General features: G+C 41.6%; 1 long non-coding RNA gene and 1 pseudogene across 2 annotated transcripts; one reads left to right on the forward strand and one right to left on the reverse strand.

Annotated features, from left to right (window-relative positions):
- The first annotated feature begins 18,013 nt into the window (after nt 1–18,013).
- Nucleotides 18,014–58,512, forward strand: LOC311514791. Its single transcript, XR_014709941.1, has 4 exons — nt 18,014–18,129; nt 46,380–46,495; nt 49,652–49,704; nt 57,612–58,512. It is a non-coding gene; the product is annotated as an uncharacterized lncRNA (long non-coding RNA).
- Nucleotides 28,308–29,394, reverse strand: LOC311514379 (F-box/LRR-repeat protein 21 pseudogene; annotated as a pseudogene). Its single transcript has one exon. The product of its transcript is annotated as an F-box/LRR-repeat protein 21 pseudogene (transcript).
- Nucleotides 58,513–72,089: the final 13,577 nt, after the last annotated feature.

A 72,089-nucleotide genomic window follows, 5' to 3' on the forward strand; every position in this document is an offset into this window, starting at 1 on the left:
GAAAGTAAAAAGTTTGTCTGCATTTATTGATGACAGCAAACTGATTTTCCCAACATGCTTGAAAACAAGGAGATTTTTCAACTTTTTGTGTGTAATTCTGCTTTTTTGCAGGACGGTTCTGCAGAAGAAGCTGCAGTTTTGCTAAAATTTGCATGAGTTCCAACTACAAACATCCATTGTTTCTAGTTCATTAAGCAACAGCTCGTAAAAGCTTTCTACTAACAACTGTACGGCAAGGAGGAGACCAGATAACTGAGTGATTAAAAATATAGTTTGACACTCATATGAAGTAGCAAGTGATACATCAGCACAACTCCGAGTCGTTATGTCTATGATGTCAGGAGAGTTGTGCGTGGACTCAAGGAGAACATTGCTTTGGATACAATGGCTGTCAGCCACATCAAGACCTTCTTGTGAATAAACTGAACAACTGTTATGTCAAGCTTGAACAAAATAGAAGTAGCGCAAATGTTAGACCTCAAACTTCCATATTCTGCAAAATGCAAGGCTTGCAAAAATAAAGCTTATGCTTGTGACTTGTGGTCAAAAAACAACCAGATAGCGATTTATGCTGACTCCTATGTGCTTATCAATCCAAAAATTACCCACCTTCAAAATCTAATTGGCTACAGAAAATGGATAGGCCTAAAATTAATTATGCATCAATTATACAATGAGGGCAACCACACAAACGTTGTGGTCCACCCTGATTGGTTGGTCTGTTCTAAAACACGGCCATCAGACCAGATAAGAAGGCGAAGGCCCGAGAGTGTGTATGTGTTGTCGGTCGTACCTGACCCACACCCCCGGAACCGAAGGGACGTGCACTTCTCGACTGTCTGTACCTGGCCAGTGCGGAAAACGGCCGACTGAAGGATAACGTATTTTTTCGGACAAATGCAGGGTAAGTTTATGGAGTGAAAAGTCTGGTCGCTCAAGCTGAATTGATCATAGTCGTATCGATACCATAGTATAAATTCAGTAGTAGATGGCTGATGCATAATAGCTTTCCATGTGTTATTACTTGTCTTTTACATAGTCCTAGCAAATGCATGTAGTGCTGTCGTTCATCAGCTTTATCTTGCCTTTAAAAACACCAGGAATAAGGGCTGGTGAACAATAGTTTTACCTTTGCTCGTCTTCGGGGCTTTTATTATAACCTGCCAGGACCAGCATATGTAAAGTCACTGTTCAGGAACTCGCAAATGGTCCACAACATTACTTGTACTTGCGCTTGTCTTCAGTATAGTTTGCCTTTTGTATCAATTCTTATTCAGTATTGGTCTTTAGTTTTTCTTTTCTTGTTTTGCTTATGTTGTTATCATAGTCGAAAATCATTAAAAGATTTTCTTGAGGAATAATTAATAGTTCTTGCTTATTGTATATGGACACCACTTAACCTAATTACATCTGTGTTGGGTGGTGGGACGTAACGAACACCCCGGGGTGGAATAGGGCCTCGAGACATGCTTCCTTCTTCCTTGTTCTCTGCACTTCTGTGAGCCAAAAGTAGCTTGTGGCTTGGCGGTTCGACAACACTGTCCTAGGCAGACACTCAGACATGGATGTTGGAAGAAAGAGAGGTGTTCAGTGCATTCTGGGCTGTTATTTTCATAAGAAAACATGAACTGAGAACGTGAAGTGAAAATAAACCGCCCCTGCAAGATTCCATGGCAGCTGAGAAAGAAATGCAGCCCATGTCTTTAACTGAACACTAACCTCAGTCCCAAGATTCAAAGTTTACTTCAAGCATTTCTGATTTAAAAAAAAAATCTGTCATACCATCTCCCGTCAGTGACCTAAGTAAAACAAAAAAGTGACAATCCTGTTCAACCAAAGCTAAATGCCTACTCTGCTGATAAAAAGAGCATAGTTTCTCAGAGAACTACTACAGAGGTCAAACATGGATTGAATATTCTGTTAATGAAAATGCTGTTTACTGCTTCATTTGCTGACACTTTTCAGGCAATTCCTTGCAAAAGGGTGAAAGGAATAGGAAACAAGTATTTACTGATGTTCATTTTTCTAAGTGGAAATACTAGAATACTCTTTTTCGGTAGCATGCAGAAAGTGTACAGCACAAATTCTCATCTGTCTTGTGGACTGAATTTCATGAGATTCTAGCAAAAGAAAAGTCTATTTCTTCAAAAAATTCAACAACTAGATCGACAGAATAGGAGTCACGGGAAGTCTCTTCTATGAACAACCAGTTTTCTTGGGGCAGGTCTACATTTAAAATGCTGCATTGGCCTGCTGTAGCACTTTAATGAAGATGCTCTACACTGACGGGAGAGAGCTCTCCCGTCAGCGTAGTTAATCCACCTCCCTGAAAGGCAGTAGCTATGTTGACTACAGAAGTTCTCCCACTGACATAGCACTGTCTACATTGGGGGTTAGGTTGGTATAACTACATCGCTCAAGGAGTGTGGATTTTTCACACCCCTGAGTGAAGGAATTATACCGATGTAAGTCTATAGTGTAGACCAGACCTTGGACATCAAGGGCTGGCTTTCTGCAGACATAATGAATCCAAAGGATCAGGAAATAAAGGAAACTTCATTGAGTTCCTTGAGATGTTATCAGAGACAGGTGCAAACCTACATTCAAAAATGGAACGTCGGTATGGTCATTACTTATCTCATTAATATCAGAAAGATCTAACTTGAGTTTTTTGGTAAATTGTGGAGAGAAAACAATAATACCTGAGATTGACGAAGTCAAGATTTTTGCTGTTTTAGTTGATGAGACTAAAGATATTTCTAAGAAGGAGCAGCTTTCTCTAATTATTTGATCTCTTCATGAATGCTCTGCAAAAGAAAGAGCTATTGGTACTTAACACATGCTTAAACTTGGTGCTGATTCTTTGACACACTATGTATGACCAGACATTCAATATGAGACTTGATTGGCAATTTTGTGTGGGACAATACTATGACAATGCAAGTGTAATGAATGGGTGGGCTAATGGAGATCAAGCAAGAAAAAAATAAAAGGCATCTCATGCTGTGTCCATTCACTGCCATACCCACAAGCTAAACCTTGTTTTAGTTCACACTATCTCAGATATGCCTGAACTTTCAGAATTCTTTACTGCTGTACAAGTTTCGCACAGCTTCATTGCCAAAAACAATAGGAGATATGAGTTAATTGTTCAAGCTCAAAAACATCTCTAGAAGAAAGTTATTCTGCTAGTGTGAATGACAGCTACCAGATGGCTTTATTGGTACCGATCAGTAAATACTATAAAACTACACTATGAAGCCATTCTTGCTATACCAGAAGCCGTCAGTCCAGATCATTCAGAAGTTTCAGCGAGGTAACTGGATTTAAAACTAAGCCAGTCTACTTCTTTTTTATTGTATATACATGGAAAAAATACTTGTGTGATGACTGGATAATTAGAGCAACTTCAAAAAAGTGGACTTGTTTTACTGTTTGTTACACACTTGATCAAAGGAATGTGAAAATAACTAGAGTCAGCAAGATGTGATGCAGAGTGGGGGAACAAACAGCTGGGAATGTGAAAGAATTTGCTGTTGATATTGGCACTGAATTGGATTTTGGGAATTGTTGTCTAAATTCCCTGTAAGAATTCAGAAAGTTTGAAAGTTTCATATTCACTATCTGTACCACTTGAAAATGGAATATTGGTGAAAGGAGACTCAGTGATAGATTTTGAAGAACTTATTTTGCTATTCTTGACCCTTTCATTCCTGAGTTCAATAGGTGTTGTATGGACTATCAACAGTTGCTGGAACCTATGGAAGCATTTGATGCAGATCCCTTAAACTTCAGGGATTTCAAGAAATAAGAAGATTTTTCACATTTACAGTTGACTCATCAATGAAATACTTTTGAGATTGGTAATCTCACTGGCAAAAATGTTCATGGCATCAGTTGAGAAGGAGAAAAAGAGTAAAGATTATTTATTTATACTGCAAGCTTCAAACACTGCCAGCTGCATAATCCGACGTATTGAAACTGCTCCAGATCACTCTTACACTGCCAGTCCCTTACATTTCAAATAATCATTTTTTCTGTGTGCTGAAAAGAGTCAAAACTTACATCCTATCAATACGCAGCAATGAGAGGCTGAGCCGTCTGATGCTAATGGCGGTGGAATAGTCAACAGTAAAATCCTTCAACCTTGATGACTTAGGCCATGTCTATATTAGGTCTCTCAGGGGTGTGAAAAAACACCCGTCTGAGCAACCTAAATTTTGCTGGCATAAGTGGTAGTGTGCACAGCGCTATATCGGTGGGAGAGCTTCTCCCACGGACATAGCTACTGCCACTTGTTGGGGGTGGTTTAATTATGTTAATTGAAGAGTTCTCTCCCATCTGCATAAAGTGGCTACATAGGAGATCTTACAGTGGCACAGCTGCCTCAGTATACCTGTGTCACTGTAAGGTTTCTCATGCAGACAATGGATGATTTCAGTAGACTGCATGATTGTCACTACCCTTTGTTTGATAGAATTATATATATTATATGTAAGCTAGCTAGTCTGAAGTACTACGTAGAAATATATCAAAAATTGTCCCTCAAGTTATTTTTTATTGTATATTTAAATTCTGATCAGAAACAATTGTCCACCCCAAGAAATATCTGAATTGGCACCATTGGGTTTTGTCAGCATAGTTATGTTACCACTAGGTGTTTTTTTTTTTCAGATCCCTGACCCCTAAGTATGCTGGTATAAATTTTAAGTGTAACCCAGGCCCAAATCTCCATTCCTCAAACAGTACAAGCAATTCTGGAGATAAGACCTCCATTGTTTCACAAAGATCAAACATTTGTCTCGAGTAAATTGCCAATTAAAGCTATGTCTGCACTACAATAAGAGGTGGTGAGTTAGCTACTTCATGACAGCTGTCTCAATTTCAAAACACACCTTTTCTGCAGTGAAGGCATCTAACTTGTGGTTCTTTACATGTTTATGAAGACCAAGTGTGGATACTCCCCACATGTTTGTCCCAGGATACAAACATTTGTTCTTTATCCTAAACTGATTCTTAGGGTAAAGGATATGTTTCTGTAGCTGGGACCAAGAATGTGGGACACGTCCGCACTACCCTTTATGAATGTATTAAGTAAAGATAAAAAAATCTAGTGTTGACAGACCCCAAAAGGTGATAATACAAGCCCAAACCTGCAAACTCTCTCTGACCCCTGAGTACCATAATTCAAATGAGCGGAAGGGCACCCAGAAGTTACCTACTACAAGACAGGCCCAACAAAGAAAGTAACAGAACACCACTAGCCATCACCTACACCCCATAACTAAAACCTCTCCAGCGAATCATCAAGGATCTACAATCTATCCTGAAGGACGATCTCTCATTCTCACAGACCTTGGGAGACAGGCCAGTCCTCGCTTGCAGACAGCCCCCCAACCCGAAGCAAATACTCACAAGCAACTACACACCACACAACAAAAACACCAACCCAGGAACCAAACCCTGCAACAAACTCCGGTGCCAACTCTGTCCACATATCTATTCAAGGGACACCATCATAGGACCTAACCACATCAGCCACAGTATCAGGGGCTCGTTCACCTGCACATCTACCAATGTGATCTATGCCATCATGTGCCAGCAGTGCCCCTCTGCCATGTACATTGGCCAAACCGGACAGTCTCTACGCAAAAGAATAAATGGACGCTAATCTGACATCAGGAATTATAACATTCAAAAACCAGTAGGAGAACACTTCAATTTCCCTGGTCATTCAATAACAGACCTAAAAGTGGCAATTCTTCAATAAAAAACTGTCAAAAACAGACTCCAATGTGAAACTGCAGAACTGAAATTAATTTGCAAACTGGACACTATCACATTAGGCCTGAATAAAGGCTGGGAGTGGTTGGGTCATTACAAAACCTAATTTTCCCCATACTAATTTCTCCCTACTGTTACTCACACCTTCTTGTCAACTGTTTGAAATAGGCCACTCTCATTACCACTACAAAAGTGATTTTTCCTCCCTTGGTTCCTAGTGTTAATTGACTTGTCTCGTTAGACTGACCTCCCACTTGATAAGGTAACTCCCATCTTTTCATGTGCTGTGTAGTTATACCTGCTACTGTATTTTCCACTCCATGCATCTGATGAAGTGGGTTCTAGCCACGAAAGCTGATGCCCAAATAAATTTGTTAGTCTCTAAGGTGCCACAAAGACTCCTCGTTGTTTTGATTAAATTCAATGTATCTACTCATCATGAATAAAGTACTTGGAGGATCTAGCCCTGTGATCTCAGATGTGTGAACTATGATATAGTTAGCAGGAAGAGGAAAGGTGAAAACAAAGATTCGAAAATATTTTAAAAATCAGTTTAAAATAATGCTGTTTTCATTCACATAGGAAAATGCTGGTGTTTTGTTTTGTGGTGTGACTGCCATAATGCTTTATGTATCTCTCTGTTTCAACAAAGTACTTGAAAGGCACACTAATTTGCCAAACACAAATCACATTAAAAAAATTAAATGGAAGAAACAAAACAAATATTTCTTGACAGCATCAGTGACTGACTGTCTCACATGGTACCTGTTTCTATTTTTGCCTTTGGAGGATAGAAACCGAGCTCTTTGTCATAAAGTACAGAGAGACAATTATTGTTAAATGTAGGGTTGATTTGGGGGCTGGAATAAAACCCTAAAAAAGTTGATACACAACTGGAGTAAAACCCTAACACTCTTTAAAAGGTCTCACATTTTGTATATCTGTTCTGTCCTAAAAACACTGAAATATCATTCTCCCTGGCAATATAGCATCAAATAATTAATAATAATATTGGCAAAAAATTTAAAAAATGGCTGCTTAATTCTAGGCTCCATACTTAGTCATCTAAATAAAGGATCAGATTTGCACAAATGCTGACTGCCTTCAATTCCCATTGACTTCAATGCATGCTACTGGGTGCTCAGAACTTTTGAAAATGTGACTACCTATTTAAGTGACTCAGTATGGATGTAGAAGTCTAACATTAGGCAGCTGTTTTTGAAAATCTTGGCCAACAGCCATAATCAAAATGTGCAAGGTCTTTATCTGCTACCCACTTTTCAGGTGTCCCTTATTAACATAAGCAACTGTCACACCGTTCCCAGCTGTGCCATTTCCAGAAGGCAGGACTTTTGGGTTGCTGTTACAGTGACAGATAATTCAACATTGCTTGATCTTTCAGCTGTTTGTCATTATGGACCCACATCTGCCTCCTTTCCAGATAAACCTGTTTTTCTCCCTGTAGGCTATGTATAATGTATATTTTAGATGTTGGGACATGTGAAAGGATGCCTGCTTGTCTGGCAGGGAGGGAGAACAGCCAGGTGAAAAGCTGAGCCAGCAACCTGACCAGGTGAATAACTATGTGAGAAGTTCAATCAGATTAACATCTTGGTCAGCAACCTGATCAGGTAAACAATTGTGTTTGCAAACTAATCTTAGCGTTAGGCAGAAAAGTGTTTATATAGTATATAATAAATAACTTTGGGACAATGTATTTTAGACGAGCACCTAAATGTGGGGGTGTGTTTGCATTTAACCCTTTGCTGTGCCTTGTTTTAGTGGACTGATTACTTACTGAAGTGGCAAATAAACGACATACTTCTTCAGCTCAGAAGTCTGTCTGTGAATTCTGCATTCTGGGTAGTGGGGAAATGAACCAGTCAACACTCCCACATTTTCCTATTGTGGATATTTTGCATACCACATACAGATTCACTGAGTTAGCAGAAAAGCTGTAGATCACAAAGCCACGAGTCCCATATCAATTTAATCTTCTTTCAGTATTAATTTGCTTGCGCTCCTCATTTTGGGACTGTGTCTCTGGTTTGCTCCTGGGAAGTCTGAAATGTGTAATAACTCGCAAAGGGAGTCTAGCCCCAATATAGCTTACTGTGTACAAGTGACTGCTTTTAAAATCCAGTTCAATTTTGGGGAGAAATAATACAAATTATAGGTGAGAATAGATTATTGATTTTTCTGTTGGGTAGAACATATGATAAACTGGATCCTTAATACAATTCCCATCATTCCGAGCTGAAGCATCTGCCTTCTAAGGTATTCCCGTTCCAGATAAGGATTTTGAACCAGGGATAAAATAAAATTTAGAGATGAAATATATTTAAATGAAAACAAGCTGGAAAATCCACCTGTCAGCTGTGAACTGCTTCCTTAGGAGGAAAGGCTCACATCACTAAACTCAATTTATACTGGGAAGTCACAGGGCACAGCCAGACTCAATTAAAGCTTAAGTGACAACTTCTATTGTTGTTTTTATAGATATAGACTAACACAGCTACCCCCTGATGCTATTAGTCCTAGTCACTAGTTTTAGTTATGGATACTGGTTTCGTTATAGTCACTGATATAATCTTTCTGGGAAATGTGGATTTCAGCTGAACAATTTCTATTTTTACTTGAGCTACTGGAGTTCTATAATTTTTATATATATATAACAGCTACTGCTCTATCAAGCTTGACAATGAAGTATGGGGAACCAGATCTTACTGCATGTCATTTTATTAGTGATAGATACGTTAATGCCCTTGTATAATGTACAATTAGGGTATGTCTACACTACGGAATAAGGTCGAATTTATAGAAGTCGTTTTTTTAGAAATCGGTTTTATATATTCGAGAGTGTGTCCCCACAGAAAATGCTCTAAGTGCATTAAGTGCATTAACTCGGCAGAGCGCTTCCACAGCACCGAGGCTAGAGTCGACTTCCGGAGCATTGCACTGTGGATAGCTATCCCACAGTTCCTGCAGTCTCCGCTGCCCATTGGAATTCTGGGTTGAGATCCCAGTGCCTGATGGGGCTAAAACATTGTCGCGGGTGGTTCTGGGTACATATCGTCAGGCCCCCGTTCTCTCCCTCCCTCCGTGAAAGCAAGGGCAGACAATCGTTTCGCGCCTTTTTTCCTGAGTTACCTGTGCAGACGCCATACCACGGCAAGCATGGAGCCCACTCAGGTAACCGTCACCCTATGACTCCTGGGTGCTGGCAGACGCGGTACAGCATTGCTACACAGTAGCAGCAACCCATTGCCTTTTGGCAGCAGACGGTGCAATACGACTGGTAGCCGTCCTCGTCGTGTCCGAGGTGATCCTGGCCACGTTGGCTGGGAGCGCCTTGGCAGACATGGGCGCAGGGACTAAATTTGGAGTGACTTGACCAGGTCATTCTCTTTAGTCCTGCAGTCAGTCCTATTGAACCGTCTTATGGTGAGCAGGCAGGCGATACGGATTGCTAGCAGTCGTACTGTACCATCTTCTGCCGGGTAGGCAAGAGATGAGGATGGCTAGCAGTCGTATTGAACCATCTTCTGCCGAGCAGCCATGAGATGTGGATGGCATGCAGTCCTTCTGCACCGTCTGCTGCCAGCCAAAGATGTAAAAGATAGATGGAGTAGATCAAAACAAGAAATAGACCAGATTTGTTTTGTACTCATTTGCCTCCTCCCCTGTCTAGGGGACTCATTCCTCTAGGTCACACTGCAGTCACTCACAGAGAAGGTGCAGCGAGGTAAATCTAGCCATGTATCAATCAGAGGCCAGGCTAACCTCCTTGTTCCAAAAAGAACAATAACTTAGGTGCACCATTTCTTATTGGAACCCTCCGTGAAGTCCTGCCTGAAATACTCCTTGATGTAAAGACACCCCCTTTGTTGATTTTAGCTCCCTGAAGCCAACCCTATAAGCTGTGTCGTCAGTCGCCCCTCCCTCCGTCAGAGCAACGGCAGACAATCATTCCGCGCCTTTTTTCTGTGCGGACGCCATACCAAGGCAAGCATGGAGGCCGCTCAGCTCGCTTTGGCAATTAGGAGCACATGATACACCACATGCATTATCCAGCAGTATATGCAGCACCAGAACCTGGCAAAGCGATACCGGGTGATGAGGCGACGTCAGCGCGGTCACGTGAGTGATCAGGACACGGACACAGATTTCTCTGAAAGCATGGGCCCTGCCAATGCATGCATCATGGTGCTAATGGGGCAGGTTCATGCAGTGGAACGCTGATTCTGGGCTCGGGAAACAAGCACAGACTGGTGGGACCGCATAGTGTTGCAGGTCTGGGACGATTCCCAGTGGCTGCGAAACTTTCACATGCATAAGGGCACTTTCATGGAACTTTGTGACTTGCTTTCCCCTGCCCTGAGGCACATGAATACCAAGATGAGAACAGCCCTCACAGTTGAGAAGCGAGTGGCGATAGCTCTGTGGAAGCTTGCAATGCCAGACAGCTACCGGTAAGTAGGGAATCAATTTGGAGTGGGCAAATCTACTGTGGGGTCTGCTGTGATGCAAGTAGCACACGCAATCGAAGATCTGCTGCTATCAAGGGTAGTGACCCTGGGAAATGTGCAGGTCATAGTAGATGGCTTTGCTGCAATGGGATTCCCTAACTGTGGTGGGGCCATAGACGGAACCCATATCCCTATTTTGGCACCGGAGCACCAAGCCGCCGAGTACATAAACCACAAGGGGTACTTTTCAATAGTGCTGCAAGCTCTGGTGGATCACAAGGGACGTTTCACCAACATCAATGTGGGATGGCCGGGAAAGGTACATGACGCTCGCATCTTCAGGAACTCTGGTCTGTTTCAAAAGCTGCAGGAAGGGACTTTATTCCCAGACCAGAAAATAACTGTTGGGGATGTTGAAATGCCTATATGTATCCTTGGGGACCCAGCCTACCCCTTAATGCCATGGCTCATGAAGCCATACACAGGCTGCCTGGACAGTAGTCAGGAGCTGTTCAACTACAGGCTGAGCAAGTGCAGAATGATGGTAGAATGTGCATTTGGATGTTTAAAGGCGCGCTGGCGCAGTTTATTGACTCGCTTAGACCTCAGCGAAACCAATATTCCCACTGTTATTACTGCTTGCTGTGTGCTCCACAATATCTGTGAGAGTAAGGGGGAGACGTTTATGGCGGGGTGGGAGGTTGAGGCAAATCGCCTGGCTGCTGGTTACGCGCAGCCAGACACCAGGGTGGTTAGAAGAGCACAGGAGGGCGTGGTACGCATCAGAGAAGCTTTGAAAACCAGTTTCATGACTGGCCAGGCTACGGTGTGAAAGTTCTGTTTGTTTCTCCTTGATGAAACCCCCGCCTCTTGGTTCACTCTACTTCCCTGTAAGCTAACCACCCTCCCTTCCTCCCTTCAATCACCGCTTGCAGAGGCAATAAAGTCATTGTTGCTTCACATTCGTGCATTCTTTATTCATTCATCACACAAATAGGGGGATGACTACCAAGGTAGCCCAGGAGGGGTGGTGGAGGAGGGAAGGAAAATGCCACACAGAACTTTAAAAGTTTACAACTTTAAAATTTATTGAATGACAGCCTTCTTTTTTTTGGGCAATCCTCTGTGGTGGAGTGGCTGGTTGGCCGGAGGACCCCCCACCGAGTTCTTGGGCGTCTGGGTGAGGAGGCTATGGAACTTGGGGAGGAAGGCGGTTGGTTACACAGGGGCTGTAGTGGCAGCCTGTGCTCCAGCTGCCTTTGCTGCAGCTCAACCATACACTGGAGCATACTGGTTTGGTCCTGCAGCAGCCTCAGCACTGAATCCTGCCTCCTCTCATAATGCTGCCACCACATTTGAGCTTCAGCCCGCCACTTACTCTCTTCAGCCCGCCACCTCTCCTCCTGGTCATTTTGTGCTTTCCTGCACTCTGACATTATTTGCCTCCACGCATTCGTCTGTTCTCTGTCAGTGTGGGAGGACAGCATGAGCTCGGAGAACATTTCATCGCGAGTGCATTTTTTTTTCTTTCTAAGCTTCACTAGCCTCTGGGAAGGAGAAGATCCTGTGATCATTGAAACACATTGGAGAAAAAAAAAGGGACAGCGGTATTTAAAAAGACACATTTTATAAAACAGTGGCTACACTCCTTCAGGGTAAACCTTGCTGTTAACATTACATACATAGCACATGTGCTTTCATTACAAGGTCGCATTTTGCCTCCCCCCACCGCGTGGCTACCCCCTCAACCTTCCCCCCTCCCTGTGGCTAACAGCAGGGAACATTTCTGTTTAGCCACAGGCAAACAGCCCAGCAGGAATGGGCTCCTCTGAGTGTCCCCTGAAGAAAAGCACTCTATTTCAACCAGGTGACCATGAATTATATCTCACTCTCCTGAGGATAACACAGAGAGATAAGTTTCAGAGTAACAGCCGTGTTAGTCTGTATTCGCAAAAAGAAAAGGAGTACTTGTGGCACCTTAGAGACTAACCAATTTATTTGAGCATGAGCTTTCGTGAGCTACAGCTCACTTCAGCTCACGAAAGCTCATGCTCAAATAAATTGGTTAGTCTCTAAGGTGCCACAAGTACTCCTTTTCTTTTTACAGAGAGATAAAGAACGGATGTTGTTTGAACGCCAGCAAACATACACTGCAATGCTTTGTTGTACAACGATTCCCGAGTACGTGTTACTGGCCTGGAGTGGTAAAGTGTCCTACCATGAAGGACACAATAAGGCTGCCCTCCCCAAAAACCTTTTGCAAAGGCTTTGGGACTACATCCAGGAGAACCGCGAATGCCAGGGCAAAGTAATCCTTTCACATGCTTGCTTTTAAACCGTGTATAGTATTTTAAAAGGTACACTCACCGGAGGTCCCTTCTCCGCCTGCTGGGTCCAGGAGGCAGCCTTGGGTGGGTTCGGGGGGTACTGGCTCCAGGTCTAGGGTGAGAAACAGTTCCTGGCTGTCGGGAAAACCGGTTTCTCCGCTTGCTTGCTGTGAGCTATCTACAACCTCATCATCATCATCATCTTCTTCATCCCCAAAACCTGCTTCCGTATTGCCTCCATCTCCATTGAAGGAGTCAAACAACACGGCTGGGGTAGTGGTGGCTGAACCCCCTAAAATGGCATGCAGCTCATCATAGAAGCGGCATGTTTGGGGCTCTGACCCGGAGCGGCCGTTTGCCTCTCTGGTTTTCTGGTAGGCTTGCCTCAGCTCCTTCAGTTTCACGCGGCACTGCTTCGGGTCCCTGTTATGGCCTCTGTCCTTCATGCCCTGGGAGATTTTGACAAAGGTTTTGAAAACTGGAACGGAGTTCTGATAGCACGGATTCCTCTCCCCAAACAGCGATCAGATCCCGTACCTCCCGTTCGGTCCATGCTGGAGCTCTTTTGCGATTCTGGGACTCCATCATGGTCACCTCTGCTGATGAGGTAGGTAGGCTGGTAGGCTTGCCTCATCTCCTTCAGTTTCACGCGGCACTGCTTCGGGTCCCTGTTATGGCCTCTGTCCTTCATGCCCTGGGAGATTTTGACAAAGGTTTTGAAAACTGGAACGGAGTTCTGATAGCACGGATTCCTCTCCCCAAACAGCGATCAGATCCCGTACCTCCCGTTCGGTCCATGCTGGAGCTCTTTTGCAATTCTGGGACTCCATCATGGTCACCTCTGCTGATGAGCTCTGCATGGTCACCTGCAGCTTGCCACACTGGCCAAACAGGAAATGAGATTCAAAAGTTCGCGGTTCTTTTCCTGTCTACCTGGCCAGTGCATCTGAGTTGAGAGTGCTGTCCAGAGCGGTCACAATGGAGCACTCTGGGATAGCTCCCGGAGGCCAATACCGTCGAATTGTGTCCACAGTACCCCAAATTCGAGCCGGCAAGGCCGATTTAAGCGCTAATCCACTTGTCAGGGGTAGAGTAAGGAAATCGATTTTAAGAGCCCTTTAAGTCGAAATAAAGGGCTTCATCGTGTGGACGGGTGCAGGTTTACATCGATTTAATGCTGCTAAATTCGACCTAAAGTCCTAGTGCAGACCAGGGCTTAGATAATCTGATAGAGATGTATTGACAATACTTACATTTCAGCGTTTAATTTGTAATCTGCAAGAGCAGTTATCAAGAATGAGTTCTAAGTATTTTGGCTTCTTTCCTGTGGATTAGCAGGGAGAAATTAGAATCACCATATTCTTCGAAGCTCAGAGAGTATTCATAGGCCATCTTTAGCTGAAGCTAATTTACATGTAGGTGCTCTGTTTATACAGGCATATTGGGAAGATCACTGACTAATGTTGGTGAGTTAGGTAGGTAATTTCACTAGCTGAGAAGAATTCCATCTTGAAATCTCATTAACTTGTTGTGAGTGGCTATCCCCAAAGTTTATCTATTAGCACTACAAAATGGTGCATTCATATATGATAAGCCTGTTACACATGCCAACAAAAGCAAAGACAGTCACACAGTTAAATAGTCATTGTCACTTTATTATTGTCTCTAAATTTTTGATTGAAGTTTTTGACTTGCCTTTGTTTTTAATACCCTCTTAGAAGTTGGGTGAAAACAGTTTAGGGGACAGAGCAAGAGCCAGTAGCTCCTGAAGGGTTCACATCTGAGTGGCCAGCAGGAATGTGGGAAGGAACCTCAGCTGTACTGACTGGCATGCACATGGGGCAGAGGAATTCTCTCTCTGCTATGGTGAATGCCCAGAAAGGAAGACTGGCACCCTCATGCGGAGTAGTAGGGACAATGTGCTTACATCTAGAGGAGAGAAGAAGAAGACACTAAGGATTACACATTACCCATTCTCTCAGTTTGTGAGTCCCAGAAGAGGCCGTTACAAGGCTGTAGTTAACAGCATCTTTCCTTGGCCCTCCTAATCTATTCACTGTACTGGAAAAAAGAACAGCCTTTGGGGATTTTCATCCTCTGAGCCTTATTTCTACCAGCCAGCCTGGGTCAGCCAGCTGACAGCCCACATACACTCAATCTTTTTTTCCCCTGGCCTGAATTACAACATCCAGAAACTATTTGCCTTTCTCTCCCTTGGAACAGTGAAACATCGACCACTATGTAAGTGAGAGAAGAGAGACAAGGGCTGCCTGAAGAAACCCTGAGTCAGGGCTGAGTCAGGGCTTCCCTAGGGGGAAAATAAGCCACCTTTGACCCTGAAACACAGCAGATTTATCTGGACGGAGGATCCACAGATTTGGCCTGTGGGCACTCAGTCTGTGAGTTGCCCAAATATTAGAGCTGAATGTGCAATAAAAAATGGAGTAAAATAGAGTAAAATGGTGGCCCTTGGCTACTGGCCTGCTTTGGGGCAGCGTGCAGCTGTGATGTCTTAAACAAGAGCTCAGAGCGGTATTGTGCACCCTAGTGCTATGGCAGCCAGTGACCAGGCTGTGCAGAGCTTTGTCTTGTTTTAAAGGAGCTCATCCAAGTCTCAGGGAGGCAGCTGAGATGGCTGCAGAGGCAGGAGCACCAAGAGCACTTCTGTTGCCAATATGTTCTTGCCACTGTGCTGTTCTTTAGGCCCAGCACACAGAAGGATCCTGGCCACCATGCTGCCTTGCCAAGGCAGGACTTGGATGCCTGGATTTGTCCCAAGAAGGAAAGTTGCTTCAGGGTGCTTGGAGGTGGGTGAAATGTTGCTCTTTCCATTGTATTACACAGAATGCCGCAAATTACATCTATGTGTAACAGAACCATAGTGCAACAGCAGAGTCATGTCATAACAACTAATATATGTCCCCACCAGGATGCTGCTCACATTTGCGTAACCATTCTAGCTGTGAGGCTAATTCAGCTTAGGCATTACTTGACTTGGAAAAAGGTAAAGTTGAGGTCAGGCTTAGCTAACACTAGCTAGTGAAACCTGACCTAAACTCAACCACTTTAACTTGGTTAAACCTTGACTTACTAAAATCATGCTAAAGGTGAAACTCTGCAGCGGTACAAGGGAAAGTGTTTATGTCCTGGTTAGCAAGCCCATGTTAGCTTAGCCTGACCTAAACTAGACCAGTTTTCCTAGTCTAAGAAAGTCTAGAGTTGTATTATATCATTGGGTTTGTTTCTACTCTGCAAATGACTCTTCATTTGGATGACATGGTACGGTGTTTCATAGAATCATAGAATATCAGGGTTGGAAGGGACCTCAGGAGGTCATCTAGTCCAACCCCCTGCTCAAAGCAGGACCAATCCCCAACTAGGGATTTTCCCAGGGGCTTGTGTTATGGCCCCATATCTACAGGCAAGCAGAAAGACAGGCAAGCAGAGGGGGGATGATGCCACATGAGTCAACTGACTGTCATTGACATTCTGGAGGCAATTAAACCCACAGTGCACAGCTTAAACTGTGGTGTGATCTAGCTTCATGAGAGATGCTGAGGACACTGATATAACCATTCAACATGCTGAACCACCTCCCAAGCGATGCTGAGTGATTTCAACTCCCATTGCCTTCAATGGGAGCTTTGGATACGCAGCACCTCTCAGAATTTAGCCCAGCTTTACTCTGATGAATACTCTTATTGTAAAAAGGGCTGGGCTGTATAATATTTGTAATCTAATACTGGGTTGTTGTTTTTTACAGCATTGGAAGAGAAGCTTATGAAAAAAATGTTTGCTAAATAACGTTAGTGTGTTCAGTCTTCAAATAAGCAGGAATGACTGGAAACCATATGCTGTATTTTAGATACAAGGAAATTATGTTTATGTTTTCCTTTTAAAGTAATATTTTTGGAGGAGAATGCTGAAAATTACAAGATGGCCGCAAGAGTGTTTCAGCTTAGGGATATAAAATGAAGAGGAATGTATAATATCTGAAAATATATAAAATACGCACGGCTGCATCTCTATTCCAGTGTCAGCCACTCTAGCATGCACTCTGAGGAGTAAATTATGCCTGTGAACTTTTCCCACCCAGAGCAAATGGGCAGAGAGTAGGTGGGGAATGAGAGGAGCCTTTCGCCCACTCCGCTCCCCTGACACACAGACTCTGGCCAGCATAGCTGAGCCCATTTGTCAGTGGGTGGGAAGGAAGATGATTTGCTGCTGGGATAGGCTAGAAGCAAATTACTACTCCCCCAGAGCAAGGGCAGAATGAGAGACAGGGAAATGTGTTTCTGAGGGGTTTCTCTGAGGTACCTGGGGTTACCCCTGGTGTAGTGTAGTTTATACCCGCACCTTGCTCAGAGCTGTGCCTAAATACACAATCTAGTCCTAAGGCACTCCACACAAGGGAAGACACAGACATCAAGAGATTTGAATGCAGAACCATTCCACTCAAAGGGCCAGATTATTCATAGATCCGATGAAGTGAGCTGTAGCTCACGAAAGCTTATGCTTAGATAAATTTGTTGGTCTCTAAGGTACCACAAGTACTCCTTTTCTTTTTGCGAATACAGACTAACATGCCTGCTACTCTGAAATCTCTCAATACTGAGTAATACATTACTCTGTCACTAGTTCTACCTATTTCAAATGGAATTACTGGCAGAGTAAAATCCTACTCTCCAAGTAAGGACATCAGAACCTGGCCTTTGTTGTCTCTCTGGACCAGGTTATATTATCCTTATTCATGTTACTTACTGATCACGCTGCAGTGGAATTTATATCCTTTGCTATCAACTGTGCACAGTTTGTACATAAACTAGAGCTGATCCAAAATTTGGTGACAGAACCATTTTCAAGCAGAAAATGCTGCTTTGATGACATTAGAATATTTCATAGGAACATTGATTTTATTGAATTTTTTTATGAAAAATGATCAAAACATTTCATTTTGTTTTTATTTTATTGTTTTGACTAACACAGGGGTGTCCAAGCTCACTGACCATCGGAGCCGCATACGACAATCTTCAGAAGTTTGAGAGCCAGGGTGCACCTGCCAGGGCTTGGGGCTTCAGCCTGTGGGAGGCATGCCCCGCGGGGCTGAAGCCTCAAGACCCCTGATCCCAGCAGGGTAGAAGCTGGAGGCAACATGTGGGTGGGGCATGTGACTCCCCTCCCCCGATTTTTGCCAGGGTTTGCTGGCCCCGCTTGGTCACATTGTGCCGCCAGGCCCCCTCCCTTCACAGCAGCTGCTGGAGCCAGCAAGCTGGGAGCTGCGGCTGTGGGGAGAGGCAACAGCAAACAGCTGGGAGCTGCAGGGAGGGGCTCCTGAGGATAAGAATGGCTGTGTGCCTAGGGGGGTGAACCTTTATATTGTGAAGCAGGGCAGAAGCTCAAAGTCTCCCATCCTCCCCCAGTCTAATAGGGAGAATGAGGAGACGGGGCTCCATGAGCCACACTTTAACTGTAAAAGAGCCGCTTGCAGCTCACAAGCCGCAGTTTGGTCACCCCTGCTCTGCGCTAACTGATAACAGAATAGGAGAGAGGTAAGAATCCCCCTCCTTTTTGTAAAAATGGGAACTTCTGTATTGATGCAAGTGATAAAGCCCAAGTTACCATATTTCAGGTTCCCAAAAAGAGAAGACTAGGGGGTGGGAGCTGGGAGGGTACAGTTGGGGGTGCTGGAAGGAGTTTTTTGGGGATACTGTAGGGGTGTGCGTACTGGGATGGGTACCTGGGGGGTCCTGGAGGGCATACCTGCAGTGGGGTACTCACTGGAGGTGGGGGACAGTGTCACTCCCTGTCATGGTAGCAGGGTGACTGGCAAAAGGCAAGAACCCAGCGCCAGCCATCAGTCAATGCCTCCCTGCAGTACCCCCTCCTGGGGCTGGGAACTGGGGCTGCAGGGGAATGGACAAATCAGCTGTGGATGCAGGGGAAGGACCAGTCAGGAAACTGACCAACTGGGGCTCTTTCTGAGCAGCAACATCTGCTCTGCAAAAAACCCAGACTTTGACTCCCATTTCAAAAATCCACCTGGACAGAGAGGGGACTACGAAAAAAGAGGTCATGTCCGGGAAAACCCAGATGCATGGTAATCTTAATAAAGCCTCGGGCTGGCAATTTTTTATGGCATCCATGACTATATTGAGAGGAGACTGCCTAGATTTTCTATGCACATTTTTGTTCAGTAACACATTTGATTGAACTATAATAACTACTCTCAAAAAGAACCTTGCCAGACAACATTCTTGTTCTTTGCTTCCCTTTTTTAATAAAAAGAGCAAGCCTTGAAATATGTCAGGGGATAGTTACATGATACACCCATAAACACTTTCAGGGTTATGTTCTCCTCCTTTGTATTGTCTGTGTAAATAGACCATTGAAAAGCAATTAACTAAAAAGGTCTTTCATCATCTCTGGAATTCCAACTTTGTTCACATCAGTATTTACAAAAGGTCTCAATGAAGCAGCAGATTCTTGAAGGGTTAATTGAAATTCAGAAATTACTTTATACTGATTCAGCAAACTTTGCTCCAAACTTCAAAGGAAACACAATTTACCACTTCATTCTTTTATTTGTATATTTTTAAGTAATCATTTTGCTCCCAGCAAAGGAAATGAAATGTAGGAGGTCCCCGAATCTAGTCAGAATAAACGTTGAGAGCCACTAGTTTTGAGGGGTTAAAAAAAAAATCCCTTTTCATGTTTGCTTTTTATTTAATTTTATTTTTATTTATTTATTTTTAATATATTTACTTATTTATTGTACAGCATCATTAGCTTTTCAAACAAAACAAAAAAATGATCCAGAAGTCTCTGAAAGATTTACCATATACTAATCCCAGATTTATTCTACTGAAAACACTACATTAGCATAAGAAAATGGAATATTTGCTCCAGGAACAACTCTGATCCATGCCTTTCGCAGGCAATAGAAAGACTCCCATTGAAGTGGATAAGTACTTGTGATAGATGAAGGGGGGCAGGTAGTTCCCTTTTATGGACACCCAGCCAGCCATGTAGCTTCAAAATCCCTTTTAGTAGCTGTTCTCTACTTGCTTTACCCATAAAGGGTTAAAAAGTCTGACTGAATGCATAGGTAAAAGGAAATGAGTGGACACCTGGCCAAAAGAGTGCACCTTCTGGGGTTCTCACAGGGTTTTTTATGCACTTGGGTGGTGGCAGCATCTACCCATCCAAGGTATTTGGAAATTTAATACAAGCCTGGAGTGGCCAGTATTAATTTTTAGAATCCTTGTGGGCCCCCACCTTCTGCACGTGAAGTGCCAGAGTGGGGAATCAGCCCTGACAGTACCCTAGTGAATTTTTTATGTAGATTATCTACCCTACATATAGTAAATCACTTGACATACCCAGCACAATACACAATGTCTCACAATGTACTTTGTCGAGCCTCAGCACTGGGTAGGGTGACCAGATAGCAAGTGTGAAAAATCAGGATGGGGTGGTGGGTAATAAGCACTTATATAAAAAATAGCCCTGAATATTGGGACTGTCCCCATAAAATTGGGACATCTGGTTACCGTAGTGCTGGCGGCTGGACTTGATGACATCTTCAGGTCCCTTTCAGCCATACATTTCTATGATTCCTTTGTCTGCTATGCTTTAGAAAGGTGGGACCATTATAGAATGTCAGTACAATGCAAGATGCTGTAGGCTGGTATCTTGGTGGTGTCTGCACTTTGGCAAAATGTGAGAAGAGGTTTGTGGGAGACCTCTTGAGGGACAGAAGATTTTAAACCTGGTTGAGGTGATTGATCTAAATCTTCCAAAAGTTTCAGGTTTAGTTTGGTGTGTGCTGAGCTCCAGGTCAACCTTCACTTTCAAAAAAGTGGTCCACTGATCCCTGGTACAGAGTGCTTAAAATGAGAGTTATGTGGGGATATTTATGTGGAAAGCAAAGATAATACATTCTGGCTTTTCTCTGACAGAACAAAAGGAAAAAAGTAACCTTTTCCTTTTATTGTTATTTATTGTTTATATTACTACATCACCTAGGAGACCTTGTCCTAGATAGGTTTCAGAGTAGTAGCCGTGTTAGTCTGTATTCGCAAAAAGAAAAGGAGTACTTGTGGCACCTTAGCGACTAACCAATTTATTTGAGCATAAGCATGTAGATTATCTACCCTACATATAGTAAATCACTTGACATACCCAGCACAATACACAATGTCTCACACTCCGATGAAGTGAGCTGTAGCTCACGAAAGCTTATGCTCAAATAAATTGGTTAGTCTCTAAGGTGCCACAAGTCCTCCTTTTCTTTTTGTCCTAGATAGAAATCCTATACTATACATTAGTAGAATAAATTACTACATTTTCCAATTTTTAGCCATGTAGACTTTACCATTAAAGCTTTCAGGATGAGTGGAAAGCTGTAATTATATATTTCCTGGTATATTTAATCTTGTGTGGGTGTAAAATTTGCTTCACCTTTTCTCAACCTGTGATTCCTGAAAACTAGAAATGGTGCAATTATTATACTGTTATTGGATTCATTATTTTTGCTCTTCTGTTTTTTATAAATACAGGTTTAATTATCCAACTCATAGTTTTTAATAACTGACATTAAAGTGTAACTCTACTGTGAAAAGGAATTATGTAAAAATTACATCTTTTTACTCAACAGATCTACTGTCTGTGAGTGTACACAACTTATAGAATCATAGAATCATAGAATATCAGGGTTGGAAGGGACACCAGAAGGTCATCTAATCCAACCCCCTGCTCAAAGCAGGACCAATCCCCAACTAAATCATCCCAGCCAGGGCTTTGTCAAGCCTGACCTTAAAAACTTCTAAGGAAGGAGATTCCACCACCTCCCTAGGTAACGCATTCCAGTGTTCCACCACCCTCCTAGTGAAAAAGTTTTTCCTAATATCCAACCTAAACCGCCCCCGCTGCAACTTGAGACCATTACTCCTCGTTCTGTCATCTGCTACCACTGAGAACAGTCTAGATCTATCGTCTTTGGAACCCCCTTTCAGGTAGTTGAAAGCAGCTATGAAATCCCCCCTCATTCTTCTCTTCCGCAGACTAAACAATCCCAGTTCCCTCAGCCTCTCCTCATAAGTCATGTGTTCCAGTCCCCTAATCATTTTTGTTGCCCTCCGCTGGACGCTTTCCAATTTTTCCACATCCTTCTTATAGTGTGGGGCCCAAAACTGGACACAGTACTCCAGATGAGGCCTCACCAATGTTGAATAGAGGAGAATGATCACGTCCCTCGATCTGCTGGCAATGCCCTTACTTATACATCCCAAAATGCCATTGGCCTTCTTGGCAACAACAGCACACTGTTGATTCATATCCAGCTTCTCATCCACTGTAACCCCTAGGTCCTTTTCTGCAGAACTTCTGCCTAAACACTCGGTCCCTAGTCTGTAGCGGTGCATGGGATTCTTCCGTCCTAAGTGTAGGACTCTGCACTTGTCCTTGTTGAACCTCATCAGATTTCTTTTGGCCCAATCCTCTAATTTGTCTAGGGCCCTCTGTATCCTATCCCTACCCTCCAGCATATCTACTTCTCCTCCCAGTTTAGTGTCATCTGTAAACTTGCTGAGGGTGCAATCCACACCATCCTCCAGATCATTTATGAAGATATTGAACAAAACCGGCCCCAGGACCGACCCTTGGGGCACTCTGCTTGATACCGGCTGCCAACTAGACATGGAGCCATTGATCACTACCCGTTGAGCCCGACAATCTAGCCAGCTTTCTATCCACCTTATCGTCCATTCATCCAGCCCATACTTCTTTAACTTACTGGCAAGAAAACTATGGGAGATCGTGTCAAAAACTTTGCTAAAGTCAAGGAACAAAATGTCCACTGCTTTCCCCTCATCCACAGAGCCAGTTATCTTGTCATAGTGATTAAGGCTGGGACTTTCAACATAGTACCAACATCCCATTGAATTTAAATGAAATTTGGGTACATAAATCCCTTAGGATCTTTCGAAAATCCCAACTCAAAGTAAGTTTTTACTGCTTTTTTAGTTCTTGTTAGCACTGCAGAATCATCACAACTAAGACTGAGCTTGATTGTTTTCTCTCTGGTGCAACATTAGCAGAATAGTTTATTTTCCAATCAGTTATACCTCTGCAATTTTGAAAAGCCAGGGAAATGCACAACTGTAACTAGGGACGTAGACAAATGGCCTGCACTGGTGTCACTGAGTGTAGTGTTACATTATTTGAGCTGCAGAATCTAAATCATGGGTTGTGACACACAAGAAGGACTTAATCCAGCGTGATTTATAGGTAGGGAGACCAGATGTCCCATTTTTATAGGGACAGTCCCGTTTTTGGGGATTTTTTTTTATATAGGCGCCTATTAACCCCCACACCGTGTCCCGTATTTTCACAGTTGCTATCTGGTCACCCTATTTATAGGGCCAGATTCTCTGTTTCCTTGGACCTATGAAAGAGCAAGTAAAATGAAACCAGCCTAGAATTCTCCTCTCACTTTTGTTGGTGGTAACAGTGTACGTACATGTTATGTAAAGCCTCCGCTCAAAATGGGATTGTAAGGTCCGTAACTTGTATCATTAAGTTCTGCAAACTTTTTGCAGACTTTGTAACTTCAGTTATTGTTAGCATAGCCTTTTAAGTTTTGTAACCTTTGCAACCTTTTCAGTTACCACTTGTATGAACCTCCAAGCTTTGCAATATTCAGAGTGTGAACAAGGGAGTGTATGTGGGAGATAAGGAAGTGTGAACAAGGGAGTGAATGTGGGACTGGACGGTGAGGAACTGCAAGGAGAAAAGAGCCAGGAGCGTCTGGGAATGCTTCTCAGTGATGGACACAGAAGGAAAACTCAGTGTACGTAACAGGAGCCACTCAGTTCCAGCATGGTGATAGGCATGCATTCAAGCCTCCTGCTTCTTGACCTGCTCACCAGCCTGGATTCATGACCGCAGGTGGACACACCAGATCTACTATGCTTTGGCTTCTCGGCCTCCATGCTGTCTCCGATAACTCTCCATCTGTGGAAGTGTGTGGGTGCATGAGGGTATGAATGCAGTGAATGTGTGTGTGTATGAATAAGCTCCATCTCTTTTCTGCCTGTTCAGCGGCATCGTAATAAAACTCATACAAGCATGACCCTGGGTTGGTTTTTAGGGAAACTGAGGTAACAGTACACTTTGCACTGATTTTGCCACGGTATAAATGACTACACAGGGTGCAGAGCAGTGGATCCAAAGCTGGGTGAGTTTGCAACAATGGCCATTAGAGAAAAAAAAGAACAAAAAGTCAAAATGTTCCATGAAACAAAAATCCCCCCCCCATAATATGACATGATATGATATTTTATATTGGTCCAGGGGTGGCCAAACTGTGGCACATGAGCCACATGTGGCTCTTTTAGGCTCTCAGAGCCCCCCATCCTCACCCATTCTCTGCCTAGCAGACTGGTGGGGGGGAGGCGAGGACTTAGGGCTTCTGCCCTGTGGCAGGGTGGTGGGGCTAGGAGATTCTGCCAGAGATGACTGGTGCCTGCTGAGGGCGGGGACACAATTTAAAGATTCCCCCCCCCCCGCCCCCCGCCGCCAACAACTTGAGTCATGACCCCAAGCTCTTTTTACATTGATGAGGCTAAAATCAGCTCAGGCTGATATCTCTGCAGAGTATTCTGGTAGTGGGAGAACAAGTCCCTTGAGTTCTATTCCCAGTTTTGCCACTGACTTACTCTATGACCCTGGGTCATTTCACTTTTCTGTGCCTAAGGTCTGGTCTACACTACAGAGTTCGGTCTATGCCAGGCATCTTACATCAACCTAACTATGGAAGTGTCTATGCTTAAATTTTGCTCCCACCAACATAACTACCCAGCTACGCCAACTTAATAACTCCATCTCCATGAGTAGCGGCAAGGTCGACGTAGTTAGGTTGATGCAGTGTCAATGTAGACACTGCCTTACTTACGTTGACTGTTACTGGCTTTAAGGAGCTGTCCCACAATGCCCCACACTGACAGTACAATCTATACAAGCGCTCCTAGAGAGGACGCATACCGCCAACACCACAAGCAAAGTGTAGACGCCCACAAGTAATATAATTACTACAGTGACTATATGCCAATGTAAGTTAGGTCAACTTAATTTTGTAGTATAGACATGCCCGCAGTGTACTTAGCTGTAAAACTGGTGGAATATCTACCATTTTCATGGGAGTGATTGGTAATATTAATGAATATTGGTAACATGTTTGAAATCCCTGGATGAAGAGATACACGGTACAGTAATAAAGCACAAAGTATTGTTATGGTCTCAAGCCTTGTAGGCCAATCAATGCTAACTTGCTTCTTAAGCATATAAGCTAAAACTGTCAATAAAATGGTGAAAGAAAAAATATTTTTTGACGGAGCTCCCATTTGATTTATTTTGGTGTTCAATATAATGAACTGGTTATCTTAATTCTCAATGAATTAAAATGACTAAAATTTGATCAGAACAGTTTATCAAGATCAGTGATAAATAAGATTATTAAACCTAATGTCCCAGCCTCATTTGCTTTTCACACATAAATTCACAAGAGCTATGGTTATTTAATAACATTGTGCTAACAGGTATAAACACTATTTATAAAGCTGACATTTTAAAAAAATCTTACAGCAAAATAAAGCCCAAGCCACATTCAGTAAATATGTGGTTCAGTCTCTTCATCGTAGAAGAAGAAAAATCACTGCATTGTGGAGGAGGGGCATGAGAAAAGACTCTGGGCGGATCAGGATTAGCAAGAAAGCCCAGAGCTTTTAAGCAGCTAGTGCAGTTATATGTCCAAAGGCCAGCCACTAAAAAAATTAGTGTTCACTGCCCCAGGTGGTGGAGCTTAAGTGATGCATAGGCTTTGTGCCCGCTGTCTGAGCAAGGAGGAATTTCACCATAGGAAACTAAGGGCTTCAGGTTCAGATACCGTCAGGCTGGGGTAGCAAAGCCCTGCAAGAAAAGGAACAAAGAGAGGCTTCTCAGATACCATATCCTAGGGCAGAGCCAAGTATCATTTCCATTAGAGCGGATTGTAATTTTTCAACTGAAATTATTTTTGCTGTTGAAAAATGGCTTTTTTTCCTAAATTGGGATTTTCATGGGGAAAAAGGTTTTTTGTTTTCCCTCTTGAATCTGCTTTTTTGATGGAATTGTTTTTTTTACCCCTTTCTGCCCCTTATTTCTGCCTTTCATTTCTCCCCCACCCTTTATGGGTGCAAAATGGAAAGGGGTAAAAAAAGGATGATTATGGAAAAAAAGGGAAAGAGATTGAGAAAAAGGGAAAGCAAAAAAACCTAAAACATTTCAAAAAAGCAAATTTTCTAACCCTAAAAATGTTGATAACAAAATTTGTAATTTGTTGCTACCAGCAGGTAGATAGACCAACTATGGTATGAAAGGCATTGCAAATGCATTTTGTATGAATGTACTACAATTTACATTAGTGTACAAAGTGGATCACAAAAAAAAAATACATGTACTACTTTGTACTAACAACCTTTACCCCATTCCAATTAAAAGTAAGATTGCCTTCTCCCCAGGAATTCCTTAGTGCTGATGTGCAACAAGAAGTCAATCCTGCAGTCCTTATTCAGGCAGCACTCCCATTTAGATTGCAAGTCTTGCTAACTTAACAAAAACAGCTCACTATATTCAACACTCACTATAGCAGGATTTAGTGGTTAGGGAAGAGTTCTGCAAGACATAGCTGAGGCTCCCACAATTCCTAGGGAAGACTGGGGCCAGTTTGGCCCCTACCATGGGAAAAGCCTTGGGTTTCTCTAAGCTTTTAATTTTATGCCAGGAAGGGAAATAATTCGAGTCAAGTGGTACACTCCAATCACATCCTTCCCCCTAACTGTATACTTCTATCAGTACACAGAAAGAGAAAACAATGAACTGTACAACACTGCCTTTATGGTATAACTTACTGATAGAGTAAAAATGGAGTACTGAGTGCAAGTGAAATCAAAAGTTTTTTCTTTATTGCAGCATAAACCCTTAATTTGCCACAATATTCAAACGTGTACAAGCACATGAAAATAGATTTCATTAGCTACCCTGATTTCAGATTGCTGGAAATCATCAAAATACAACACCAAAAACCAAAACTCAAGATTTATCAGAGCGGTGTACTTTCAACAGAGCCGTCCCTACCCATACACAAAGTACCTGCAGCTGCATAGGGCACCAGGAAATTTGGGGCACCAAATTTGGGGCACCAAATTTCCTGGTGTCCTGCGCAGCTGCGTGCTGCTCCATCCCCTGCCCTGCCTCTTCCCCATGGCCCCCACCCCTGGTCTACCCCAGCCCCACCTCTTCCCACCCCTGCTCTACCCTGCCCCCACTCCACCTCTTCCCCTGCTCTGCCCCAGCCCCGCCTCTTCCCACCCCACCCCCACTCCACCCCTTCTCCAAAGCCCCCGCCCTGCTCCGCCCCCTCCCCAGCCCACCTCTTCCCACCCCTGTTCCATCCCAGTCCCACCGCCACTCCCCTGAGGACTGCAACAGGGCTGGGCCTGTACTCACTGGTGGCGGGAAGTGCAGTGATTTGGCCCCAGCCACGCCACCATTGAGTGCTGGAGGGCGGTTCCCCCCTGCCTCCCAAGCCAGTCCCCACCCCCGGAGGCCTGGGTCCCCACGCAGCCCCCCACGGATAGAATAGTTAGGGGTGGCCCTGACTTTCAACACTACTTTATAGTACAGAATGCTGGAGAATGAGAAAGTTTGACATGGCCAAACTGTCCTCATTCCATACAACCTGCCTCCGTATCTTTTGGCCAGAACAATCTCAAACCAAGATCTATTGATACAGTGCAGCCAAGAGGATCTGAGCACCATCATTGCCAGGAGGCGCTGGAGATGGATTGGCCGTGTGCTTCAGATGGAAATTGGTTCCATCATCAGAATAGCATTAAGATGGACACCTGAAGGCAAGCGAAAACAAGGCCACCCAAAAACAACATAGCGAAGAGCTGTGGAAGCTGAGCTGAAAAACCTGGGGCACAGCTGGGGAACCATTGACAGACTTGCTAGAAACAGAGAGAAGTGGAGGAGCTTTGTCGCTGCCCTAAACGCGGGGTGTAATGGAAACATGATGATGATGACTATTTCAAATTGCTATTATGATACAAAGTATTTGTTCTACATATTCAACAAAAAATATTATTAGTGAACAACTGGAGAAGGTAACATTGCAAATAATACAATTTACCTGAACGTTCCAGGAGTCATTTAACTCCCCATCAAGCAGGCAAACTTCACAGTCCCTTTAACCACACCAGTGAGACTAACAGTATAGAACACATGAGAAACCTTGCACTAACTGTGTTTAATGTAACAATTTAATTAAACAGAAGCCAAATGAAAGTGCTTAATTTAATTGGAGGAAGAAACACCTCTAACCCACAAACATCCTTTCGAAGTGTCTACTGTTAAGTATCCTATATTCTATTTTCTAATTTAATCTAGCATTGACACACCTGAGCGCTTTGCTTTTGTTTCTCTGCAGTTCATTAAACTTAGGAAATTGAAAATTTTAAGCAGTTTTGATGCTTCATTTTCCTAAGTCCTTATTTGCATAGAAAGCAACACCTTGATCCAGTTTTGACCATATTAATATTTTCTGTAAATAGTTTCCAGGTAGCCTCATCTCAGGGAACCACATTCTTCCACAGTGTTTGGAGATTTCTGAATGAATTTGATCCAGGTTTTAATAATTATCTGGAATTAGTACTTCCTCCATAATAGAAAGCAAGGTAAGCCTGGCTCCATGCATCTTTACAAACTCAATAAAATTTCTGCAGATAACCTCACATTCACCAAGTCCCATGGCTGTTAGGTTCTTACAGCATTCAGCAATGCAAATGAGTTCATCATTCAGTGGCTGAAGTCCATTAGCACATACCACACACCACCAATTTGATCAACCTGGGGCAATCCATTCCAGTGTGACCTGGCATGGCTTTGCTTACTGCATGACCGAGTCAAGGTGTGTAACAGGATAACAGAGGTTTTTCCTCTGTATAAAAAGAAGTAGATAACAATATTGACTTTAGGGGAGTGCTTAACAAATGCATCCCAACTTTGCTTTTTAATTGTATGAATTATTTAATTTGTCCTGGATTTTCACTCACAACATCTATGCAAAGATGTTCAAGGTTAACGTGTTTCTCATATGAGGGGTCCAGCAGCAGTTCATCACTTACTTTGTAATAATTCCAAGCCAGTTGCCTAAGGCCATGGCACTGGTCATCAGCACAAAGAATTCCAGCAGGTGACACACAAGGACAGCTGCTCGTTTTTAGCAGTTTTAGAGTATCATTATTATTAGAAACAAGAATGGATCATCAACTGTGTGTCAGTTTTGATGGATGATAATGCCTTGGAGTTTACAAAAACTACTGTCAGTGCTGATGCAAAATGGGCCTTGGAGACGTTTATAAAACTTGGCTTCACTGCTGAAATCAAACCTAATGTCCTGATGGAACAATTCACCAATTGAGAAAGGATGTCACAGGCAGCTTCTGCAGACTCAGTTCTACTATCAACCTTGAAGCCGACATACTGCAGATGATCAGCATGTCTCTTGATAATTTGCTGAATGAGATCAGGGTGAGTGGACTCTAAATAAGAAGTAGCTGGTTGGTTAAGCTCAAATTCAAACTTCCTCCACAAGTGAGGTATATGAAAAACTTCATTCCACCCTTGCCAAACAGAAGATCCCCAAGCTCGATCTACTAAAGCAGGTACTGAAAAATATGTAAAACTAGATGGTGTGGCAGGGTTCCCCAGTTCATCAAGATTTGCAGGCAAGACTTGCCAAATGTTGATCGGTAGAAACAAATTTTCTGCTTTTTTGTTCTTTGTGGTGTTTGTAGAACTGGGATCTCAACTTTAACAGTCCACCCAATTCTCTTCGTTCTGAGAGCAAACAATTTCAGGTACTAGAGAGGTGTGATGTAATTAAGCTACGAAGCTTTCTGTACGTTTTCAAGTACGGTAGATCACTGAGCATGCATGGGTTACATTATTAAATCAAAAGTTGGGAGTTTTTCATTTGCAGAACTCCCTGATATCCTGGGAGACTTGGTTAGTCTGCCCCTCACCCTAAAGGGCCCCTGATGGAGTGTCCATAAATCATTTCTCCTCTGCACTTCTTTCTCAGGGGCCTGGTCTCTACAGCTGCAAGGAGAGGGGAAGCTCTGGGTTTAAGGCTGGGGCCAGTTACTGGTCTGCTGAGCTTCCTGAAGTGCTGTCTCAGATCTGCTGGTTTTTTTTTTTTTGTTTTTTTTTTGTTTGTGAGGGGAAGGGATGATGAGTTTCACCCCTGCTTCACTGGCTGCTTTCCTCAGCTGGTGGGGGTGAGGGTGGTCACAAGTGCTCCTTCCCAGTCCTTCCATATCTCCTTGCCATTCCTGAGGGGGGGATGTTTCTCCTCCCCCAGACACTTTCAGGTTCCTTTTTTTGTGGGAGAAAGGAGCCTGCTGACTTCCTGCTGTCTCCCCTCTTTGGTGTGTATGTAGGCAGGTTCCTCGCTACACTGCCACAGACGTTTTTGGGTTGGAATAGGAAGGCATTAGGTTTGCCATTCTCCTCTCTCCTGGTCTGTTAGGGCTACTGCTGTTTGAGGGAGCTGCAGCCACTGCTGCAGTGTCAGCTGTTGCCTCCTCCATCACTATGTACAAGTCTCCCCGCAAACAAGGGGAAGGCTAGTCTGGGGTCCCTAAATTTCAAAGCAGCGAAGATATAATTTGTCTATTCATTTTTTTATGAAAACTGGATTGTCTGGGATATATGAGTGACTCCATACTTTGGAGAGATTTACGACTGTGCTTCTTATGATTGGCTAAATTACATGCATATTTTAATTAACCGCTTAGTGTGTACGTGTGAGCAACTACCTTCAGGTGGATAGAATCAGAGCTGCTCATCTGTGGGTCATAGGTACATATAGAGATTCTCCATTTGCTAGAGAGGCTGGTTCTTTCTGTTATAGGTGGGCCTGAGTTCTCAAAAATGCTTGGGAAAAAGAATAGATTTATCTAAATTTATTGGCTTAATTTTTTATTACTATATATTTTTTCCTTTTCCTCCCTCCTTTTTCTTTTCAAAATGGCTGAAATCCTGTATTATTTTCCTATCATTTTTGAACATTTTTAAAAATAGAAAAACAAATCAAAATGAAAAATCAGCCACTCTCAAACCCTGAAAAAATATAACAATTTTGAATTTTCTCATTACATTGTTTTCGCCCTCTTTGGACTAGCTATAGTAACAAAATGGTCAAAATATGCACTGTATATAACAATATTCCCAGATGAAAGAAGGGCCTGAATGAACCCCATATCTATCTGTTCATTTATTTCAACACCAGTTAAGTAGATCATCTGACCTAGATGGGTTAAATAGGCTTTTTTTCATAATGGAGGTATGATAAAAGGACAGGGATATGAGGATTCTTTTCATTCGAAAAATAGGAGATAAAGAGGGAACATAAAAGAAGAACATAAAACTCCAAAGAGTATAAAAAGAGAATGCCTCAGAGCTATTCAATGAGATGGTAGACTTGTGAACAACACATCACACACTGAAGCTTCAAAAGGGCTGGCCATAAGGGAAATTTAGAAAAAAATCTTACAGAGTAGGTAACTACTGTGTGGAGAGAACTAATAAAATCAGCAACGTAGACGTATTCTTAATATTCTGATTGCACGTACATCCACGTAGCTCCATTATGGGCCAGATCCACAGCAGATGTAAACAACAGAGGTAGCTGGGAATTTTTTGATTAACTGCTTTTAAATTAGAAAATGCTGATTACTCAAAAACAAAACTTTTTGTCGGAAAGGGCCAGTTTCAACATATTTCTCTACTCAATTGTTTTAAACAAAGTTTTGATATTGAAATTAAAAATTCTGTTTTTCTGGTTTGGAATAACTTTGTGCTTAAATATGTATGGCAGTTATAGTTTTTAAAAAGGTTGAAATAAAAGCAAAGATTTTGATTAACCGCTACAAAATCTGGATTTTCAGTTCACAACAAAATTTGAGATTTTGATTTTTCATTCCAATTCAGGAGGGGAAACATTTTCAAAATCTCAAAAATTCACAGGATGGGAAAAAGTATTTCCTGCCCAGCTCGAGTGGGCATAGCTTAATTGACTTCAATGGAGACGTGCTGGCCGCCACTACCCACAGCTCCCATTGGCTGGGAACGGCAAACTGTGGCCACTGGGAGCTGCGGGGGCCAAACCTGTAGCTGGTCAACATAAACAAAATGTCTCATGGCCCACCAGGATTACCCTGATGGAATGCGTGCCTAAGGTTGCCAACCCCTGTGTTAAGCTATCAGCTCAGCTTCTGCAATATAGTTTAGCTACTCAAAATTCGAACCTGATCTCTACCAGCTTGGATTGAGAAGCCTGGACCATCAAATTCATTGGGCATGTGAAAGACATGGCTGGTCCTCTATCTCCCATTACCAGGTCTCCAAGCAAGGGTGTTAGTATACTAGTTTAAGTAGCCTGTTAGAAAAGGGATGTTACCACCTGGGACCATAGAACTGTCTACTTCTTTGTGACTCTGTGGTTTATAGCTTTGATTATTCTTTCATTTATTTTAATAAAGATCTTGAAATTCTGGTATTGTCCTCAATATGAGTGTCCTTGCCACACATCCCAAGAGTCTGCACAAGACATTGAACTGCCTGTGTACTCTAATTCTGTAGCCTGAATTTGGGACAAGAACCTAATTATCTTCTGGTCAGATAGTTGGCGAGCCATAATAAACTAGCCCTATAAATTCAGGTCAATAGACCCCAGCATGTCTTGGCTATGACCATGGCATCCCAGATGCACTTTCCAGTTTCCATGACTGCCAGAATTCTCATAGCTCCTTGTGGCAATGTTTACTTTCCCAAACTTCTCAACAAACCAACCAACTCTGAGATATTCAAATCTACCCTAATATTGAGATATTTGAATTTATTCAAGTCCTCTTGATACCCAGGAACACCTCAGTGAAGGAGGCTCCTCAGAGTAAACTCTGCCTTTCAGAGGGTGTGATTTTTATCTGCTACTATGAATTGGTTTGGCTTCTGCTAGAGCTGGAGCCTGTTTTCCTGTTATTTTTTTCCTCACAGGTAGTAGCATGGGTCACAAACACTAGTTTCCAAACTCCCCTTGCCAGAAGTTTCTCCATCTGTTCGTGATGTCCCCCAGTAATGATTGCTGGCACACTTTTTTATTCTGGAGGTGTTTTTTTTTAATGTTGTCCATTATATATGTGCAATATTTGAATCCAGTCCGCATCACATCAGTGAAGATTTTTTAAATAGCGTTGCAAGGCAAAGCTCCTTATTTTTACATTAAAAAGCATTTCAAATTTATTTTATGAGCAAGAAAAAAAAAAGCAGGCCCCATTCATCTCTTACCTAAGTATATATATTTTAGCTTATAGTTTGTTAAATAAGGGAAGATTTACGTCAAAATACTTCTAGCAGGAGCTGAGTGTGTGAGCTGCACTGTATACGTCAATTAAAGCAAGCCATTCAACACTTCCTACTGGAGTAACAGTGAATCATCCCAAAGCACATTGCTCATACACCCTCGGACTACAATACTGCTGATGGAAGCAGTCTCTTTACCACAAAAAGCTGTTCTTTTTTTATAGTAATAAATCCGATAATCAAGAGCAGGCACCCTTGCTGTCACTTTAATGTGTGAGGGGTACTGAATGAGTTCACTGCATTCCTTGCATTCATTTTTGCTCATCTTCTTAGCAAATTAGTCTCTAAAATCCCCAAAGGCCAAAATCTGCCCTCAGCATGCCAATGTAAAACCGGAATAACTCCATTAAAATCAATGGTGTTGCTCTGGCTCTCCATCTCTGTAAGAGCAGTTGTTGTTTTTTAATAGCTCAGTGTTCAACAAAAATTAGTAAATGGCACCCGTAACTGCTTTATATATTTACCATATGCTATACTAGAGCTTTCTCCACAGATCTTACAGCAACCTTCGGAAAGATCTAAGTAAATAAGAATATATAGGATAGGAGATCTTGAGTTGAGCTGGGCATCAAACATAATCTCAATGTTGAAGACATGCTGCTCTCTAGTGGCAAAAACAGGTAGTTTTAAAAACACTTCATGACTTTTCAATTATTGTAATATTGTAGCTGTTTTCATGTATTCATACTCTACAGTACATCTATATGTTCATGGGCATGATTCCGCTTGAACTCTGATGTCAGTCTGGGATAGTCACTGGAGATAATTCTGTGTGTGAGATTGGACTCAGACCTTGTATCTAAGATCATTAATTTTTTGGAATACCAATTAACCCTTACTGTGCAAATTTTTATTAGTTGCTGCATCACCTTTTTATAAAATAAGGCCAATTGCAGGAAAACCAAAAGGCTAATGTATAGCAAATGAGTGCAATTAGAAATGGATGCTGATGTAGTTCTAGGATCACAGAAGTCTGGCTCTACTGTTATAGAGTGCGGAGAACCAGCAGCTGAACCAGCACTCTGGTCCCTTTAACTCCCGTTAGCTCCCTTGAAGAGAGCCTGATTGAGGAAAGGAGTGGCTAATTACTAGATCAGACTGGCTGAGGAGGGCTATAGAGCTAATTAGCCCATTGGCTGGGAGAGTAGAAAAGAACACAGGACAGAAGAAAAGGAGAGAGAAAAAGGTTAGCAGTGCAAGAGTAAGGAAGATCTCTGGGTGGAAAGATTTTTCCCCACACCTCCCCTCCTGTGGAAGAAGGGGTTGTGAGGCTGAATAACACTGTAAATAGCATTGTTGCACTAGTATGTAAAGTTAGTACTGTGGAATGCAGCACTATAAATAGACTGCATAGTGATACCTACAAACTGGAGAAAGAAAAGGAGGACTTGTGGCACCTTAGAGACTAACAAATTTATTTGAGCATAAGCTTTCGTGAGCTACAGCTCATTTCATCGGATACATTCAGTGGAAAATACAGTGGGGAGATTTATATACATGGAGAACATGAAACAGTGGGTGTTACCAGACACACTGTAATGAGAGAAAAGGAGGACTTGTGGCACCTTAGAGACTAACCAATTTATTAGAGCATAAGCTTTCGTGAGTTAGTGAGCTGTAGCTCACGAAAGCTTATGCTCTAATAAATTGGTTAGTCTCTAAGGTGCCACAAGTCCTCCTTTTCTTTTTGCGAATACAGACTAACACGGCTGTTACTCTGAAAACTGTAATGAGAGTGATCAGGTAAGGTGAGCTATTACCAGCAGGAGGGCGGGGGAAAAAAACCTTTTGAATGGCCCACCTTGATTATCACTACAAAAGGTTTTTTCCCGCCCCCGCTCTCCTGCTGGTAATAGCTCACCTTACCTGATCACTCTTGTTACAGTGTGTATGGTAACACCCATTGTTTCATGTTCTCAATGTATATAAATCTCCCCACTGTATTTTCCACTGAATGCATCCGATGAAGTGAGCTGTAGCTCATGAAAGCTTATGCTCAAATAAATTTGTTAGTCTCTAAGGTGTCACAAGTACTCCTTTTCTTTTTGTGGATACAGACTAACACGGCTGCTACTCTGAAACCTACAAACTGGAGGTGTCCGAGTAATTTCTAGGAGAAAACAGGAGCTGGGGATCATGCCCAGTTACATCTACCCACCACAAAAAAATAAATTAAAATAATACCTGTTAGTCAATTCCACTAATTTTGCAAGTTAATAAAGGAATCACAGAAAGTTTTGTATCATGTTGTGGTTTTTACTGACATTTTGAAAGTTTTGTTAAATTTTGAGAGGGGGTATGTGTAAGAATTTTTTTTTTCATTTTTTTTCCCCAGGACACTGGCAGAGAAGGTGGTTAGAAATATGAATTTTACCACTGGTAATTTACTAATTCAATACAGAGTGATAGGAAGGTTAAGGAGCAGCATATAAACCACTGATGTATGTGTCCATCCTCTATCTTCTTATCAGATAAGATTGTTTCTGGTCAGTCTATGACTAATAGGACCATGTGCCTCTGTTGAAACCCCAAACTGTCTGAAACAAAAAGCTTCAGTGAACTCAAGTGGATTTCACTGAATATGGCCTGCAGAGGCTTTAGATTTGTTGTGCAGATGACTCACGGTACAAGACACCCAGAGAAAGCCTGTCTTAACTGTCTCTTAGTAACCATAAATGCATTTATTAACATCAGTTGCTTAATTTTTTTGATGTCTAATTTACAAAATCAACCAACCAAAAATTCATAATGAGCTATACTTAACACAAGCTGTTTAATTCTAAAGTTGCACTAGTGTCTTTAAGGGCAAAAAAACATGATAGGTCCACAAAAACTATTCTGGGCCCCATGATCAAAGTAGTCACATAAACTCTAAGTTCAAATTCCACATTTGCATACAAAGATGGGCAATGAGATACACAAGACACATGGTTGTGCACCTACATGATGAATCCATTGCCAAGCACAATTTGGTCTCTTTTTAAAACTGGAGTCTGTGGACCAAATTCTCTGGTGTAACATCACTGAAGTCAATGTCAGTACATCCGGATTCAAGTGATTTGTAACCCAACCCCAGTCAAAATCTATCACTTGGGCAACACAGCTCTGTTTGCTGGATACCTAGGTAGATTAGGTGTCAATGTAAATACAATCTGGGTCCTGAAGCCTTCCCCCCAGCAGCCCCCAGCTCATCGCTAGCTGTCAGGGAGAGCTCATTTAGACTTTACTTACAAATCATAATTTGAAATTATTAGGTTGGCCAACATTACCGAAATGAATGCACTGACATTGCCATAAAAAACAACAGCTGTATAAGGAAGCTAGTCTATGTTCATACTTTTCAAATCTATTATACTTTTTCAGATACACGTGTTTTATCGTACACTGTATATGCTTTTAAAGTGTGTATTAATGTTTCAATTTCAATTCAAATTTCCAAACAGTCACCAAATTGGCATGTAACTAGTTCACAAAACTGAGCGTGGGCCGGGGGGAGAAGGGGGGGGTTGGGGAAATTCTGGGGGGGTGCAGGGAAATCACTGGCTGGTTCGAACAAAACATTTTAATCGATTATCCTAACCGTCCTCCCATCCTTGTTTCCCTTGGGGTTGGTGTGTTCCTGTTTCACCCCCCAGTGTTGTATTTACGCCATCCCTTTATGTTTAGGGGGCATCTGCATCTTCTGGAATGTGCATACATGAATTCCCTGTGCCTAGTACTTCTTGGGAATGCCTATTTTTGCAATACTAGCCCTGTTCTTACCAAGTTCACATTCCGAACAGTGACTCTGCAGGCAGGCATGTTTTGTAAAAGGGCCTGACTTCTGCTCATAGCCTGACTCTTGCTAACTTTGCTTTATACTAGCAGGCCTGACTACGTTTTAGTTCAGGCCTTAGGCTTCATACCAGGGCCCTTATACCAGGCCTCATATCTCAGGCTCTCTTTCTACTACAGCACACCATGCAAAATAGTTCTCTGAAACGGAAGTCAATACTTCTGCATGGCGAGTCCCTCTTGTTGGAGAGGGAACACAGAGGCCTGGTGATGTATTTAACCCTTCATATTTTACATACTGAAATATAGTATCCTGTCGGTGTTTTTTTAATTCATATTGTGATTTCATAAATACATTCAAGAATATCTCATAGCAGTGGTTCTCATCCTTTCCAGACTACTGTACCCCTTTCAGGAGTCTGATTCATCGTGCGTACCCCCAAGTTTCACCTCACTTAAAAACTACTTGCTTACAAAATCAGACAGAAAAATACAAGTGTCACAACACACTATTACTGAAAAATTGCTTACTTTTACATTTAACTTATAATTAGAAAATAAATCAATTGGAATATAAATATGGTACTTAAATTTCAGTGTATAGTGTATAAACAAGTCATTGTCTGTATGAAATTGTAGTTTGTACGGACTTTGCTAGTGCTTTTTATGTAGCCTATTGTAGAAGTAGGCACATATCTAGATGAGTTGATGTAGCCCTGGAAGACCTTTGAGTACCTTCAGGGGTACACGTACCCCTGGTTGAGAACCACTGTCTCCTAGAATAGTACTCTTTTTGCGGCCAATCTTGTCCATAGTAATGAGTACATGTAGCTTGTGGTTCCTTCTGTTAAAAATCAGGCTGCTATATTTTAGTGGCACATCAACACCATTGTCCACAACATTTATTGAGCCTCAGATTCAGACAATAAAATATCTTTTTGACTGATATGATGGCCTTTGCTGATATGTAGGCTACATTGGACAATCCAATAAAATCTTCATATCATCAGCAACATATCACAGGCATAGAACAACTTGCTCTTTGTTGGTGAAGCTTGTTGTTTCAGCTACCATAACTGTATGCCACTTTCCAGAAATTTTCTCAAATGTCCCTCACTATTTTCAGAGCCATGATTTCCATTGTCTCATTCTGAATAGCTGAATTTATGAATTTGTCTTGACTCTTTTAAAGCCACGTTGAAATATCAGGATCATATTCTGCTGCAAACAAAGCAGTTGAATAAAGTTGTAGACCCCCTCTTGCGGAGGGATAAACCTTAATATTGATGTTAACATTTGTAATTTATTCTTGTAATGCCAGCTTATTACAAACATGCCAGCACCTTCACTGAATTTTAAGAGACACTTACAATTATTTTCAAACACATTATGCTAGAAGAATATGATAGCTCCCGTGCTTATGAAATGAAATATTCCAGCTAATTAAGGAAATTCCTAGGAGATCTCTTGCTTTTTGTCAACCAGGAACAGACCAAAAGTGTCAAACAATTACACCACTTTAGCCGTAAAACCTCCAAGTGAAATGCAGCTTTAGAACTTCTATTTGTTGGAACATTCTATACTGTTTGCTTTTATACTATGTTTTGAAAGATGTATCAGTGTTAGTGTCACAGAATGACTCCAGCCCTTGAAGAAGGAAGAAGTCAGTGCACCTGTGACTGGTCAGCTGACCCTAACTGGGCTTAAAAGAGGGCACCTGGGCCCTAGAGGGGAAAGAATGGCAGATGAAGTCTGCCAGAGACCAGGAGAAGTTCCCTGAAGGAAGCGGTAATGGGTTGTAAATCTAGAAACCATTCAGTCAAAAGACAAACAGAGGAAAAATAAGTGTCTTATCAAAAAAAGGACACATCCCTCTTGTATGAGAAAGAAAGAGACGATAGTTTGCAATTAAAAACTCCTGCCAAATATTTTATGCAAAGGATGAAACACAAAAGCTGACTGTCTTAAGGTGTCACTGCCAACAGCACCCTCCACCATCAGGTCAAGCACAAGTGGCACTCCTGCCTCAGTTTCCCTCCTTCGTCATAGCACCTTGGAACCCTAATCATGGACCAGGATCCCATTACGGTAGGTGCTGTACAAACACAGAACTAAGAGCTTTCAGTCTATCTGTATGACAAGACACAACAGATGGATACAGTCAGAGGAGTACAAGGAAAACATGAGACAGTGCTGGACAGCATGGTAGGTCATGGTCTCATCACCCCAGCAGCCTAACCTGTATTTGATAAAGAAACCTCATTGTATAAAAAAAAATGTAAGGATGCTCTCTACTTAGTTTATACCTCCCTATTATACACATCCCTATTATCACTTCCCTTTGATCCTAAGTTATAAAAGTAGCCTCTTACCCCTCTTTGCAAACAGCAAAAGCCACACAAGGATACCTAGAGATATTCTTATTGAAACTGGTGTCTTTTATAAATACTCTAAAGTCTTTATTCCTTAAATGTTAAAGGGCAACATTTATGGTTGGAAAATGTTTTACAGAAGACCTTTCTTGCTTCTTATTGATGGTTTTGCTTAAAGGTGAAAACCTTTCTTGTCCCTTAAAGGCTTAAAAAGACCTAAGCTTTTCTTGAGATTTGTAGGTGCGAATATTTTGTAACTAAATGTAAGTCTTCACATAATAGGTTCCTGATGACATTGTTATAAGAATAGTAAGATGTTTTATGTACATATGTAGCAGTCATTTGATGCTTTAACTGGTTAGTAGTATAAGAAGCCATTTGAGTATAAAATATGGATATTAACTGGGAATTAATTAGTTTATCTGACAATGCTTAAGCAACTCTTTACTAACCTCAGAAAGACCAGAGTCTTCTTTCCCAGGATTGGTAAGAAGAAATGGCAATAACTTATTTGACTAGCTACGTTTACACACTCTCTCTTTAAGAATTATTTAAGTTTTTAAAAAGACTACTGAGAGTGGAAAGACCTTTATATAGAAAATAGGAGTGTTCTGACTCACTCGAAAGACAATTGCAACTATTAAACCCCGATAGAACTAAAGGGATAGCTCAGAAAATGGACTGAATAAGAGTTGAAACATAAATTTTACAGGTGTTCTGAGAGTTTCACACCAGAAGGAGAAAAGCAATCACAAACCTGCGGCATAAGTATTAGCAAATTGCATATTCATGAGCTGAAGATGCTAAAAAGACTTTTCCATGAAGATGCTGAGCTGGTGAAAGGTGCCAATAGCTAATATTTGAATCCAGCCAAGACACTGCAAGAGGTGTGTCTTCCTCCTTCAATGAGATTATGGAAAGCGAAGAGTTAAAAAAAATCTCTCTTAATTGAGAGAGCAAACAACAACATTCTTATCATCACTGCACTCTCAGTTGCTCAGCCTACCAGCAAACAGCAGCAGCAACCAGGCAGCTAAGAACAACATTGAGAAGAAACAATCTTGTGACCCAGCACTGTTTCTGACATCAACAGACACTTCAGCATCATTGGTGAGATGGAGTTTGCAAAAGCACTGCTGAGGGATTAGATGTAACTTTTTCTTGTAGTAATTTTAACGGGATATTGAACTGCTATTGTAATTTAAGGTATTAACAGCGTCTCCTGTTTCTTTCAGCTATGGTTAAACTATAAGGAGTTACCGGCAAATCTTGGTAAACACATATATAGTGGGATTTAATGAGAATTTAATATTCTTAATATTTATTTATTTGCTTGTCTCAAGACCACTCCTTGAATGGCTTTTTTTAAAAAAACGGAGTTAAAACTTTCTTCAGTTTCATAAGAATTAGTTGTGATCACTAGCCTCTACCTGTTTATGAACTCTTTAAGTTATCCACAATAAACTAAACAAGATTCACCAACTCTTCAACTAGATTTCTTTAGCCATCTCTAAATGATTTTGTTATCTGATACACTGTGACAGGACTCACTACTGAATTGGGAAATAATGTACTTTGGCTTTAGTTTAATTAGAGAAGAGTATCTCCGTACCAGGGTAACTACACTCTCCAGGCTGTAATATCTGTTGAAAACTCTCCACACAGAGATGTACAGAAGTGATGGCAGTGGAAATAACCTTTGTTTTTAGTTTGTGCTGTTTTGTTTTTATTGATTAAAGGAAAAGAATGGAAAATAGTCATAGTTAATAATTATGATTATTTTGCTTGTCTTTAATCATGATGTCCCCCCAAGGCATGGAAAGAACTTCATGTGACTAAAATAGTGGGAATTACATCCCTGAACTGGCAGTGATGAGATATTTAGTATGATTTGGCCTAACATTTCTTGTTTCTCTAGCCTACAGGTTTTTAGTAATTTTGGGGATAAAATTACTTGGCACTCAACAACTTTAAACACCCCTTTCTACCCCACACTCTCCAGTTAAGGGCATATTTTCAGCGTCTTCAATATAATGGCCTCACAGTGCAAGTCCCTGTCTGGCTAGAAAATGTGTACTACTTAGCATTTTCATTGGGTCCTGCCTATTTTCCTCTTTCTTTTGACAGTACTGACAACTTAGCACATCATCACCATTCTTAGCGGTCTTTGGAAGAATATTACCTGCTTTCCGGTGACATGACGAAGCTTGATGCCTTTTGAATTTGTCTCAAGCATTTTTCCAATGATAGAATACAGATTATGCAAAAAGCTTCATCTGTGTACTTATTCAAAAGTAGTCTGTGCCTAAAATCTCTACAACAGTACAAACAACATCTGCTGTGATTAACTTCAGAATAATGGAGCCATTAAAAATAATCAAACTAGGATGAGCAGAATGGCCTTGTTTTCCAAAGTTATACACAGGGAAAGACTCAAGTCATGGTTGTTGAAGTGTCTCAGAAATGCTAACAGTATCAGGCAACTGATATTTGGTTCCTATTGCAGGGATAGCTGAGAATTACAGCAGAAGTTGATCCACGTGTAGTTTCCTCCTTTTGAATCAGCCATGCTTTAAGTGATTTCATTTTAGCCCCTTGAAAACACACACTTTGTTTTTGTAATTCACTCAGTCAGTACTCAGAAGAGCACAAGATCATAGGAGGAGCCTCCTGGGTCCATAGGTGGTGGGTGGAACCCCACCCCCCTTCGGGGAGACTAGCCCCAGCTTCAGCCCTTCTGCGTGCACCCCTTCCCCCAACTCCTGCTGCGGCCGGAGCCCCAATCCCTCCCCACAGCCAGAGCCCTGAGAGCCTGTGCTCCCCTGCCGTGGCCTGAGCCACAAGCCCACCCCCACGGCCAGAGGAGTCCCAGGCCAGCTGGAGCCCCCTGAGCCATGCCACACCTCCTCAGACCCCTAAACTGCCCCATGGAAAAACCTTTTGTCTCATCTCTTCCCGAGGAAGAACCTGAGTTTTTGATGTGCACCATGCAGGTTCTGGGGTGTAATTTAATCCTTCACAAATTTATCAAGCTCCATCTTTAAACCAGTTAGATTTCTTTTCTCCTAGATTTCACTGCTCCTAGCAGAGACTGTTCCAGAATCTCACTCTGATGGATAGAAACCTTCTTCTAATTTTCAGCCTAAGTCTACTCATGGCCAGCTTATATCCTTGGCCTAGTGGTAACATTGTCCTTTAATTAAATAGCTCGTCTCTTTCCCTGGTGTTTACCCCCTTGATGTATTCATAGAGAGCAATCCTATCCCTTCTCTGCCTTTGTTTTGCTAGGCTAAAGAAGCCAAGCTCTTTTAGTCTCCTCTAAAGATAGTACGGTAGCTTCTCCCTTCCCCATATCATCTTAGTTACCCTTCAATTCACCTGTTCCAGTTTGAATTCATCTCTCTTGAACATGGGTGATCAGAATTGTACACAGTATTCTGGATGAGTTTTTACCAGTGCTTGTACAACAGTATGAATATTTTCCTATTTCTACTGGAAATACCTCACCAGTGAGAATGGTGAAGGACTGCAGAATTAAACACACACACACACACACACACACACACACACACACACACACACTACTATCTAGAAAATGGAATCATTTAGCTGGCCTTTGGTTTTAATCACTGCAACCTTTATAAAGCAGTTTACAATGAGCCAAATGAAGAAAGGGAACAGCCTACATCTGGATCTGTTGATGCAATAGGAAAATACTCCTTTTATGTTTTGTGTAGCCCCCCTGGGTTCCTGTCTCACCCAGAGCCACTGACAAGTAAGACTACAAATAAGATGACAGCTGGAGGCCCTTTGTCTCTCTCTCTCTCTTTCTCTCTCTCTCTCTCCCCCCCATGCATTGTGGCACTGAGGTGAGGGGCTTCACAAGAACAAGCATTGAATCTTTATGTATGGCCTACCACCTGTTTTAATGAAAAGAACACATGGAACTCATGTGGAGAGGAAGGACAGAAGAGAAGAGTCAAGGAGGAGGCTCTGTGAACCAGCCCCAGTAAAGTGGCAGCTGACTAGACCTATCCCAGGTCTCTCTAAAGAGAGAGGGAATCAGAATTCCTCTTGAACAGAAAGAGAGAAAGATGACCAATTAGCCTTCATGAGAGAAGGAAGGAAACAACCAGGCTGGCTGCAGAAATAGGGGGAGAAGCACAGACAGGTGAGCCTCACCTATGCACACAGAATTCGCCTGCACAAGAAGAGGCTTGCTGAGCCACTTCCTAGCCAGGGAAGAAAGGAGTCAGAATCTGCTGCAGGAGAGACCTTCTTCAATCCAGCCCCAGATAACAAAAGCCAGCTGATACCCCAGAGGAAAGAGAAGATTTCAAGTAGTCAAGACCATCAGAGGACTGTACCACTCCTGGGCCAAAGAGAACAAAATATGAGTCATCTGGGGACTGTCCCAGCTAAAGTAATATCTGATGAAGCGAGCTGTAGCTCATGAAAGCTTATGCTCAAATAAATTTGTTAGTCTCTAAGGTGCCACTAGTACTCCTTTTCTTTTTGCGGATACAGACTAACACGGCTGCCACTCTGAAATATAAAAACAATACCTGTTGAATATTATTTTAACACTAGCCCCTCCCAATAAAAAAATCTGTGCCCCTCCTACTTATAAAGAAACATTTGCTACCCCCCATTTCCAGAGGGTGTGTTTGACATTTACAAAACTCCCCAGCATTGGGATGTTTCATGGAGTTCCGCAGAGAGCAAATGATGACCTGGTTTTCTTCAAAAGAGTATGTGATGGATTTTTGGAGGTGACTCATTCCTAATCCCTTCCCTCTGCGCTAGCTTCCACTAAATGCTGTTGCTTGTGGACAGCTAGATCATGGAACCTTTTGCATGGAAAAATCTTCATTATAATGAGAGTAGTGGTCTTTAAAATTCTAAAGCACACAGTTACTATGCTTTAACAGCCATCTTTCTAGTCCAGTCAACAATCTTGGAAAAAATCTATCTTTACCCTTTGCACTTCAAACAGAACAATTTTTCTTGTGTAAAACTCTGAGAATTTTTAATATACTGGCTTTCTGAAAAGCCAGCTTAAAAATGCTGAGTTTCAGGGAAAGTCTGGGTTATGCTTCATATAAAAAAGGCATTTGGAAGGGGAAGAATTTGATTGGTCAATGAAAATATGAAGAATGGCAGTACTAGACACTATATCTCTATGGCTCAGAGGAAATCATTACTCAGCCTGAAATACAGATACTAGCCAGGTTATCATTATTAATTATTATTGTTATTATTATTCTTTATTATCATAATAATATACTTGCCTGTAGTACCTATCAAGATGGATCTGAGAAGCAAGTAACACGATAATTTAGCAGCAAAAGTAGCTCAAGACAAAATCTGAAACTGATCTGAAAGTACATTTGATGTACATATTTGTCTTTCCTTGGAGTGATTAAAAATCGTATGGCTCAACACATCAGTATTGCATGTCAAAACACTGAAATATAATGCCAGAAGAAACTGATCTTCTCTGACAAACTTCTCTGAGGAACAGAACTATAGCCTTTTGCATGGCATGGTACCAAGTTTCATGGGATCTTCTGGCATGGCAGTAGACAGGGGATTTTGGGGGATGAAACCAGGGAAGGGGTGGGATTGGGAGACCCACAGCCTTGAACAATCTCCAGTCCTATCTCCTCTGCCCACAGGCCGAGTCTCCTGTCTATCTGTGTTTTCTCCCATAGTCTCCTAGCCTGCTCCATGCCTTCCCACCTTTGACTTATTCCAGTAGCAGCTCAGTACAACTTGGCATCAACAACAGGTCCATGTGTTTATAAATACTGTTGCCCCTTTGGCTATGCAGAAAGCCACAATATGGGGCCCAGCAGCATGCCTTCTGTTTGGCTGAGAAACTGGTGATATAGAGTATATTTCTGGTGTCAGTGGCACCAGAACTGGGGGAGGCCAAGGGGCCATGGCACATACACTTTTAAAAGTGGGAGGGCCATGCCTGCCCACTTTTTAACATGGTGTCATAAATATAAAGGGAAAGGTAAACCCCTTTAAAATCCCTCCTGGCCAGAGGAAAAATCCTCTCACCTGTAAAGGGTTAAGAAGCTAAAGGTAACCTCGCTGGCACCTGACCAAAATGACCAATGAGGAGACAAGATACTTTCAAAAGCTGGGAGGAGGGAGAGAAACAAAGGGTCTGTGTGTCTGTCTTTATGCTGCCTTTGCCGGGGATAGACCAGGAATGGAGTCTTAGAACTTTTAGTAAGTAATCTAGCTAGGTACGTGTTAGATTATGATTTCTTTAAATGGCTGAGAAAAGAATTGTGCTGAATAGAATAACTATTTCTGTCTGTGTATCTTTTTTGTAGCTTAAGTTTTTGCCTAGAGGGATTCTCTATGTTTTGAATCTAATTACCCTGTAAGGTATCTTCTATCCTGATTTTACAGAGGAGATTTCTTTACTTCTATTTACTCCTATTTCTATTAAAAGTCTTCTTGTAAGAAAACTGAATGCTTTTTCATTGTTCTCAGATCCAAGGGTTTGGGTCTGTGGTCACCTATGCAAATTGGTGAGGCTTTTTATCCAACATTTCCCAGGAAAGGGGGGGGGGTGCAAGCATTGGGAGGATTGTTCATTGTTCTTAAGATCCAAGGGTCTGGGTCTGTAGTCACCTAGGCAAATTGGTGAGGCTTTTTACCAAACCTTGTCCAGGAAGTGGGGTGCAAGGTTTTGGGAAGTATTTGGGGGGAAAGACGTTTCCAATCAGCTTTTCCCCAGTAACCAGTATTTGTTTGGTGGTGGTAGCGGCCAATCCAAGGACAAAGGGTGGAATATTTTGTACGTTGGGGAACTTTTTGACCTAAGCTGGTAAAGATAAGCTTAGGAGGTTTTCATGCAGGTCCCCACATCTGTACCCTAGAGTTCAGAGTGGGGGAGGAACCTTGACACATGGACATAGTAGCCTTGGGCAGGTGCTCCTTGTTCCCGTGCTCCTGCCTAATGTCATGTATATATTCAGAAAAATGTATGCAACATCCTGTTTCCCTGAACAGTGGTAGGAAGCAGCAAGCAGGCAGCTTCCTTGTCTTGAGATCTCAAGTGAACCTCTCCAGCCTGCACTCAAAAAGTGATTGTATGTCTGCCTCAGCTTCTTTTTAAGGTCATACTGCCACGGCTTCTACCCACTCACTCAACATGGTACCAAATCTAGCCTCTGCATTGGGAAATGTTCCACTCCCAGACCAGGAAGTTACCTTACACATGGTAAGTTCACTGGTTCTCTACTTGTAAGGTAACTCCCTTCTCTTCATGTGTCAGTATATATTTATGCTTGTATCTGTATCTTTCACTCCATGCATCTGAAGAAGTGGGTTTTTTACCTACAAAAGCTTATGCCCAAATAAATCAGTTAGTCTTTAAGGTGCCACTGGACTCCTCGTTGTTTCCTTATGTTTATTTTCAACTTGCTGCCTATTCATTTCACTGGATTTCCTGGTTTTGTGTTATGTGAAGGGGTAAATAACACTTCCTTATTCACTTTCTCCACACTATTCATGATTGTATAGACCTCTCTGATATACACGCACACCCACACCCTTAGTCTCCTCTTTTCCAAGATAAATAGTCCCAGTCTTTGTGACATTCCCTAGGGTGCAACCTGAACTGTTGTGTCTCCTTAGCTTTCTAGCCTGGGATGCCTTTTACACTGCTTTGCTCATGAACAGCAAATCCCTCCAGGCTCTGTTGGCTCATAGCCACCAACATGTAAAGTCACTCTCAGCTGATCCTGTGCCAGTAGATTGAGAGAAGTGATTATTCCCTTCTATTCGGCACTGGTGAAGCCAGTATTGTGTCCAGTTTTGGAGTATTGTGTCCAGTTTTGGGCCCCCCAGTACAGAAAGGATGTGGACAAATTGGAGAGAGAGTCCAGCGGCGGGCATGACTTATGAGCAGACGCTGAGGCAACTGGGCTTATTTAGTCTGCAGAGGAGGGGGAGAGATTTGATAGCAGCCTTCAACTACCTGAAGAGGGGTTCCAAAGAGGATGGAGCTTGGGTGTTCTCAGAAGTGGCAGATGACCGAACAAGGCGCAATGGTCTCAAGTTGCAGAGGGAGAGGCCTAGGTTAGATGTTAGGAAACACTATTTCACTAGGAGGGTGGTGAAGCACTGGAATGGGTTACATAGGGAGGTGGTGGAATCTCCATCCTTAGAGGTTTTTAAGGGTTGGTCCTACTTTGAGGGTTGGACTAGATTAGCGGGGGATTGGACCAGATGATCTTCTGAGGTCTCTTCCAACCCTAATCTTCTATGATTCCTTCTATGATTCTATTAACCTAGAGAAAGATAGATTTTAAGTGATAAGGCATATAAGTCAGAAATGGTTACAAAAGAAATAAAAAGATAAACGTGCAAGCTAGTTCCTAAACTTTATCAAGGCTAAAAGTTTTAAAATCAAAAAGGTTTCTCTCACCCAAAAGTTTTCAGCAGTCTATACTGGCTGGAAAAACCTCCAGGCTATGACCACTCCCCCCGTTCAATGATGCACCTTTTGTCTTTCAAGTGATCTTGCTGCCGTGACTAGAGATGGGGGAGGAGAAATAATTTGTGAATTCTTCATTCTGATACCTTCCCCCCCTCTTTGAGGATTACCCCCAGCTGGAGTATAGACAAAACAGTCCCCTGTGTACGTGAGATCCAATTTTAGGTGAATTGTAAATTTCTTGCTTACACCTTTTGTGTTTGTGAAGTTTGAGCCGTCTCAGAGATGACATGTAAATTCTTTTTTTATAGTCTCCCTACTGGTAAATGGTTGTTTCAGCAGTTAATAGTTTTCTGATGCCTGTGGTCAGTCCTCTGTTCTCTCTAAGGAGCTAGTCTGTGGGCGTTCCCCAGAATTACAAAATATTTCAGTAACAAATATACAGCAAAATGTCATTATTTCACATGCAGTATTACACACATTTCAACTGGATAATAATATTCAGCAGATTATAAGTTTTCAAATGACACCGCACAAGGCATATTTTGTATAAAATATAACAACCATATAAAAGTGGCGAACATGGGGACCAGGGTGTCACAGTCTTTTTGATCTGTCCTCATAAATCTAACCCTGAAATTCCCTTAAGGGTGACATAGAATCTCAAGGAAACTTCATAGCTCAACATTGCTTAGGTTATCTGCCCAAGTAAACAAAGTCATTAGTCTCACAATACCCCTTTAACAACTCAGTGGGTGGTTACCTGCTTGTATCCACTCTTTCAACAGAACATTTCTCCTATCTTGCCCCTTCAAGGTATCCTGTTACAATATGTATATTTTAAAATGTTTGTCTTAAATGTTCCTCAGTATTCATGTAAAAAAAGCTCTGTATGTCACTGCATTTCCTATATTAATTCTAGCCCCACACGTCCTTAAAAAAAAAACAACCAAAAAACAAAAAACCCTAAAAGGCAACTCAGATTTGGTATTTGTAGGCCAGACTGTGGAGATATAGAGAGCCAAAACATTAGGAAAATTGTCAAGCTTGACAACAGGGAAATTTTAGTAACATCATAACTGTAAAACACTTTTTTTTTCTTTCCCTTAACTTCCCAGAAAAACTCCCCCCAAGAATGAGATGTGCCATGTGAAATGTCAGGCTCAGTTTCTTTCTGGAGAAGTTAAGAGAAGGGTGGTTTGAAAACTAAGTTTATAATGGGATGCTAAACCTCAAATTTAACTGTGGAGCTGCCCCCACCTTCCATAAATTATGTAAGTGGTACCATAAATGTGCCATCGTTTTAATATGTTTACATATCAATATAAGTATATAATACACATATCTTGCAAAATAGTCAAGAACATTTATGTCATAAAGTATGTCTTCACTGCACAGTTAACCTGAGTGATCAGTACCTGGATCTGAGTACCAGATTAGCCTGGGTGTGAGAATTCCAAAAGCAAAGCCCTACTCACACTACTGTGTCCTCACTGTTTCTGCACTTGTCCATCTGTGTCTGGTTCTTTGTGCGGAGATACTCTGGGATTCTTTCAGAGTTAGTTGTGTCAATTGCAGGAGAGCTTTGCTGTCCTTCAGGGGGAACTGTGGAAAGGCTATTGGAGGACTACCAGCACTTGAATGATTAGCTTATGTCCCTACTGCAAAATGGGTAGGTTGCAGCCCAAGATAAAGTGGAGCTCAGGTTCTAACCTATACCCCCAGACAGGTAAGCTGTTTCTGGCTTAAAGCACCTCTAAACCAAGCTCAGAAGTTTCTATGTAGATGGTAGGTGGGTATGGGTTAAAACCCAGGTAAGAGCACAGGTTAACTGTGCAGTGAAGACATACCTTTAGTCCTTTGTAATGCTGTCCTTTACCGTAGTATTCAAGCATATTTAGCAGCTAAAGCATTAAGTTTTCCCCTCTCATCTTTTAGAATCACGACCATGATCCTGAAAAATCGAATATTTTATTCACTCAGGAAAACAGGTAAATAAAATCTGAAAGTCTTATTTTATAGAATAGAGAGATGTTCATAAACAGTTTTATAATGATTGGGGTTTGTTTTGGCAAAAGCAGACGTTTTTTAAAGCTTTGCTAGTGTTTGAAAGTGTATGAAGAGATACAGGAATCATAAGGCTTTTCCATACCCTACAAACATGATCCTTGCAAGAAGCTGATATAGAGAGTGGAATTCTGAAAGGCTGTTCCTCTAGAGAGAGCTATGTTAATACGGTACACATCTAACATGTTATATAATATTTACCATGAGACACAGGCAACTTAAAAATATTAAAATTTACTTTATCAATAAATCACCTTTTATTTGTTGAATATGCTTAGGCAAATGATGTAGGTATTTAGTAGAAGCTAAATACTTGACATCTTCACTCAGATCCTCCTAGTAGTTGTTGGCAGCTGTAATGCCTTACCTGCAAAGGCACAAGAGCTACTGGCAGCCATATGAAACCACTACACATAGGGAGAATGGAACAGTCAAAGTGCATTTCTCAGGTCCATTATGTCTGTTTTGTGCTGGGACTTGGCCTAGGGCAAGGGAGTGTATCCAGGGAATCCCTGTGTTCTGGCAATTCCTAGTTGGCTGAACAGCCCTGGGGACCTAAAGGATGCTCTAACTACACAAGGGACTGAGCCACCACAAAAGTATCCCTGAATGGGAGAGGTGAAAATGGCTTTTTGACACGTCCTGTCCTCAGTTGCACCCAGCTCTCCTTGAGTTCAAATGAGAATCAATCCCAAGATATGTCAAGCAAATCTGAGAGGAATATTTTTCCCTTTATAATTTAGATTAGCAATGATGCATCGTACATTTCAAATATAGTGTGCTAGGCATTTTGAATAGAAATTAGCTTCTGTTGCACATAAATTTGGAACTCAGTTTTGCCTTTTTATGAGTCTTTTCCTATTTTGTTGTCTCAGACCTTGCTTATGGCATTGTCCAGAAGATGAGCACTATAACCTAATAATAAGGGGGCTTTTTTTCTTATCATTGACTCCCATGATACTTGCAAGTGCCACAATGCAGCCAAAGAGTCCTTAGTCTTCCTGACATCCTGGCATTTCATTTTAGCACACAATCCAATATTGTGTGTCCCCGAGTGCACTCAATTTCCAAATACATATTTTCAACAAAATAAATCAAACTCCTCTCCTTAGCTATTCACCATGCAATACAACACTGTTGACTCTGTACACAATACATTTCTATGCATAGATACGAATTTGTGACTTCAAGTGTGTTAGACAATTTGTTTAACAGTGCAAATATTAACAGCCTTTATGAAGTTCTGCCTCTGGATCAATCTCAGAATGTCACAGCTGACCCACAAAAGCCGGGATTTAATTATTTGTGTTCTGCATTATAAAATGGACAAGTTCCCAACTATCAGTCTGTTTGCTTTTTCTACTTCCTTTCAACTAAATGTGACTATAAAGGAGACCTTTAAAATGTGTTCAACCGTTCTTATAAAACTACAGTCAAGATTAATTGCATACGTAGTAAACTACATGTGAAAATTTGAAGTCAGAGCAATGTCTAAAAACAACAATATACAAGTATCTCTGTCTGAGCACATTTGAACAGCTTTTAAGGTAGCCAGATATGTTGTTCTAGAATTAACAGTTAACTTAGTAGTTGAAAACCTTTTTGTAAAATAAATATATTTATGCAGGCTGACAATTGTTAGGGCATACTATGCACAAGACAGAATTGATGCAAAAGAAATTAAATATCATGACTAATTATTTGTATTACAGTGGCACCTCTTCTGTTCTATACAGGTTCTTACACTGTCCTAATCATTGTAGTATCTGAATGCCTTCCAATGGTGTATTAAGCAATGAGACTGATGATTGATTTTTTTCTTGCAGCTAGGGGCCATATGGATTAGGGCCCCATTGTCAGCTACTGTAAAATCTTGTAACAAAAATTCTGTCGCTATGCTGAAGAGCTTACGGTGTAAGTAAATATCTCAAATATAGGAAATCTCTTCTTAAAAATTGCAGGTAAAACACCAACTCAACTTTAATCACCCAAGGGCTGGATCTTGAAAGATAAAAGCATGTGGTTGTGTAACCCACACACTTCCTGGGTGTGGTGTTCTGTCTCATCTAGTGTCACCGAGACCACTTAGAGAGAGAGATAAATGAGCCTGCTCTACAGCCTTAGCTAAGAGGCATATGGCTCCTGGCTCATGCATTTATCTCCAGAAGTTCCGGGTTTGATTCCCCCATCCACCGATGACTGGGTCTGTCAGTGCTACACTTGGCAGTATAAACCAGAGTAGTCCTGCTGGGCATGCTCCATTTTTTAGGTGCTGCATGCTTTCCCTTCAGCTCTACTTTTTCTCTGCAGCCAGTGCATAAGGCAAAGAGAAATGCACATAGAGCCCCACTGAGTGTGGGTGCAGGAGTCTGCCTGCCCAGTTCTCTTTGCATTATTGGGGCCTATGTAAGAGCTGTCAACATACCATGGATCTCAGTGGGTGCTGTTCATGCTTTTTTGTAATGGGCAGCTAAACCCTTTGGGATGTCTAGTGTTGAGGTCAGTGCTATGATTCCTCTGCACCTTGTGTTCAGGCCGTGAAAGCCCCTATTCAGGTGTGTAGGTTCAGAAAAGGGCTCTCTGCTCCTTCTCCTCTCCCTTGAGCCACACGGGGTCAGCCAGTATGGTCCTTGATCTTGATTTGGATTACAGGAATCCAAATATGATAATTTGTTCCTCATTACATTTCATTTATTTTCCACCTACTGTTCTGCATGAAGTTATTGGATCCTGTTTACAACCCTTACAGTTTATTCCATTTTATGGATGGTTACGGCAAGGACAAAAGGAAAAAGAAGTAACTTGAAAATAGACAGTTATGCATTCTTTTAAGCTGCTGTAGTCATAAGATACTTACAAAATTCCCTAAATCTACACTCACACACAACAGCATATGCCGTAGATAACTTTTCTCATTCTACTAGTAATATGTGGATCCATTACAGGTAAGCACAAACAGCATCCATTGAGATCAATGGTATGTTGATAGCAGTTACTTAGGCTCAAATCCTGCAAAAAGAACAAGTGGGAAGATTCCTGCACCAACACACAGCCCCACTGGTGTCAGTGGGGCTCAAAGTGTGGTTCTTCTTGCAGGTTCAGAACTTTAGGGACTACAGCTTTTACAACCTGGTCCAGTCCTACTGTTGTGAGGGGATCCCACTGCTGAATCCTGTAAGCTGCTAAGCTCCCTGTGTCTGGACAGTGACTAATCACTGTTCCTAGCTCTGGGTCATTCAAGCATACCCCCCAAGGGCAGACCGTGTCTCTGACACTCTGTTGGCAGTGGGACCACACAGTCCAGCTGCTTAGACCCTCAGTCCTCTTGAGGATCCTGAGTTGCTTAGATACATTCATTCCAGAGGCCACCTGGGTAGATGTGCTCTGGTTTCTCTAGTTACACCCTTTGAGGGCCATGTGACAGTTAAAGCAAGAAACACGGCTTTGCAAAGGAATTTCTTAAATACACATTCACTTTACTCACAGCACAAAGAGAGTGATGCAAAACAACAAACACCCGAACACAGCCCTCTTGAAAATGAGCACATCCATTCATTTAGGTTCAAGATCTGTTCCTGTTAGGCTAGCTGAAGCTTCTCACTTTCCCAGCAGCGATTCCCTCTTGCTGGCGCTGGTTGGCCCCTTGTGCACAGAACCGCTCCTGCTTATAAACATAGTCTTGGTCATGAGTTCCAGTGTGAAACTCCATGTCCCAGTTAAGCTTGTTTCCTACAGGGTGGTAACATGGATAAGACTTGTTAGCAAGTCAATAATCTTTGATAGCTGTCTTGATGACTCTTGCCTGTGTTAGAACTCCACAAGGGGAGAAACCCCCCTCCCTTTGCAGGGCCTTGCTATACATCACAACTAGGACAAAAGTCTGGCCAGATACAAAATGGGGTTTCTACTTTACAGTGCAGGTTACAATCACAAATGACACAAAACAGAATGAAATGCGTGACTGACACAGACATATTCAGCAGGTACAAGGTGTAGAGTTGGTAACTAACCATGTCAGAAGGGTAATATGCAACTTGTCTGTATCAGTGTATAAAAGAGGGATCGCAGACGGAGTGTCTTTGTCTGGCCGAGGGGGGAACGGAAAGTGCCGCCATTCACTGAGCTGGTCCATTGTCATAGGCACATATGTACTAAGTGAACTTGTAGCACGTATAGGGCACTAGTACTGTGCTTTGCTGGCAATAAACCTCACCAAGTGCTTTCACTACTGAACGAGTGTGTGGTCTTATTGGGCAGTTCGATCGGAGCCTGCTGTATGGGCTATCTGGCCAGAGCCAGTGCAGCACACGGAGAGAACACTCACCACAGCCAACAACTGACAACATGTGCAACTTGGGACATTGCAAAGGATGCAGTGAAAGAGCTTGAAATGAGAGCTCAAATGGAAAAGCTTAACTTCCTCTTTGGTATTTGAACTAGATTGTAATTTCGTAAACATGGTAGACAGTCTGTCCAAAACTTTGCAAGGGTTGAATGTTTAACCCTTCTGTTAAACCAATCTCTTATGAAAAATGACAGTTCACGTACTCAGATGAAAACTACAATTTATTGTGGGAGCAAATCCACCACAAAAATTTAAAGATGCAGATAGTCAAATGTCTGAGCTTCCAAGGAAAAGAAAAGTTCCCAAGAAAATGCAAATAGCAACAGGTGAACCCAGCTACCCAAATTCAGCAAAGGAATTTTAGAAGCGCATCTACTTCAAAGTAATTTATTTTACAGTATTCAATCAAGATTGGAACAGAGAGGCTATAAAACTATTCAAAAATTTGCAAGTCTCAACACAGAAACACACGTTCAAGATGTGTTTCAGATGCATGGTTCTGGCTTCAACCATGATCAACTGATTACAGCTTCATCTGTTGAAAGTGAACTGTCAGGTTATTGAAAGAAAGCTGAAGTCAGTTAAGAAATATCTCAGTTCACTCAACCAAACAGAATGTCACCCGTGTTCTGGAGTGATGAAGCTGATAAAAATGATTTTGGTGGAAATGGCAACCAATGCAGTAAATGCATAGTTGCAGTGCTTTTATATTAATAGGTGGCTTCGATCCACAACGGGACAATCACTGCTTAACTCATCTATGATTTTACGTGTATGCAAGGACAAAACTGATGACTTACAGCCTATAGATGTTGCATAAGAATTCATTTCAAGAAACCTAGAGTGAAGATAATTATTTGGAATTTTTTTCAGATTTATAACTCATTCTTTTTACTCCTGTTTAAAAAAGTAATGCTTCATTCAATAGTTTTGGGCTATGAGTAAATCTGTCCACTTTTAATAATAAAAATAAACAATTTTATTCCAAACTCAGCATTTCCTTTATTTTATTAATGTAATCCCTAAATGTGTGTGTAGGGGGAGGGAATATAGTCTCCCCAAAGTCCCATTTATTTACACCCATGTTGTGGGAAAGGGAGCAGGTGGTGCATAGGAATGACATCAGGATCCTAATTAAAATATATATATATTAAAAAGCTGGCAGAATACAAGACATCCTCATTATCTCTCAGAATCTGTGTAACCCACACCTTCCCTTTCACCACGACCCCTTACTCTTGCTTCTTGTCCTTCCACAGTATAAATCTTAGCTCTTTGGGAAAGGGGTTTGTCATTTTTAGCCTGGATTTAAATGAGAGCTAGATACTTAATTCACTAAGGCCTCCTTTGAAAATCCCACTCAGTTGTCATGAAAGCAAAATGCATCATTATGGGACTGTATTAATACATTATTATTTATTATTATTAATTATTATGTGTGGGTGTGGTTCCATCAATGCTCACTAGATGGCTCATATATATTTGACTTCATCTCTTTGCGAGGTTGATATTCCCATCTTTCTAAAGAGGACAGAAGGGAATTAAGCACATTGATAAAGTTGTGAAATCAGACAACCAGGAACTCAGTCTATGTGTAACACTGCCTCACCTCTCAAATTTATATATTGGTGGGAATGATCCGGAAAACAAGGGGAGAATGTAATTCTCCCATTAAAAGGAAAAAAACAAGAGCACTTCTTCACATAAACATTACACCATCTTCATCCTTAACTCTCTTCCAGTGAAGGTTTTTGTTTAGGAATGCCTGTTTTTTTAATGAGCACCAAATGTTCCAATCAGGCAGGCATATAAAGTCCACAGGAAGGGGTTTTGCACCAACAGGGATATTTGATCTTCTGTAGCCAGGCTAGAGTCATAGTAGGAAGAGGGAAAGTTCACTGGAGGCTCAGATTAGAACTCAAACAAACCTCTGCAATCTTGGGGTATTTCAGAGTTTAACCAAAATGCAGTAACATAGGCTACGTCTACACTACCGCAGTATGTCGACCTAAGTTAATAATGTAGCTGGAGTCAACATAGCTTAGGTGACTTACTGCGGAGTCTACACTGTGCTGGGTCAACGGGAGACACTCTCCCGTCGACTTATCTTACTCTTCTCATTCGGGGTGGAGTACTGGAATTGACCAGAGAGCGATCTGCCATCAATTTAGTGGGTCTTCACTGGACCCACTAAATCGACCCCTGGTGTTGATTGATGGCCAGAGTGTTGATCCAGCATTAGTATAGACATAGCCATAGTTTGGCAAATCTCTCAGGCTGTTGAATTTTTTCCATGCTACTTTACAAGCAGTAAACTCCAAAACCAAGATATACAACCGGAAGCAGTGCATCTGGTCTGTTTTCCCCAGGGCTCCCTCTTCTGGTTCCTGGACAACACACAGTTGTTTTTGAGATGCTTAACTTAAATAAGCTCATCTACACCTAACTACTGTAGCTCCCAGCTAAGAATGCCTGTCTCAGGTGACTCTGAAACCTTCCTGGGAAAACCTATGGTTGCTGTTTGGTTTGGCAAGGTCTCAACTACAGCAAATTGATGTGAGGGAAGAGTGCACATCTGGGCCTTGTGATTATCAAAAAACCACTAAACCAGATCACATCCACCTAATTGGGGCTTCCCTCCAGCAGGCTAGTAAGTCCATAGGAGGTGTGTATAGTGGGTGGTTTTACCTGGATGGGATAGGAGGTATAGACAGGAATGGAGGGAGAGAATGGGAGTCTTATCTACACTGAAAGCTTTAAGCAGTGAAAGTGTCATACCTAGAAAATTGGCCAATAAAAAAGATATTAGCTCACCCACCTGGTCTCTCCCATATCTAGGAAACGGTAAGCATTTAAAGTTTTTAAAAGGGATAAAAGTCTCTGCCTTTCCCTGTACCCCTGAGTTCCTGTGCCAATCTTTAATGAAACAGCATATAATCTTGAACATTAAGAAACTCTCCAAAATGGATAGCACCCGGAAATAATTGAGCTGGTTTGTGCACCACAGGAGGCCTTCATTTCACACCTAATACTCAGCAACTCAGAGTAAATTACCTCAAGTTATGCCTGCGTTTCAGAAAGACTCTTACTGCCTGAGTAATGTGCAGTGCACAGCATATTTAGAAATATGAAAAGCTGAAAGCTAAGAACAGACACCATGTGAAAGAACAGAATGAACCAGCAGGTGGCAAAATGGTGTTTTCACATTTAGAATCTTAGAGACTCGAGTTTACTGAGAAACTTCTCTTAGAATGTTGTTCGCTGACTGAATGATGGTTAGATAAAACTTGCATTGTAATGGTTTATCATATTTCCATTTGTTGAAAAACTTTCAGTAATTTGTACCTTACTTTACACCTTCAGTAATAGGATTATTTTTATTGCATAGACAGTCATTTAATAACTTCTGCAGAAATCAGCAGTCAATATATGCTAATATGTGTCCACAACGTCCTTATTTTTTTTCTTTTCATTTTATATAATCAGTCTGATCCTCCTCTCAGTTACCATGGGGTATAGCAGGAGTAACTCTCTGGAAGTCAATGGAGTATGAAGGAAGTGCAAGTGAGAGAAGAATCAGGCCAAATTAGTGGCTAAAATCCTGGCAAGATTTTAAAGTAGTTGTTGAATGAACTGTAAGTATTCTTGTATCATCAGGTGGATAACTCAGTTTCCAGGGGAAATCTCCAGTAAGGTCCCATCCTCTGAGGTGCTGAGATCCTCCAATCCCATTGACTACACTGGGAATTGAGGGTTTGGCCTGTAATTAACATAGAGTATTGAGCGCCAAGATGTACAGGCAAGTGGGAAAGGCAACTGCAGTTGTTTATATCTGAAAAGTGGCTCCTGAGCTCTTGAATTATAAGCCCATTTTGGAGTACCCCAGAATAGGACAGTGAGATTTACTGCAGTCAGCTAGACTTTGACAGGTTTTTAAGTGGCTGTAGCAGTGGGTCAGCTTTCTCTGCACACTGTTGCCCATACAGGACCAATGTGTTCCCACCTACCTATCGTGTTCCCCTATTCATTTTCAACTTACATATCTTGTCCTTCTATTTGTTCATCAATCTTTAATTATTCTTATCTGCTGCACACCCCAAACTTGGCATTAACGGGAAACAGCAGTAGCTGAAGAGCAGTTATGCTTCTGATGGAAACATATATAATATTCCATGATGGAAAACAAACCATAATTAGCACAAATCACACTAAGGTCAAATATCACCTATCTCCTGTGCCAAACTCTCTGCCACAGCATGCTTGCCGTCCCCAAGAAGTTAATGTCTGAAAGAGAACAAGGTTCAAGGTTGCACCATTTTGTGGTATGTACTTTGCACGTGAGTTGAATGAAAGGTATGTGACAGCTGGTACTAACCAACCATAAACCAAAAGGCTTTCAGCTTCCTTCCCAGACAGGAACTCTCACATTTTGTATAATAACTCATTTTCATGTTGTGTTCTTTCAAATAAACACAGTGTTCTCAAACAGTTAAATAAAATGAAGAATGTACTTCATATACAATAGCAGTAATTAACGTATCAGATCTAAATGGGCATTTCACTGGGTTTTTTTCCGCAGAGCCTTACATTAAATATTCTCTGCTTGTGTAACACTGCACTGCACTCATTTGCACAGGATTAGTGCTGGTCCTATGTTATAACTACTGTGGCCCCAGCAAATTTCAGAAGTTATGTATAACAAAATTAGATGATTAATGGAAGGGTGAATGTGAATTGAGAGAATTTTTGTTTTGAGAGAATAAAACAAAGTCAAGGATATGTTCCAAATAGTAAATGGAAAATACAACCAAATGCAGAAATGCTGGCTTCCAAGTCCTAATACATTCAAATTAGCTAGTGAGTAACTATAATTTAACAAATCCCTGTCAGGATGTCAGACATAAACCTTCAGCTGACATTTGTGCCCTTGGGTTCTAATTTAATGGCTCTAGCAATAACCTTTATTTTATAAATATTCAGTCCTATACTTATAGTGATTGTTGAGCAAATTTACTTCCTATTTGTTATTCAGAACAGTTTCTGTTTGGGAGTCTGACTCAGCATGCATATACTGTTACTAATCTGAGGATATGATTTGATAGTCTGTCTCTATTTTAATTGTAGATAAATGAGAGGTTTTATGTATCCCTTTGAATTAAGATAAAAATGTTAATGAGCCAGAAAACACACTTTAAATATCTCTCAGATATTTGTAGATTTATTTTCAAAGCTTAGATATACATTTGTATGAACAGGTAAAGGGAGACTGATGTCTATTCATAGTATGAAGACAAGATATATAACAGTACGTAGAGTGAGACATTCCACTTCCACATGTGCTTTTGGGGGAGTACTGAATGCAACATCTGTGGACACCATGGGTCAGATTCTGATGTGAGTTACACTGGTGCAAATCGGGAATCATTCCGTTTAAGTCAAGAGGAATTACTCTGAATTTTCACAGATGTGACTGAGTTCTTGTTGCCCAGCCCCACTTCCAGGTAAAGCAGGTAAATTATCTTCAGCATATTTTATCATGCTTGAAAGTATACGTTCTGCAATATAAACTGTAAACAGAAAATATCCTGAACACTAATGATGCTTAACTGGCACAAGGCAGGCCATGTCACAGAAGAGTGCAGGGAAGATGGATTATATTTATGGAGTATTTACATTATGAAAATTGGGAGAAAGATGATGCAAAAAGGCTGCCTGTGACAGATGCAGAGCAAAATCAGTCAATTTTATTGTATATAATTAGGCTAAAGAGCAACATTTGTAATGCAGTAGAATCCTCTTAATTAGGACAAACTAATGGATAGTCTATTGTCCCTTAAGTGGCTGTACTGATTTAAGAGGCCATTAAAAGTCTGGAAAATACAACTTTAAATGACATAAAATATGGTCCTTCATACAAATGATAAGCAAAACATTTCATCTTTGTCTGATATTTATCTTATTTTTTTAAACCCATGTAGCAACCTCTGACTTAAACTCAGACTTCATCTCTAGTTAGCATTTGGTTGAACACCCCTAAACCCTTTGGGACTGGACTGGCCAACCCTAGCACATTAAGCAGAATAATATATAAAGCAGAGGCTGTCTCTTACACTAACCTTTATTGCCACTGTTTCTGGTTCCGCTTTCCTGGGGCTGCCAGCATTTTAACCACTCTGACATAGAACCCTGGGCAGAGCCAGTCTAGAGAATGTACTCATACTTAAAGTGCCAGTGATCGCCAGAACTTTATCAAAACTAGGGCTCTCACTGTCACCAGTGCAGCTGTAATGGTGGTAGTAATCATGGGGATTTTTTTTTTCCCCAAAAAATCTAGTAGAGACAGGGCAGCCTTGTTATGACGAGACTGAGTGATCTTCTCACAGTCACAGAGAAAATCAGTAGCAGAGTTGGGAATCCAGGAATAACTGGCTCCCTGTCTTCACCTTAGCCCACTAACCAGTGATGCCCCTCTTTAGGCCATGTTGTTCTATTTGATGTAAGCTATGATGTGTTCATAATATAGCTCAAAAGTATAGACTATATATTATGTGTAGATCTATCAATATGTGCCTATTTGTAAATACATTAGGCAATACACATTTCCTTAGTAACTTTATAACTTGAAGTGTTAATATTTACATTTATATACATATATCACTATATTTCTGCATAAGTCTCTGGTCCTCATTTCATCTGTATCTCTTCCTCTTCCATACCATCAGGCTTTATTTCCACACATTACCTAGTGCATGGAACACCTTCTGCAATCTAATCTGGAAAGCCATTACCCTGGCCCTTCATCCAATAACTATTCAAAAATCCTTTCTGCCGGGATGCCTATAGGAAACCTCACCAAGTGCTTTTGCTACTGAACGGAGTGTGTGGTCTTATTGGGCAGTTCGATCGGAGCCTGCTGTATGGGTTATCTGGCCAGAGCCAGTGCAGCACACGGAGAGAACACTCACCACAGCCAACAACTGACAACATGTGCAACTTGGGACATTGCAAAGGATGCAATGAAAGAACTTGAAATGAGAGCACAAATGGAAAAGCTTAACTTCCTCTTTGGTATCCGCTCCAAAGCCCTGCTTCCATCAATGGGTATCCAGAAAACCATGAAGGAGGGCGGGGTGTGGTGTGGGGAATCTTGTATATGGATGCATGGACGTTCCCACTAGTATAAGGACAGTTCCATTGGTGAAAGACAGGGCCTTAAACTGTAAGTTTTTTGGGGCAGAGACTGTCTGATACTGTGTTCAAGACCTAGTGCAATAGGGCCCCAATCGTCAGTGCAGCCTCCAAGTTGTACCATAGTACAAATATAAATAAATAAGCCATTTCATAAGCTATATACACATGTATATAATATATATAGTCTATAAAACATTGCATTAAAATTAACATTGTCTTATCCCATGTGTTTTATTATAGGAACAAGTGGAAAAATTAGTCTCATGCTTTTAAAAAATGTATATGACTAGTTGTGCCATTTCATAGATAATACTACTACCAGCTGGCAGAACACTACCAGTCATTATTGAATATATATTCATTTCAAATACCCAAATATATTTGTGGATAAACTATTCTAGCTAGGTATCGCAGTCACAATGCCGTTTACAAAAGAGATTGTTATGGTAAATTATTGCACCTGTTGATGTGTCTGTTATAATCAGCAAGGACACAATGGAGCCATCAGTTACCCCGACCATAGTAGATTGCACGCTGAAGGCATCCAGTTTACTGTAAACACTGTATACCTTGCAGTTCATGGGGATTGTCCAAATCGCTAACTAAGGTGAATGCACTGGACTAGAGAGAGCTGTTTGTTGCACGGAAACATCTCATCCCATCTTCCTCATCTTCCTCATCCCATCCCACACAACTGCAGCAGCTCCCTTAGCAAGGGAATTATTGTAGTTCTGCTGTGGGCAGGTGGGCAAGGATTTGGGGGACCTGAGCAGGGTGAGTACATCCCTTACATGGTGGTGCACAGGGACAAGTAGGGAGAGAGGCAGGGGTGCTGCTGTACAACCTACAGTTGGAGTGTGTAAGGAATGCAAAAGGTTACTTCATACAATAGGCTCAAGTGACTTTTGTATATCAGGTCTGGTGCTCTCTTCTGTGTCTCTACCTTGAATGACAAAGTTCCAGACTATATACTAGGGCTGGAAGCTACCAGGAGGATTTGGGATATATCTTTTTTTTTAATTAAACAGAACTGTTTTGGCTAAGAAAGAGGTGTTCAGTAATAGAGCTGTCTAAACTCAAACTTTTCAAAATGATTGTTGGATAGAGGCTATATTAATACATTATTGTACTGTCTGATCAATTCTGTAGATGGACCAACACTATTTCTCAAATAAATTATTTGTGAATATTTTTTCAGTAATTGACTGTTTATTTACAGGTGTTTGTGTTTTTATTACCTGACCATCACTACTTATTGAATTCACTTAATAATATTTTCAGAATGTTAGCTGAAGTGTTCTTTTAATCAAACATGTCTTTGTTTTTGTTGCATATAAAATCCTAGGCAAAAACAAAAAGCAAGCAAACAAAAAACCCTCTTAAACTGGAGCTAAGGTTATAAATATCCAGCAATTTTATCGGGGGAATGAGTTTGCTTTGTAGTCTTATGGCATCCTTTCCCTCCTTGTGTAACCCACACACCTCCTGGTTGTGGTGTTCTGTCCCATCTAGTGGCACCGAGACCACTTACAGAGAGATATTATGAGTCTGATCTACAGCCTTAGCTAATAGCCAGTTGGCTTTTAGCTCATGCGGCAGAGGTTCATGCACTAAGCTCCCGAGACCCCAAGTTCGATCCCGCCCATTGACGACCGGGGTCTGTTGGTGTTACACTTACACACACAAATGTTACAAAGCCTAGAAACTCAAAAAAGAAAATTTAGGAAACAAACAAAAAAGCAAAACCTAAACATTAAAGAGTACCAAAATGCACATTTAACAAACAACCTTACCTGCCCTTCTGCAATTGGCAACCTTCCACTGTGTGTCCCAAGTTTGTTTGTATGATGGGGGCATTTTGCTGAAGGAGAATCTGACAAGGACTTTGAGACTTTCACTTTGGAAACTAGTCATGCTCAATCTATTTTGTTTGCATAGTTTGCTTGTGGAGTTAACACACTGAAATCCAAGACTTCAGTTTTGGGTATATGTGAATATAAAAAATAAGTGTGATCCGCAGCCATCCTGCAGCTGCAATGTGTAAGATACTGAAGGTTTGGTCCATACTTTAAGAGGTTCACAGTTCAGGTATGATATCTATGGACTAGTATGTGCTTTTTGCCACTAGATCCTGGGCAAGGGGCACTGAGAGGTATTGTGACTTTGAAGGGTAGAGTCAGTTTCTCCACCCCTTTTTATGGACAAGTTTACATTCCCTTGTGCACTCATCCTGCTGATCTGGCTGGCAAATAGTGGGGTGTAATCAAGGCTTCTGCCCCTGTTCCTTACACAAATCATCAGCAGCAGGTGAGCAGTCTCTGTTCTCCTTACTGTGATTGGAGTCGCAATCCGAGCAATACCAAGCAAGAGAGTGAGGGGGATTCCTATCCTAATCTCTTTTGTTCCACTGCATGGCTGAGTAAGGGCAATGTCAATCTTACTGTATGTGTCTATGTACTTCTTTGAAAAGCATCTCCACATGTCCTATGTTTCAATGTTTAGTTCACAGCAGAAACATAGTATTTTTAGACTAAAATTAAAATACTGTTGTGATGCATGGCCAGAAAGGGTTAAACATCTTGCAAAATAAACAACATGTGGAGAGATAATGTTTGTGTTTTGTGTATTTACATATATATGAGTAGGGTCAATGATGTAATCTACAGTCCCTGTATTCGGATAGTTCAGAGATCAAAAGAACATCCTAGCATGTAAATGAATTGTAAACACGGGATAGCTCTGTATTCTCTCTTTGAAATGTACTGTGAATGGTGGAGGAACAAGCAAACTGCCTTATTTTAATTCATATAGCTAAGTACCGGTGATGGACCTCCTTCAAAGTCATGCTAATTACATTTTGAACTCCAACTTGTCAAAAAGGACATGAAATTGTATAAAAGATCCTTGGGTCCTGATCCTGTTCATCTCAGATCTGCTTGAGGCTTCATACAGGGTAAGCTTAGGCAAAAGGACTGAGATCCCAGGCCTAAGCTATAACACCCTGCAATCCATTGGAGTATAAGCTATGAACTATTTCCGAAAGAACTCTTTGCAACTACGAAGCTCACCATCTCTGCTGTGAATCTGAACCTCATTGAATTGAACTCATGTGTGTATGTATATTGATCTTTTAACCATACTCTCTTTTGTTGAATAAATTTTAGTTTAGTTAATAAGAATTGGCTGTAGCGTGTATTTGAGTAAGATCTGAAACATTCATTAACCTGGGAGGTAACATGTCCGATCCTTTGGGATTGGTAGAACCCTTTTTTTATGAGATGAAATAAGATTTTCAGGAATCTTCATCATCTTTGACTTAGGTACCACAATGGAGGTGTGAGGCTGGATCATTTTAAGGGAACTGTGTTGTTTGGACTTCTGAGTAACCGGTGAGATAATTAAGAAGCTGTTTTATGCTGGCTTGGTAAATCCAAGTATTGGAATATCCACCAGCTTTTGGGGGATTGTCTGTCCCATTCTTTGCAGTTCACCCTAATTGAGTGACCACAACTGGCCTCAACTGGGACCCCAGTCACAACTGTGCTGAGAATTGTATCCAATGGCCTTCTATTTGAACTAGTGTCAGCCACTGCCAGAAGCTACGTAGTACACTTTGTTTCCAGTGGCTGGTTTATAGTGTTCTCAAAAAGAAAATGGACAAAAGAAAAAAGATGTAACTGTTTCATCTTGGACAGTTATTATTATACAATTTAGAGATGATTTACTATCCAACTTGGTCAAGGAGATTTTTTGTCAATATCTAATGCATTCAAAAATATTTCTGCTTTTGGATTAGTCATGAATATTTGTCATGCTTATATATTGCAGTGCCATTTATCTCAAAAAGCTCCAACAAAATATATGAGTCCAAATCCACAGCTGATGTAAAGCAGTATAGACTCACTTACTTCAATGGAGCAATGCTGATTTATATCAGCTGATGATTTGGTCCAGAAAGTGGCTGCCAATAGAAATCAGCATTCATAGTGCAATTATACTTGTGTTTACTAGAAAGTTACCATTATTACTTAGTACTGTAGTTAATACTGCAAGATAGAGTGATAAAGTCAAATATTAGTGCAAGAAATGAGTTTTCAGTGGTAATTTAAGGATCATTTCAACCAGTATTTAAATCTACCTTCCTTTGGGGTTGCAACGTGGTGTTTTTAACAATGCACTATAACACAACACTACACAGTCATTTACAGTGCTTTATCACAAAGACTTGTAAATCTATTTTTTCATTACTGACTTGTCTCCATCCATCCAGTCCCACATTGCTCTCTCTGACATCTCCTCCTCCCAGGTTTTGAACCAGCAGCTCAAACTTAATATGTCCAAAATTGAATTCCTCATCTTCACTCCCAAACTCTCACTCCTTCCTGGTTTTTCCATTACTCTTGACACTACCATTCCTTCTGTCACTTGGGCCCATAGACTGGAAGGGGGTCACTGACTCCTCCCTCTCCCGTGGCACACACATCCCAGCCATGCCCAAATCATGCCACTTTCCCCTTCATAACATTTTTAAAAATCAGAGTTTCTTTCTGTCTTATAGTTAAAACTCACAACCCACTCCTTATTTCCTGCCTCGACTACTAGCCCTGTGGCCTCCTCTGACACACATATTGATCTTACAATTCATTCAGAATGCAGCTTCTAAGATCAGCTCTGACCATGTTTTCTTCTGTTTGAATCTCTCTATTGTCTCCTCCTTCCCTCCTGCATTAAAATGTAGTTTTCTTGCCCTCACTTTCAAGGTCCATCACTATTTTGCCTCCCATCTCTATTTATGGACCCTGGACTTTTATCTTGTCAATCCCACCCACTCTGCTCCACCAGTTATGCCAGCCTTTGATTGCCCATTTATCTAAATCCCCCAAACATTTTAGCATTTTCATCCAAGATACTCTGTGAAATGAGTATGTCCTTCCTGAATTAATCCATAAGGACACTACTTTCCTTCTTAAAATCCATCCTCCTGACCCACTATTGCTATGACAGCTAGAGGAAATCAGCCATCAGTTAGCTAACTGGACTAGCAGTCAGGGATACACATATAGCTAATTACTTCATTTTTATCGTTCATTTATTGTGTGATGTTATGATTAACATGTCATGTCACATATAATCATTGTATGCTAAATAGATTTAAGTTGTAGAAGTATAAGATTGATCAGTAGTCAGAAGGGATATGTATGTATTAGGTATCTAAGTAAGTAAGGTTGAAACGCAAGGCTTACAGGTTGAGGCCTGAAAGATTTCAGCTTAGCCATACTAGGTCTTAGGCTTAAGAAATGCTTGACCTAAGTAGGTGACCAAAGAATGACCCTATTCCATTAGATTGCAGGAAAAGATGTGCCAATGGGTGGTACTGACAAAAATTAACCATAATATACAGTGTATGATTGCAAGACACCCTGTGGTCACATTTTTCTAACACGCACACAAACTGCAGGGTACATGTTGTGTGTAAATGCTAATAAGAATAAAAGGAACTACGAACAACCTAAAAAATATTCTGGAGGGACACAATACAAATAAAGAAAAGGAGGGTTGACATCTTCATGCGCAGAGTGTTAGGTGTAGTCAGAATCTCCCTCTACTGATGATCAATTGGCAAGGCAGACATCAGACCTTAAGAATATCATTAAGGATGGGAGTATGACTATATTGGTACCTTGTGCATAGGTCTTTATAGAATATTTATATACATGGGTAATCAGAACCTTAATTGTAACTTTAATAAAACTTGTAAAACAGACCAGAACTTGTACTTGTGGATGTATGTGTGGTCACTGTCCTTGGTTTTCACTGCCCTTGGTTCCTAGAGGCTCTAAATCTGAAGCAGGTAGCAGAGGTGACTCTCACTCTGTTGAACTTGAACCTGTACCCACCAGAGCCGAACCCACGGTGGTGTAAGGCAACATTACGAAAGTCACTTTAAATAAAATAAAAGGCTACACATGATTTCATTCATTTGTAAAAAATCTTTCAGATGTAGAACCATCATGTCAACAACAGCAACTAACAGCTACCTATGTAACCATCTGTTCTTATTGGCACCACCCTTATCCTTACTTTTCAGCTTCCCTCCTATTGCTCGTTAGAGTCCCTTCTTGTCTTATCTTGTGTTTGAAATTAGATTGTAAACTCTTGAAAGCAGAGACCTTGCCTACCTGTGTAATTACCCAGCACCTAGCACAAGGCCTTTTGGCACTCCCACAATACAAATAATTGCTAGTAAATATTATATAGCAGGGGTTCTCAAACTTCATTGCACCACGACCCCCTTCTGACAGCAAAAATTACTTCACAACCCCAGGAGGGGGGATCGAAGCCTGATCCCACCTAAGCACCACTGCCCTGTTGGGGGCGGGGGGGGCAAAGCCCAAGCCCCAGGATTCTGGGCAAGGGGGCCAAAGCTGAAGCTCAAGGGCTTCACCCCCAGACAAGGGGCCTGTAACCTGAGTCCTGCTGTCCAGGGCTGAAGCCCTTGGGCTTTGGCTTCAGCCCTGGATAGTGGGGCTTGGGCTTCAGCAAGTCTAAGCCAGCGCTGGTGACCGCATTCAAAGGGGGTTGTGACCCACTTTGGGGTCCCAACCCACAGTTTGAGAACTGTTGTTATATAGTATCTTTCGTTCAAGGGCCTCAGAGCACTTTGCAAACACTAATAAGTGGATCCTTATGGTACTCACAAGCTACTGAAGTATTTTTATTCTTGTTTTTCAGATGAGCAATGTTGGTGCTCACATGAATTCAGAACAATCTTCTGTCCCAGGAAGAGAGACAGCAAAAGTTCATTTCTCCCAAGTAACAATAGACAGTTTGGAAGGGATTTCCCAACACTCCCTTGGAGGGGGTGGGGTGTATACCTCTCTGAACTTCCCCATACCCGTGTTCTCCTCCCCCCCCCCCCCCCCGCAGAGGTCAAACCAACCAAGATGAACATACCAAGAACATACCAACATGTAATCTGAAGCTTCAAATGGTGTATCTACATCCAAACAGCCCAAAGTACAAATACAGCTACCCACTGAAGAAACAGTGTCTTCATAACCTAAAGGCAGTTTCTGATGTTTGTCAGTCAAACTTTTCCCATTTATTGAAGTTACTAAAGATGGCTACTGGCGTACCTCTTGCAAAAAAGCTTAAGAAACAAAGCTTCCCACTGGTAAAACTATTTCCCACTGGTAAAACTGTGTACCAAGGAGCTTGGTTTGCAAAGCCAATGCTGAGCAGCAAAGCCAATGCTGACAAACTAAGTGTAAAGGCTGCAAAACACCAAGCCTCTGGACTACATCAACATGCAGCAAGCCTTAGAAGCCAGTCACTGTCAAAGACAATTTTAGAAGTACTTAATGAGGCTGTTAAGAATGCTGGAGACACAACACAGTTTACACAAACAAACATGGCTGTGGCATCATACTTTCGATTTAAGCAAAGTGATACCACACTTCAAATTGGAGGCCAATATTCTGTGTATTGTCACTTGTTCATCCTGAATCTGGACACTGGTTCTGAACAAGACCGGCAAATGTTCGCTATCTTTCGGCAAGAAACTCAGCTGACTGGTTATAAGCATGTGGTGCAAAAATGAAAAGCTCACCAGTGGAAAAAGTGAAGTACTCTAACCACACTCAGAAAATGTGCATACATGGCTGACGAATGTACCGATGCAAATGGGTGTCAAGTATTAAGTCATTGCATATGTGATTTTATGTTAGTCATAGGCCAGTAGATGCATTTTTAGATGTTCAGGTTGTAGAAGACACATCTGCTGCTTCTCTGACAACCCACAGCTTAGAAGAGTTACATGCTTGTAAACTGGACCCCAAACGGAGGGCTGGTTGGGTATTTGATGGAGCTGCAAACTCCTCTAGAAGTCATAGTGGAGTACAAACTTTGCTCAAAGAAAAGTGTAATCCTAATCTTTCCTATTGTGGCAAAGTGGAACTCACCACCACAACACTTCCTGCTGGCCGTCCTGGGAATTAGCTCTCGGCCCTTCCAGTCCACCTTCAGCTAGTGGTGTCATGCCTGCCGTCACTACTGTCTCCACTCTCTGGACCCGCATCACTCCCCGGACAGCAGTGTCCTCTTCTGGGCAAGGTCCTCCAGCTGTGCCCCCACTCTGGTATGTCCCCACTTCTGGGGGATCAGCAGTCCTTAGTCCCACCACTTGCCTCAGGGGCCAATTTCAGTCCGAGGTCCAAGCCCTCACCTCAGGGGCAAACTGCAGTCTGGATACTGGCCACTCTCCTCATTGGCAAGTGGGGTGCAAAGGGGGGGGGAGTGGCCAGGCCCGCCCACTACTCTGGGTCCCAACCCAGGGACCCTATAGCCAGCAGCCACCTACTGCCCTCCTCAACCTGCTGTCTATTTTCCCTGGGTCACTTCCCACATAGCCCTAGCACCCTCTCAGCCCTTATAGCAAGGCCCCAGCCTGGCATTGGTCAGCCAGCAGTTCACCTTTGCACTCTGCTGCCCCTGCCCAGCACTGCTCTAGCTATGGCACTTCTTCACACAGCCAGTCCTCCTCCCTTGCCTTCCAGGGAGAGATTGCCTTCTGCTCTGCTGAGCAGCCCTTTATATTTGGCCCTCGCCGATGCTAACTGGCTGCTCCAGCAAGCCTTCCCCCTATTGGTGGGGTCAATAAGCCCTTTCCTGATTCGTGGGTTCTGCACAGCCTCCCTGGTGCTGCTTTTAACCCTGTCTCCTCCTTGTGTGGGGCAGCCGCCCCACCACACCTATACACACTGTAGAGGCCATCTTAACTTCAGTACCCAGAAAGATAATAGAGCAAATAATCAATCAATTGGTTTAGTCTGGAGAAAAGAAGATTGAGTGGGGATATGAGAATAGTTTTCAAGTACATAAAAGGTTGTTACAAGGAAGAGGGAGAAAAATTGTTCTCCTTAGCCTCTGAGGATAGGACAGGAAGCAATGGGCCTAAATTGCAGCAAGGGAGGTTTAGTTTGGGCATTAGGAAAAACTTCCTATCTATCAGGGTATTAAGCACTGGAATAAATTGCCGAGGGAGGATGTGGAATCTCCGTCATTGGAGGTTTTTAAGAACAGTTTAGACAATCACCTCTCAGGGATGGTCTAGATAATATTTAGTTCTATCTTGAAAGCAGGGGACTGGATTAAAAGACCTCTCAAGGTCCCTTTCAGTCCTACGATTCTATGATTCCATTATCTTCTCAAATAGCAAGAGTATGAGCTGCAGAATCTTCAAAAAACATTAGCCATACATTTAATGTCTTCGTTATAGTGTATTTTTCAACAAGAGTTCAAAAAGACTGAACATCTTGGAAAAAATAGAAGATGTGCTGGGACTGAAGTTCAAATTAGTCCAACCTGGGAAAACCCGCTGGCTTTCTCATGAGCTATCCTTGGCTATTGTCTTAAAATTACAGCAACCGTTATTACTGACTTCGGAAAGTATCTGCCAAGATGGGACGGATCTAAGTAGTGAGGCTGGTGGACTACTTTTGCTACTACATTCAGAAAAGACAATTGCCATTCTCTCTCTTGTAAGTCTACTGTTGAAATCACTTGGGTCATTAAACAATGCCATCCAAGCATCTGCTACAACAGTAGTAGATCTTTATCCTGCAGTAGATGCTACACTTGGATCAATCAGAGATATCCATTGAAAACATACTAGAAGAAGCAAGACTTTAGTCCAGAAGTTGACTAATGAAGACACTTATGTGCCTTAAGTGAAGAGGATAAGAAGTGTTTAAGACAGCTGAAAAAATACAGACTTGATTCTTACTAATCTACAACAGCAACTTTTGGATTCTACTCAACCTCTATGTAGCTTTTACAGATGCCTATCTTATAAAACACTGACAGTTCCGTGGAGTGAGGCACTACCAGCAATGGGGCTTCCATATGATCTGGAGGGAATAGAGAATTTGAACACAGAGTGGAATGTCATACAATGAATGAATGAAGATTTGACTTCAACATCTTTTTTATCATTACTAGTGACTTGATCTTTGTGCCGTGTTTTCTGAGCTGAAAGAAGTAGGAATTCATCTCTTGCTACTCTCAGTCACAAAAGCTACAGTTGAGAGTTCTTTTTTGTCATTGAATAGAATTTTATGTTCTTAAAGAAGTTGCCTTCTGCCTGATCATATGAATGAACTAATGAGCATATCAGTTGAAGGACTGGAGTACCAGATGCTCGAGAAACCTCCAAAGATGAACACACTGCATTCAAGAAGTTCATTAACAGAGTTGTGCAAAATTACAAGAAACCGAGAAAGATGTAGATGTAGTACTTCACAGAAGACTTGAGTAGCCCACTTTAATTTGTGTAATGATTTAACATGAGTTAAATCTAATAAAGTGGTCATGAAATATTTTTCAGTGTTACTATAGTGCCGTACAGTCCACATTTGCCCTCACAATATCATCCCTCAGCCCTCACCCCCCTGTAAATTCGGGGGAGGAAAAACCCAATTTCAATTCCTGGGGAAAATCCTACTTTAGGAAATTCCTATGCTGATTAGCTATAACTTGAATGATTGATAGATTCTGGAGTCTAGAAAGAGATTTAATCTCTCTCTCCTTCCTGTCTTCAAGGATTGAGACATGACTAATGACAGAAACAAAGCAAGAATCCAGGAAACGAAGAGAAAGTATGGATAGACAAAGGGAACTATACACAGCCATCTGAGTGAAAAGAGGGGAAATCAGGGAACAGGAGAGTTAGCAAAGGAACAGCATTTGTAATCTGGTCCTGAAACAGAAGGAGTC

This window comes from Lepidochelys olivacea (genome assembly GCF_965140295.1).
Source record: "Lepidochelys olivacea isolate rLepOli2 genome assembly, chromosome: 1".
In the NCBI taxonomy this organism is placed as follows: domain Eukaryota; kingdom Metazoa; phylum Chordata; order Testudines; family Cheloniidae; genus Lepidochelys; species Lepidochelys olivacea.